Source organism: Canis aureus, chromosome 26 (assembly GCF_053574225.1).
Source record: "Canis aureus isolate CA01 chromosome 26, VMU_Caureus_v.1.0, whole genome shotgun sequence".
Lineage (NCBI taxonomy): Eukaryota > Metazoa > Chordata > Mammalia > Carnivora > Canidae > Canis > Canis aureus.
In genome coordinates, this window is record NC_135636.1 from 5,357,056 (window position 1) to 5,429,144 (window position 72,089).

At 46.1% G+C, this 72,089-nt stretch overlaps 1 long non-coding RNA gene across 1 annotated transcript; it reads right to left on the minus strand.

Moving 5' to 3' along the window:
* Nucleotides 1-24,942: 24,942 nt before the first annotated feature.
* Nucleotides 24,943-44,107, minus strand: LOC144297807 (uncharacterized). Its single transcript, XR_013364665.1, has 2 exons — nt 42,501-44,107; nt 24,943-26,856 (listed from the first exon to the last, which is right to left on the minus strand). It is a non-coding gene; the product is annotated as an uncharacterized LOC144297807 (long non-coding RNA).
* Nucleotides 44,108-72,089: the final 27,982 nt, after the last annotated feature.

Genomic DNA, 72,089 nt, shown 5'->3' on the forward strand with positions numbered 1-72,089 from the left:
TTTTCTATTCAATTCATTTCAATTCGATTATTTTTTATTTGATTCGTTTCGATTTGATTCGATTCGATTATTTTCGAGTTGATTCGATTCGATTATTTTCAGTTCTATTCGTTTCGATTCGATTTGATTCGATTATTTTCTATTCAATTCGTTTCAATTCGATTTGATTCGATTATTTTTGATTCGATTCATTTCGATTCGATTCGATTTTTTTGATTCTATTCTGTTCGATTTTATTCGATTCTTTTCGATCGACACGTTTCATTTTGATCGATTCGATTCGATCCTTTTCAATTCAATCCCTTTCAATTCGATTCTTTTCAATTCGATTCGATTCTTTTCTATTCGATTCTTTTTGATTCAATCCGATTCTTTTCAATTCGATTGGATTTGATTCTTTTCAATATGATTCGATTTTTTCGATTCGATTCTTCTTTATTTGATTTGTATCGATTCTTTTCGAATAGATTTGATTCGATTCTTTTCAATTCGATTCGATCTCTTCCAATTCAATTCTATTCTTTTCAATTCGATTCTATTCGAATCGATTCTTTTTGATTTGATTTCATTCAATTTGATTATTCTCGATTCGATTCAGTTCTATTCGATTCGTTTTTTTCGAATTGATTCGATTCTTTTCGATTCGATTTATTTGGATTCGATTCGTTTCGATTCTATTCGATTCAATTCCTCTCGATTCGATTCTTTTCGATTCATCAATTCGATTCTTTTCTATTCGATTCGGTTCTTTTCGATTCGATTCGATTCTTTTCGATTCGATTCGATTCTTTTCGATTCGATTCGATTCGATTTTTTCAACTTGATTCGATTCTTTTCATTTCGATTCGATTCTTTTCTATTTCCTATTCTTTTCTATTCGATTTGATTTGATTCGATTCGATCCTTTTCAGTTCGATTCGATCCTTTTCGATTTGATTTGATTCTTTTCTATTCGATACAATTCAATTCGATTCTTTTCGATTCGATTCTTTTCAATTCGATTCGATTCGCTTCTTATATTCAATTCGATTCCATCTTTTTTGATTCGATTCAATTCTCTTCGATTCGATTCAATTTTTTTGTTTTGATTCGATAGTTTTCTATTCGTTTCTTTTCTATTAGATTCGATTCGATTCTTTTTGATTCGAGTCTTTTCGATTTGAATTTCTTTCTTTTCGAATCGATTTGATTTGATTCTTTTCAATTTGATTCAATTCAATTCGATTCTTTTCGAGTCGATTCGAATCAATTCGGTTTTTTTCAAGTCGATTCGATTCTGTTGATTCGACTCTTCAATTTGATTATTTTGGATTGGATTCTTTTCGATTTGATCCTTCTTGATTCGATTCGATTCTTTTCGATTCGATTCGATTCCATGTTTTTGTTTCGATTCGTCGTTTCTGATTCATTTCTTTTTGATTCGATTCAATTCGATTCGGTACGATTTTTTCGTTTTGATATGATAGTTTTCAATTCGTTTCTTTTCGTTTCTATTCGATTCTATTCTTTTTGTTTCAATTAGATTTGATTTGAATCTTTCGATTCGAGTGTTTTCGATTCGAATTCCTTTCTTTTAGAATTGATACTTTTCTATTGTTTTCGATTTGATTCGATTATATTTGATTTGATTCCATTCGATTCATTCGTTTTTCGAATCGATTCTATTCTTTTTGATTCAACTCTTTTCGATTCGATTCATTTGGATTCAATTCTTTTCAATTTGATTCAATTTGATTCTTTTCAATTCGATTCTTTTCGATTCGATTGGATTCTTTTTTTTCAAATCGATTCGATTTTTTTCGATTCGACTCTTTTCGATTCGATTCATTTGGATTGGATTATTTTCGATTCCATCCTTTTCGATTCGATTCGATTCTTTTCGATTTGATTTGATTCTTTTTGATTCAATTTGATTCGATTCTTTTCGATTCGATCCGATTCTTTTCTATTCAATTTGATTCAATTCGATCCTTTTCTATTCGACTCGATTTTTTTCGTTTCGATTCGATAGTTTTTGATTCGTTTCTTTTTGATTCGATTCGATTCGAATCATATGATACGAGTCTTTTTGATTCGAATTCCTTTCTTTACCAAACGATTCGATTTGATTCTTTTCGATTCGATGCGATTCTTTTCAGTTTGATTTGATTCTTTTCTATTCGATACAATTCGATTTGATCCTTTTCGATATGATTCGATTCTTTTCGATTCGATTCGATCTTTTTTGATTCGATTCGATTCTCTTCGATTCGATTCTCTTCGATTCGATTAGATTTTTTTCGTTTCCATTCAGTAGTTTCCTATTCGTTTCTTTTCTATTCGATTCGATTTGAATCTTTTCGATTCGATTCGATTCTTTTCGATTCAATTCGATTCGATTCGAAACTCTTCGATTCAATTCTTTTTGATTCGATTCGATTCGGATTCGTTTTTGATTCGATTTAATTCAATTCTTTTCGATTCAATTTGATTATTTTCGATTCCTTTCGATTTTTTCCATTCGATTCTTTTTATTTGATTTGTTTCGATTATTGTCAATTCGATTCGATTCTTTTTGATTCATTTCGAATCAATTCGATCCTTCTCAATTCAATTCGATTTTTTTTGATTCGATACGATTTTTGTCGTTTCGATATAGTTTTTGATTCGTTTCTTTTCAATTCCATTCGATTCGATTCTTTTTGTTTGGATTTGATTTGATTCGAATCTTTCGATTCGAGTTTTTTGCGATTCAAATTCCTTTCTTTTAGAATTGATTCTATTCGATTCTTTTTGATTGAATCTATTCAATTAGATTCTTTTCAATGCGATTCTTTTCGATTTGATTCGGTTCGGTTCTTTTCGATTCGATTCGATTCTTTTCGATTCGATTCTATTCTTTTCGGTTCAATTCGATTTTTTTGATTCAATTAAATTCTTTTTGATTTGATTCGATTCTTTTCGATTCAATTCTTTTCCATTAAATACTTTTCGATTCGATACGATTCTTTTCCATTCGACTCAATTCTATTTGAATCTATTCTCTTCGATTCTTTTCAATTCAATTCTTTTCGTTTTGATTTGATTCAGTTCTTTTTGATTCGATTCGATTTGATTCTTTTCGATTCGATTTGATTCTTTCCGATTCGATTCGATTCTTTTCAATTCAATTCGATTCGATTCTTTTCTATCAATTTGATTCGATTCTATTCTTTTCGATTTGAATCGATACTTTTCTATTCTTTTCAATTCGATTCGATTATTTTTTATTCGATTCCATTCGATTCGTTCGTTTTTCGAATCGATTTGAGTCTTTTTGATTCAACTCTTCAATTCATTTGGGTTTGATTCTTTTCGATTCGATTCAATTCGTTTCTTTTTGATTCGATTCTTTTCAATTCGATTTATTTGGATTTGATTCTTTTCTATTCGATACAATTCGATTTGATCCTTTTCGATACGATTCGATTCTTTTCAATTCGATTCGATTCAATTCGATTCTTATATTCGATTCGATTCGGTCTTTTTCGATTCGATTCTCTTCGATTCGATTCGATTTTTTTCATTTCCATTCAATAGTTTTCTATTCGTTTCTTTTCTATTCTATTCGATTCGATTCTTTTCGATTCAATTCAATTCGAATGTTTCTATTCGTGTGTTTTTTATTTGAATTCCTTTGTTTTCTATTCGATTCGATTCTTTTCGATTCGATTGGATTCCTTTTGATTCGATTCGATTATTTTAACTTCCATTCAATTCGATTGTTTTGATTTGGTGTGATTGGATTTGATTTTTTCGATTCGATTCCATTCTTTTCAATTTGAGTCTCTTCGATTCGAGTTTCTTTCTTTTCAAATCGATTTGATTCGATTCTTTTCGATTTGATTCGATTCGATTCTTTTTGATTTGATTTGATTCTTTTCGATTTGATTTGATTCTTTTCGATTCAATTCGATTCCATTCTTTTCGATTCGATTTGATTCTTTTCTATGTGATTTCATTCAATTCGATCGTTTTCGATTCGATTCGATTCTTTTCGATTCGATTCGATTCTTTTTGAGTCAATTCGATTTGATTTGATTATTTTCACTTCCATTTGATTCGATTCTTTTCATTCAGTGCAATTCGATTAGATTTTTTGGATTCGATTCAATTCGATTCTTTTCGATTCGAGTCTGTTCGATTCGAGTTTCTTTTCGAATCGATTTGATTTGATTCTTTTTTATTTGATTTGATTCGATTCTTTTCAATTCGATTTGATTCTTTTTGATTCGATTCGATTATTTTCTATTCGATTCCATTCAATTCGATTCGTTGTTTTTGAATCGTTTCGATTCTTTTCGATTGCACTCCTTTCGACTCGATTTATTTGGATTCGATTCTTTTCGTTTCGATTAGATTCTATTCTTTTCGATTCGGTTCGATTCGATTCTTTTTGATTTGTTTCTTTTCGATTCTATTCGAGTCTTTTCAATTCGGTAAGATTCTTTTCGATTCAATTTGATTCGATTCAAAACTTTTCGATTCAATTCTTTCTGATTCGATTCGATTCATTTCGATTGTTTTTGATTCGATTCATTTCATTTCTTTTCGATTCGATGCGATTCTTTTGGATTCCTTTCGATCTTTTCTATTCTATTTTTTTATTTGTTTCGATTATTTTTGATTCGATTCGATTCGATTTTTATTCATTTCGAATCGATTCGATTCTTTTCGATTCGATTCGATACGATTTTTTTCGTTTCGATGATAGTTTTCGATTCGTTTCTTTTCAATTCTATTCGATTCGATTCTTTTTGTTTCGATTCAATTCTTTACACTTCCTGTTGATTCGATTCTTTTGATTTGGTGCGATTCGATTTTTTTCGATTCGAGTCGATTCGATCTTTTCGATTCAAGGCTCTTCGATTTGAATTTCTTTCTTTTCGAATAGATTTGATTCGATTTTTTTCGATTTGATTTGATTCTTTTTGATTCAATTCGATTCGATTCGATTCATTTCTATTCAATTTGAATCGATTCGATCCTTTTCGATTCGATTCAGTTCTTTTAGATATTATTTGATTCTTTTCTATTCGATACAATTCGATTCGATCCTTTTCGATTCGATTCTATTCTTTTCGATTCGATTCGATTCTTATATTTGATTCGATTTGATCTTTTTTGATTCGATTCTCTTCGATTTGATTCGATTCAATTTTTTTCATTTCCATTCAATAGTTTTCTATTCGTTTCTTTTCGATTCGATTCAATTCGATTCGAGTCTTTCTATTCGAATGTTTTTGATTTGAATTCCTTTCTTTTTGAATCAATTCGATTCGATTCTTTTTGATTCGATTCGATTTGATTTATTTTCACTTCCATTCGATTAAACTCTTTTGATTCGGTGCAATTCGATTCGATTTTTTTCTATTCGATTCGATTCAATTCTTTTCGATTCGAGTCTTTTCTATTCGAATGTCTTTCTTTTCAAATCGATTTGATTCTATTCTTTTCGATTTGATTTGATTCTTTTTGATTAAATTCGATTCGATTCTTTTAAAGTCTCTTCGATTCGGTTTTTTCGAATCGATTCGATTCTTTTCGAATCAACTTTTCGATTCGATTATTTTGGATTCGATTCTTTTCGATTCGATTCGACTTTATTCGATTTAATTTGATCCGATTCTTTTCAATTTGATTCGATTCTTTACGATTCGATTCGATTCGGTTCTTTTCTATTCTTTTCTATTCGATTCGATTCGATTATTTTCTATTAGATTCGATTCAATTCGATTCGTTTTTTTCTAAATGATTCGGTTCTTTTCGATTCCACTCCTTTCGACTCGATTCATTTGGATTCGATTCTTTTCAATTTGATTAGATTCGATTCTTTTGGATTCGATTCGATCTGATTCTTTTTAATTCATTAATTTTTTATTCCATTCGAATCTTTTCGGTTCAATCAGATTCTTTTCGATTCAATTCGATTCGATTCGAAACTCTTCGATTCAATTCTTTTCGATTCGATTTGATTCGATTCGATTGTTTTCGATTTGATTCGATTCAATTCTTTTCGATTCGATTCGATTCTTTTAAATTCGATTCGATTTTTTTCTATTCGATTCTTTTTTATTTGATTTGTTTCAATTATTTTCAATTTGATTCGATTCAATTCTTTTCGATCGATTCGATTCTTTTTGATTCGTTTCGAATTGATTCGATCCATTTTGATTCGATTCGTTTCGATTTTTTTGATTCGATACGATTTTTTTCTTTTCGATATGATATTTTTCGATTAGTTTCTTTTCGATTCTATTTGATTCGATTCTTTTTGTTTCAATACGATTTGATCCGAATCTTTCGATTCGAGTCTTTTCGATTTGAATTCCTTCCTTTTAGAATCGATTCGATTCAATTCTTTTTGATTCGATTGAATTCGATTTGGTTTCTTTGAAACAATTCGATTCTTTTCGATTCCACTCTTTTCGATTAGATTCATTTGGATCCTATTCTTTTCGATTCGATTAGATTCAATTCTTTTCGATTTGATTAGATTCAATTCTTTTTTGATTTGTTTCTTTTTGATTCCTTTCGAATCTTTTCGGTTCGATTAGATTCTTTTCGATTCAAGTCGATTCGATTCGAAACCCTTCGGTTCAATTCTTTTCGATTCGATTCTTTTTGATTCAATTCGATTCGAATAGATACGTTTCGATTCAATTCGATTCATTTCTTTTCGATTCGATTTTTTTCGATTCGATTCTTTTTTATTTGATTTGATTCAATTATTTTCGATTCGATTCTATTCGATTCTTTTCAATTCGATGCGATTCGATAATTTCGATTGGATTCGATTCGATTTTTTTCGTTTCGATACAATAGTTTCGGTTTCGTTCTTTCGATTCTATTCGATGCGATTCTTTTGGTTTCGATTCAATTTGCATGTGGAAGTGTCAGGCCTGTACTCACGATTATCTGAGTTGAATATAGCGATTTCAAATGGCCTTCTTCAAAGAGTGTAGCTAGTTTCTAACTCCCATGTACGAGTGGATAGCAGACATCTGCCTCCCAGGCGTACACACTTTTGAGAGTTGAGCTTATGGCCTGTACTTCCCACATCCTGCCTGCAGTTACACTTCGCTGCTAACAGGCCTAGGCTCGATGTGTGACTGAAGTGTTGAGAGAGGTAAGTGGAAAGTCCTGGCACACAAGACTAGTGCCTCCAAGCTCAAACCAGCGATTTCCTAGTAATTCCTGTCTTAGACAGGTGCTACATACTACGTTCCATACGTGAGAAGCTAGCTGAACCCCATGTCCAAAAGCATCTGTCTTCTGAGAGTTGAGCTCACACCCAGTCCTCACAGTTCCACACTGCCTGCAGAATGAGTTTTGAACATCTTCACCAGAGACTTTTGTCAGAAGCTTGTGAGACGCAAGTGGAATAATGCAGGCCTGGAAGGTGTCTCCAGGTGCAGTAGAGTGGTATTCTTCGAACCTCCTGAGTTAGAAGACTGCTATGGTCTCAAGGCCATTAGAACACAGCTAGTTGAAAGCTGGCTTCTAGGCATGCTCTCTTGTGAGAACTGAGCACACGCAGGACACTCCCGCATCCTGCCTGCCCATAGTCATAGCTGCTAACATCCTTACGTGAAGTGCTGAGAGGTTGGAGAAATGCGAGTGGAAGTGTCAGGACTGTACTCACCTGTATCTGAGTTCAATACACTGATTGCCATCGTCCTTGTTCAATTAGAGTGTAGCTCGGGTATACCTCGCCTCGATAAGTGTCTAGAGACATCGTCCTGCAAAGCATACACATTTCTGAGAGTTGAGCTTATGACCTGTACCTCCCCCATTCTGACTGCCTGTAAGTTCTGCTTCCACAGCATTACGGTTTTATGCGGGAAAGTCGCGGAGTGAGAACCAAGTGTCTGCCTTGTCAATTTCACGCCTAGCGGACAGCTGCCTCCAAGGCATGCACATTCCTTTGGATGAGCTTATGGCTTGTACAGCCCACATGCTGACCGCCTGTACGCTTCACTTACAAAGGATTTCATTCGATACGGGACGCAAGTTTACTGAGAGGCAAATATGTCTTAGTTCAATCCAGCAACTTCTGAGGAATTCCTCCCTCAGATGGGAGCTACATACTAACTTCCAAACCTGAGTACGTAGCTGAAAGCTCTCTCTGGGGAACTTCCCTCTCGGAGATGAGCTGAAATGTGGTCCTTCCCAGTTCCACACTGCCTGCAGATACAGTTACAAACATCCTCACTAGACATGTTTGTCAGAAGCTCATGGGACGCAAGGGGCAAGCTGCAGGCTTCAAGGTTGTGTCTCCAGGTGCAGTAAAGCGGTATTCATGGAACATCCTGAATTACAATGCTGCCACGTTCTCATGGCCATCAGAATGCAGTTAGTAGAAAGCTGGCTTCGAGGCATGTCTCCTTTTGAAAGCTGAGCTCAGGGCAGGACCCGCCCGCATTCTGACTGCCCGTAGTCGTAGCTGCTTACATCCTTATTTTAGGTTGGGAGAGGTTGGAAAATGCAAGTGGAAGTGTCAGGACTGTACTTACGTGATCTGAGTTCAATACAGCGATTGCCAACGTCCTTGTTTAATTAGAGTGTAGATCGGGTATACCTTGCCTCGAAAAGTCTAGCAGACATCAGCCTGCAAAGCATACACACTTCTGAGAGTTGAATTTATGCCTTGTACCTCGCACATGCTGACTGCAGGTACACTTCGCTCCTATCAGGCCTAGGCTCGATGCGTGACAGAAGTTTTGTCTGAGGTTAGTGGAAGGTGCCGGCCCACACGACTAGTGTCTCCAAGCCCTATCTAGAGATATGTGAGGACCTGCTCTCTTAGAATGGTGCTACTTACTAAGTTCCATACATGAGAAGCTAGTTGAACACAGTGTCCAAAGGGTACTTTCTTCTGAGACTTGAGCTCACCTCCAGTCCCTCACAGTTCCACATGGCCTTCAGATGGAATTTCGAACATCCTCACTAGACATGTTTGTCAGAAGCTCATAGGACACAAGGAGCTAGCTAGCAGGCTTCAATGCTTATCTCTCAAGGTGAAGTAGAGCGGTATACATGGAACGTCCTGAGTTACAGTGGTGCTATGTTCTCACGGCCATAACAACGCAGCTAGTAGAAAGCTGGCTTCAAGGTATGCTTCGTTTTGAGAGCTGAGCTCAGGGCAGGAGCCTCCCACATCCTGCCTGACTGTAGACGTAGCTGCTAACATCCTTGTATTAGGTGCTGGGAGAGGTTGTGCGAAAAGCATGTGGAAGCGTTGGGCTTGAACTCACGTGTATCTGAGTTGAATACAGCAATATCCAACGGCCTTCTTCAATCAGAGTGTAGCTATGTTCTAACTCCCATGTACGAGCGGTTAGCAGAAATCTGCCTCCCAGGCATACACACTACTGAGAGTTGAGCTTATGATCTGTACCTCGACATCCTGCCTTCAGGTACACTTCACTTCTAAAAGGCCTAGACTTGATGCGTGACAGAAGTGTTGTGAGAGGTAAGTGGAATGTCCCGCCACACAAGACTAGTGCCACCAAGGTCAATCCAGCGATTTCCTAGTAATTTCTGTCTGAGACTGGTGCTACATACTAAGTTCCATAGGTGAGAAGCTAGCTGAACGCCTTGTCCTAAAGCAACTTAGTTTTGAGAGTTGAGCTCGCACTCAGTCCCTCACGGTCTGATACTGCCTGCAGAATGAGTATCAAACATCTTCACCATAGACGTTTGTTAGAAGGTTGTGAGACGCAAGTGGAACAATGCAGACCTGGAAGTTACCTCCAGGTGCAGTAGAGTGCTAATCTTGGAACCTCCTGACTCAGAATACTACTACCTTCTCACTGCCATAAGAACGCAGCTAGTTGAGAGCTGGCTTCTAGGCATGCTTCCATGTAAGAGCTGAGGTCAGGGCAGGACCGTCCCGCATCCTGACTGCCTGTAGACATAGGTCCTAGCATCTTTATGTTAGGTGTTGGAAGAGGTTGTGTGACAAGCATGTGGAAGTGAGAGGCCTGTACTCACGTGTATCTGAGTTCAATACAGCGATTGCCAACGTCCTTGTTCAATTAGAGTATACCTCGGTTCTAGCTCCCATCAATAAGTGTCTAGCAGACATCTGCCTGTAAAGCATACACACTTCTGAGAGTTGAACTTATGCCCTGTAACTCCCACATGCTGACTGCAGGTACACTTCGCTCCTATCAGTCCTAGGCTTGAATCGTGACTGAAGGGTTGTGAGAGGTTAGTGGAAGGTGCCGGCCCACACGACTAGTGCCTCCAAGCCCAATCCAGAGATATGGGAGGAACTGCCCTCTAGGATTGGTGCTACACACTAAGTTCCATACATGAGAAGCTAGTGAAACGCAGTGTCCAAAGGGTACTTTCTTCTGAGACTTGAGCTCACCCCCAGTCCCTCACAGTTCCACATGGCCTTCAGATGAAATTTCGAACATCCACACTAGACGTGTTGGTCAAAGCTCATAGGACAAAAGGAGCTAGCTGCAGGCTTCAATACTTGTGTCTCTAGGTGCAGTAGAGCGGTATACTTGGAAGGTCCTGACTTACAATGTAGCTACATTCTCACGGCCATAAGAACGCTAGTGGAAAGGTGCATTCAAGGCACGCTGCTGAGGATCAGAGCCACCCGTTCCAATTGAGGCCCAGTGGGGAATAGAGGAACCATGTCCCGATGATGTCCAGGTAGGGACCAGAGTCACCAGGTCCAGATGAGGCCCAGGTGGGGAGCATATTCACTAGGTCCAGGTGAAACCCAGTTGAGGACCAGAGTCACCAGGTCTGGTTGAGGCCTAGAGGGGTACCAGAATCACCTGGTCCAGGTGACATCCAGATGGGGACCAGAGTCACCAGGTCAGGGTGAGGCCCAGAGGGATTCCAGAGTCATCATGTCCAGGTGAGGCTCAGGTGTGGAACAGAGTAACCGGGTACCAATGATGCCGAGGTGAGGACCAGAGTCACCAGATCTGGGTGAGGCCCAGATAGGATCAGAGTCACCAGTTCCAGGTGAGGCCAAGAAGGAGTCCACAACAATCAGGTCCAGGTGGGGAACAAAGTCACCAGGACAGGGTGAGGCCCAGTTGGGGACCACATTCACCAGATCCAGGTGAGGCCCAGGTGGTGACCAGAGTCACCAGGTCCGGGTGAGGACCAGGTAAGGACCAGATTCACCAGGTCCAAGAGGCCCTCGTGGGGACCTGACTCACCAGGTATGGGTGAGGCCCAGGTGGCAACTCCACTCACCAGGACAGGTGAGGCCAACCTGCAGGCCATAGTCACCAGATCCAGGTGAGGCCCTGGTGGGGACTGGAGTCACCAGGTAAATGTGAGGCTAGAAGGAGACCACAGTCACCAGGTCCAGGTGTGGTTCATGTGGGAACGAGAGTCACCAGGTCCAGGTGAGACCCAGGTGGGGACCACAGTCACCAGGTCCAGATTGAGGCCTAGGTGGGGGGCCCAAAGTCATCAGTGCCAGATGAGGCCAAAGTGTGGGGCAAAGTTATCAGCTCCAGGTGAGTCCCTGGTGGGGAACAGAGTAACCATGCCCCATTGATGCCCAGGTAGGACCAGAGTCACAAGCTCCAGACGAGGCCTAAGTGAGGAGTATATTCACCAGGTCCTGTTGAGGCCTACTTTAGGACCAGAGTCCCCAGCTCTGGGTGAGCCCCAGAGGAGGACCAGAGTCACCCGGTCCAGGTGATATCCAGGTGGGGACCAGAGTCTCCACGTAAGGGTGAGGCCAAGAGCGGGACGAGAGTCACTAGGTCAGGATGAGGCCCCGATGTGGAACTGAGTAACCAGGTCCTATGATGCCCATGTGAGGAGCAGATTCACCAGGTCCAGGTGAGTTCCCTGTGGGAACCAGTCACCTCTTCCAGGTGAGGCCCAGGTGGGACCAGTCACCAGGTCAGGGTGAGGTCCAGAGGGTGACCAGAGTCACCAGGTCCAGGGGAGGCCCAGGTATAGAAGAGAGTAACCAGGTCCCAATGATGCCCAGGTAAGGACCAGAGTCACCAGGTCCAGGTGAGGCCCAAGTATGGATCAGGGTCGTGTTGTTCCAGGTGAGGCCAAAGGAGACCACAGGAACAAGGTCCAGGAGAGCCCCATATGTGAACCAAAACCACAAGATCCAGGTGAGGTCCAGGTGGGGACCACAGTCACAAGGTCCAGGTGAGGCCCAGGTGGCAACAAGATTCACCAAGTCCAGGTGAGACCCAGGTCATGACCAGAGTCACCAGGTCCAGGTGAGGTCCAGGTAAGGACCAGATTCACCAGGTACAAGTGAAGCCCAGGGGGACACCAGAGTCACCAAGAAAGGGTGAGGCCCAGAGGGGGAACCAGAGTAGCCAGTTAAGTTTGAGGCCCATAGTTGGACCAGAGGTCCCTGGTCAAAGTGAGGCCCAGGTGTGGAATAGAGTATCCAGGTCCCAATGATGCCTGGGTGAGGACCAGAGTCACTAGGGCCATGCAGGGCCCAGATGGGGATCAGAATCACCAGGTCCTGGTGAGGCACAGAAGGAGACCACAGTCACCAGTATCAGGTGAGCCCCATGTGGGAACCAGAGCCACTCTATCCAGCTGAGTCCCAGGTCCATGTGAGGCCCACGTGAGGACCAGATTCATCAGGTCTAATTGAGGCATAGCTGGGGACAAGGGTCACCAGGTCTGGGTGAGGCCTAGGTGGGGAAAGATTCATCAGGTCTGAGTTAGGTTACAGTGGGGACGAGAGTCACCAGGTCCAGGTGAGGCCAAACTGAGGACCCGAGTCCCCAGATCCAGGTGAGGTCCATGTTGGAAAGAGAGTCACCAGGTCCAGGAGAGCTACAGGTGGGGACCAGAGTTACCAGATCCAGATGAGGGCCTGGTGAGGTTCAGAACTACCAGGTACACGTGAGGCCCAGGTGGGGATCAGAGGCAACAGGTTCATGTGAGACCAGCTGGGGACATGGTCAACAGGTCTACGTGAGGCCCAGGTGTGGAACACAGTAACCAGATCCAGGTGAGTCTCAGGTGGTGACAAAAGTCACCACGTCCAGGTGAGGCCCAGGTGGGACCAGGATCACCAGGTACAGGGGAGGCCCTTGAAAGAACCAGAGTCAACAGTTCGAGGTGAGGCGCAGGTGGCAACCAGAGTCAGCAGGTCCAAGTCAGGCCAAAGTGGGGTTCACAGTCACCAGGTCAGGGTGAGACCCAGAGGGGGACCAGAGTCACCTTGTCCAGGTGAGGTCCAGTTGTGGAACACAGTAACCGGGTCTCAATTATCCAGTTGAGAACCATGGTCAACAGGGCCAAGTGTGTCCCAGATGGGGATCAGAGTCACCAGGTCCAAGTGAGGCCCAGGGGTGACCAGGATCACCAGGTACAGGGGAGGCACTTGAAAGAACCAGAGTCAACAGTTTGAGGTGAGTCACAGGTGGCAACCAGAGTCAACAGGTCCAAGTCAGGCCAAAGTGGCGTTCACAGTCACCAGGTCAGGGTGAGACCCAGAGGGGGACCAGAGTCACCTGGTCCAGGTGAGGTCCAGTTTTGGAACACAGTAACCGGGTCCCAATTATGCCCAGTTGAGAACCATGGGCAACAGGGCCAGGTGAGGCCCAGATGGGGATCAGAGTCACCAGGTCCAAGTGAGGCCCAGGTGGGGATCACAGGCACCAGATCAAGGGTAGTCTCAGGTGCAGACCAGAATCACCAGGTCCAGGTGAGATGCAGGTGGCAACTACACTCACGAGGTCCCGGTGAGGCCCTGGAGGGGACAAGAGTTACCAGGTACATGAAAAGCTAAAAACTGCAGCCACCAGGTCCACATGAGGTCTATTTGGGAACGAGAGTCACCAGTTACAGGTGAGGCTCAGGTGGGGATCAGTCTCACCAGGTACATGTGAGACCCAGGTGGGAACCAGTGTCACCATCCAGCTGTGGCCCAGGTGAAGACCAGAGTTAACAGGTCCAGGAGGGTCCCTGTTAAGGAACAGTGTAACCCTGTCCTGATGCTACCCAGGTGGGTACCAGAGAAACCAGGTTCAGGTGAGGCCCAGGTGGGAACCAGAGACATGAGGTCCAGTTGAGGTCCCGGTGGGAACCACAATCACCAGGTCAGGTGAGGCCATGCTGAGGATCAGAGTCACCAGTTCCAGGTGAGGCCCAGGTGGGGCCAGAGTCACCTGGTACAGAAGAAGAGGCCAAAGTGAGGACCAGAGTTACCAGGTCCAGGTGAGTCCCAGTGGGGAATAGAGTAACCATGTCCCGATGATGCCCAGGTAGGGACCAGAGTCACCAGGTCGAGATGAGGCCCAGGTGGGGAGCATATTCACTAGGTCCAGGTGAGGACCAGTTGAGGACCAGAGCCATCAGGTCTGGTTGAGGCCTAGAGGGGTACCAGAATCACCTGGTCCAGGTGACATCCAGATGGGGATCAGAGTCACCAGGTCAGGGTGAGGCTCAGGTGTGGAACAGAGTAACCAGGTCCCAATGATGCCGAGGTGAGGACCAGAGTCACCAGATCTGGGTCAGGCCCAGATAGGATCAGAGTCACCAGTTCCAGGTGAGGCCACGAAGGAGTCCACAGCAATCAGGTCCAGGTGGGGAACAAAGTCACCAGGACTGGGTGAAGCCCAGATGGGGACTAGATTCACCAGGTCCAGGTGAGGCCCATGTGGTGACCAGAGTCACCAGGTCCGGGTGAAGACCAGGTAAGGACCAGATTCACCAGGTCCAAGTGAGCCCCACGTGGGGACCTGACTCACCAGGTATGGGTGAGGCCCAGGTGGCAACCCCACTCACCAGGTCCAGGTGTGGCCAACCGCAGGCCATAGTCACCAGATCTAGGTGAGGCCCTGGTGGGGACCTGAGTCACCAGTTAAATGTGAGGCTAGAAGGACACCACAGTCACCAGGTCCAGGTGTGGTTCATGTGGGAACGAGAGTCACCAGGTCCAGGTGAGCCCCAGGTGGGGCCACAGTCACCAGGTCCAGATTGAGGCCTAGGTGGGTGGCCCAGAGTCATCAGGGCAAGGTGCGGCCAAAGTGTGGAGCAAAGTTATCAGGTCCAGTTGAGTCCCAGGTGGGGAACAGAGTAACCATATCCCATTGTTTCTGAGGTGGGACCAGAGTCACAAGGCCCAGACGAGGCCTAAGTTAGGAGTAGATTCACCAGATCCTGTTGAGGCCCAGTTGAGGACCAGAGTCCCCAGCTCTGGGTGAGGCCCATAGGGGGATCAGAGTCACCCAGTACAGGTGATATCCAGGTGGGGACCAGAGTCACCACGTCAGGGTGAGGCCCAGAGGGGGACGAGAATCACTAGGTCCAGGTGAGGCCCCGATGTGGAACTGAGTAACCAGGTCCCATGATGCCCATGTGAGGACCAGATTCACCAGGTCCAGGTGAGGTTTCTGTGGGAACCAGTCACCTCATCCAGGTGAGGCCCATGTGGGACCACAGTCACCAGGTCAGTGTGAGGTCCAGAGGGTGACTAGAGTCACCAGGTCCAGGGGAGGCCCAGGTATAGAAGAGAGTAACCAGGTCCCAATGATGCCCAGGTAAGGACCAGAGTCACCAGGTACAGGTGAGGCCCAAATATGGATCAGAGTCGTGTTGTTCCAGGTGAGGCCAGAAAGAGACCACAGGAACCAGGTCCAGGAGAGCCCCATATGGGAAACAGAGCCACCAGATCCAGGTGAGGTCCAGGTAGGGACCACAATCACAAGGTCCAGGTGAGGCCCAGGTGTCAAAAAGATTCACCAAGTCCAGATGAGACCCCGGTGGTGAGCAGAGTCACCAGGTACAGGTGAGGACCCGGTAATGACCAGATTCACCAGGTCCAAGTGAAGCCCAGGGGGGGGACCAGAGTCACCAGGTAAGGGTGAGTCTTAGAAAGGGAACCAGAGTAACCAGTTTAGTTTGAGGCCCAGAGTGGGACCAGAGGTCCCCGATCAAAGTAAGGCCCAGATGTCGAATAGAGTATCCAGGTCCCAATGATGCCTAGGTGAGGACCAGAGTCACTAGGGCCATGCAATTTCCAGATGGGGATCAGAATCACCATGTCCTGGTGAGGCATAGAAGGAGACCACAGTCACCAGTATCAGGTGGTGAACCCCTGGTCAGCCCCATGTGGGAACCAGAGCCACTCTATCCAGCTGAGTCCCAGGTCCATGTGAGACCCACGTGAGGACAAGATACATCAGGTCGAATTGAGGCACAACTGGGGATAAGAGTCACCAGGTCTGGGTGAGGCCTAGGTGGGGACAAGATTCACCAGGTCTGAGTTAGGTCACAGTGGGGACGAGAGTCACCAGGTCCAGGTGAGGCCAAACTGAGGACCAGAGTCCCCAGATCCAGGTGAGGTCCATGTTGGAAAGAGAGTCACCAGGTCCAGAAGAGGTCCAGGTGGGGACCAGAGTCACCAGATCCATGTGAAGCACAGGTGGGGACCAGATTCACCAGGTCCACGTGAGGCCCATGTGAGGACCAGAATCATCAGGTCGAATTGAGGCATAGCTGGGGACAAGAGTCACCAGGTCTGGGTGAGGCCTAGGTGGGGACAAGATTCACCAGGTCTGAGTTAGGTCAAAGTGGGGACAAGAGTCACCAGGTCCAGGTGAGGCCAAACTGAGGACCAGAGTCACCAGAAACAGGTGGGGTCCATGTTGGAAAGAGCGTCACCAGGTCCAGGAGAGGTCCAGGTGGGGACCAGAGTCACCAGATCCAGGTGAAGCCCAGGTGGGGACCAGAGTCACCAGGGCCAGATGAGGTCCAGGTGAGTACCAGAGTTACCAGGTACACATGAGGCCCAGGTGGGGACCAGAGGCAAAGGTCCATGTTAGGCCGGCTGGGGATCATGGTCAACAGGTCTACGTGAGGCCCAGTTTTGGAACACAGTAACCAGGTCCAGGTGAGTGCCAGGTGGTGACAACAGTCACCACGTCCAGGTGAGGCCCAGGTTGGGACCAGGATCACCAGGTACAGGGGAGACCTCTTTGAAAGAACCAAAGTCAACTGTTCGAGGTGAGGCGCAGGTGGCAACCAGAGTCAGCAGGTCCAAGTCAGGCCAAAGTGGAATTCACAGTCACCAGGTCAGGGTGAGACCCCGAGGGGGACCAGAGTCACCTGGTCCAGGTGAGGTCCAGTTGTGGAACACAGTCACCGGGTCCCAATTATGCCCAGTTGAAGATCATGGTCAACAGGGCCAGGTGAGGCCCAGATGGGGATCAGAGTCACCAGGTCCAAGTGAGGCCCAGGTGGGGACCATAGTCACCAGATCCAGGGTAGTCTCAGGTGCAGACCAGAATCACCAGGTCCAGATGAGGTGCAGGTGGCAACCACACTCACCATGTCCCTGTGAGGCCCTGGTGGGGACCAGAGTCACCAGATACATTAGAAGCTAGAAACACTGCAGCCACCTGGTCCACATGAGGTCCATGTGGTAATGAGAGTCACCAGTTACAGGTGAGGCCGAGGTGGGGATCAGACTTACACGGTCCAGATGAGACCCAGGTGGGAACCAGAGTCACCATCCAGGTGTGGCCCAGGTGAAGACCAGAGTTAACAGGTCCAGGTGGGTCCCAGTTAGGGAACAGTGTGACTATGTCCTGATGCTACCCAGGTGAGTACCAGAGACACCAGGTCCAGATGAGGCCCAGGTGGGGACCAGTGACATGAGGTCCAGGTGAGGTCCCAGTGGGAACCACAGTCACCAGGTCAGGTGAGGCCATGCTGAGGATCAGAATCACCAGTTCCAGGCGAGGCCCAGGTGGGGCCAGAGTCACCTGGTACAGAAGAGGCCAAAGTGAGGACCAGAGTTACCAGGTCCAGGTGAGTCCCAGTGGGGAATAGAGGAACCATGTCCCGATGATGCCCAGGTAGGGACCAGAGTCACCAGGTCGAGATGAGGCCCAGGTGGGGAGCATATTCACTAGGTCCAGGTGAGGCCCAGTTGAGGACCAGAGTCACCAGGTCTGGTTAAGGCCTAGAGGGGTACCAGAATCACCTGGTCTAGGTGGCATCCAGATGGGGACCAGAGTCACCAGGTCAGGGTGAGGCCCAGAGGGATTCCAGAGTCATCATGTCCAGGTGAGGCTCAGGTGTGGAACAGAGTAACCAGGTCCCAATGATGCCCAGGTGAGGACCAGAGTCACCAGATCTGGGTGAGGCGCAGATAGGATCAGAGTCACCAGTTTCAGCTGAGGCCAAGAAGGAGTCCACAGCAATCAGGTCCAGGTGGGGAACAAAGTAAACAGGACTGGATGAGTACCAGGTAAGGACCAGATTCACCAGGTCCAAGTGAGGCCCATGTGGGGACCTGAGTCACCAGGTATGGGTGAGGCCAGGTGGCAACCCCACTCACCAGGTCCAGGTGAGGCAAACCTGCAGGCCAGAGACACCAGATCCAGGTGAGGCCCTGGTGGGGACCAGAGTCACGAGGTAAATATGAGGCTAGAAGGACACCACAGTCACCAGGTCCAGGTGTGGTTCATGTGGGAACGAGAGTTACCAGGTCCAGTTGAGATCCAGGTGAGGACCACAGTCACCAGGTCCTGATTGAGGCCTAGGTGGGGGGCACAGTGTCATCAGGGCCAGGTGAGGCCAAAGTGTGGATCAAAGTTATCGGGTCCAGGTGAGTCCCTGGTGGGGAACAGAGTAACCATGTCCCATTGATGCCCAGGTGGGAATAGAGTCACAAAGTCTAGACGAGGCCTAAGTGAGGAGTAGATTCACCAGGTCCTGTTGAGGCCCAGTTCAGGACCAGAGTCCCCAGCTCCTGGTGAGTCCCAGAGGGGGACCAGAGTCACCCGGTCCAGGTGAGGTCCAGGTGGGGACCACAGTCTCAAGGTCCATGTGAGGCCCAGGTGGCAACAATATTCACCAAGTCCGAGGAGGGCCAAGATGGCTGAAGAGTAGGGTCCCCAAATCACCTGTCTCCACCAAATTCCCTAGAAAACCTTCAAATCATCCTGAAAATCTATGAATTCGGCCTGAGATTTAAAGAGAGACCAGCTGGAACGCTACAGTGAGAAGAGTTCATGCTTCTATCAAGGTAGGAAGACGGGGAAAAAGAAATAAAGAGACAAAAGGCCTCTGAGGGGGAGGGGCTGCGAGGAGCCGGGCTGAGGCCAGGGCGAGTGTCCCCAGGACAGGAGAGCCCCATCCCGGAGGAGCAGGAGCTGCACCAACCTTCCTGGTTAGAAAGGCGCCCGCAGGGAGTTAGAGCAGGACCCCAGGAGGGCGGGGATGCCCTCGGGCTCCCTGGGACATTAACGGACACCTGCGCGCACAGGAGAGTGCACCGAGCTCCCTAAGGGCTGCAGCACACACAGCGGGACCCAGAGGACCTCGGAGGGGCTCAGGCAGCGGACACAGACCAGGATCCTGCGTCCCCCAGGACAGAGAGGCCGGGAGGGCCCTGGACAGCAAGGACGCTCCTGCCCCGAGCTGAGCAGATCAGCGGCCCTGCCCAGGGAGCCTCCAGGCCCTGCAGGCGGAGTGCTTCAGAATTCCTGTGGAGGCTGAATCCAGGTTTCCAGAGCTGGCCCCGCCACTGGGGTTGTTCCTCCAGGGGCCTCTCGGGGTAAACAACCCCCACTGAGCCCTGCACCAGGCAGGGGGCAGAGCAGCTCCCCCAAGTGCTAACACCTGAAAATCAGCACAAGAGGCCTCTTCCCCAGAAGAACTGCTAGAAGGACAAGTTCCAGAGGAAGTCAGGGGACTTAAAGTATACAGAAACAGAAGATACTTCCCCGTGTTTTTTTTTTCTTTTTTTTCTTTTTGATTTCTGTTTCCTTCCGCCACCCTTTTCTCCCTTTCAGTCTTTTTCTTTCTCTTTCTCTTTCTCTTTCTCTTTCTCTTTCTCTTTCTCTTTCTATCTCTTTTTCTTCTCTTTTTTCTTTTTTTCTTCCTTTTTTCTTTTTTCTTTTTCTCTTTTCTTTCCTTCTTTCTCTTTTTCTCCTTTTCCCGATACAACTTGTTTTTGGCCACTCTGCACTGAGCAAAATGACTAGAAGGAATACCACACCTCAAAAGAAAGAACCAGAAACAGTCCTCTCTCCCACAGAGTTACAAAATCTGGATTACAATTCAATGTCAGAAAGCCAATTCAGAAGCACTATCATACAGCTACTGGTGGCTCTAGAAAAAAGCATAAAGGACTCAAGAGACTTCATGATGCAGTATTTAGATCCAATCAGGCAGAAATTAAAAATCAATTGAATGAGATGCAATCCAAACTAGAAGTCCTAACAACGAGGGTTAACGAGGTGGAAGAACGAGTGAGTGACATAGAAGACAAGTTGATGGCAAAGAGAGAAACTGAGGAAAAAAGAGACAATTAAAAGACCATGAGGTAAGATTAAAGGAAATAAATAACAGCCTGAGGAAGAAAAACCTGCATTTAATTGGGGATCCTGAGGGTGCCAAAAGGGCCAGAGGGCCAGAATATGTATTTGAACATATCATAGCTGAAAACGTTCCTAATCTGGGAAGGGAAACAGGCATTCAGATCCAGGAATTAGAGAGATCCCACCCCTAAAATCAGTAAAAACCGTTCAACACCTCGATATCTAATAGTGAAGCTTGCGAATGCCAAATATAAAGAGAAGATCCTTAAAGCAGCAAGAGACAAGAAATCCCTAACTTTTATGGGGAGGAGTATTAGGGTAACAGCAGACCTCTCCACAGAGACCTGGCAGGCCAGAAAGGGCTGGCAGGATATGTTCAGGGTCCTCCATGAGAAGAACATGCAACCAAGAATACTTTATCCAGCAAGGCTCTCATTCAAAATGGAAGGAGAGATAAAGAGCTTCCAAGACAGGCAGGAACTGAAACAATATGTGACCTCCAAACCAGCTCTGCAAGAAATTTTAAGGGGGACTCTTAAAATTCCCCTTTAAGAAGAAATTCAGCGGAACAATCCACAAAAACAAGGACTGAATAGACATCATGATGACACTAAACTCATATCTGTCAATAGTAACTCTGAACGTGAACGGGCTTAATGACCCCATCAAAAGGCACAGGGTTTCGGACTGGAAAAAAAGCAGGACCCATCTATTTGCTGTCTACAAGAGACTCATTTTAGACAGAAGGACACCTACAACCTGAAAATAAAAGGTTGGAGAACCATTTACCATTCAAATGGTCCTCAAAAGAAAGCAGGGGTAGCCATCCTTATATCAGATAAACTAAAATTTACCCCGAAGACTGTAGTGAGAGATGAAAAGGGACACTATCTCATACTTAAAGGATCTATCCAACAAGAGGGCTTAACAATCCTGAATATATATGCCCCGAATGTGGGAGCTGCCAAATATTTAAACCAATTAATAACCAAAGTGAAGAAATACTTAGATTATAATACACTCATACTTGGTGACTTCAATCTAGCTCTTTCTACCCTCGATAGGTATTTTATCACAACATCTCCAAAGAAACATGAGCTTTAAATGATACACTGGATATCTACAGAACTTTACATCCAAACTCAACTGAATACACATTCTTCTCAAGTGCACATGGAACTTTCTGCAAAAAAGACCACATACTGGGTCACAAATCGGGTCTGAATCAATACCAAAAGATTGGGATCGTCCCCTGCATATTCTCAGACCATAATGCCTTGAAATTAGAACTAAATCACAAGAAGTATGGAAGGACCTCAAACACGTGCAGGTTAAGGAACATCCTGCTAAAAGATGAAAGGGTCAACCAGGAAATTAGGGAAGAATTAAAAAGATTCATGGAAACTAATGAGAATGAAGATACAACCATCCAAAATCTTTGGGATGCAGCAAAAGCAGTCCTAAGGGGGAAATACATCGCAATACAAGCATCCATTCGAAAACTGGAAAGAACTCAAATACAAAAGCTAACCTTACACATAAAGGAGCTAGAGAATAAACAGCAGATTGACCCCATGCCCAGCAGAAGAAGAGAGTTAATTAAAATTCGAGCAGAACTCAAGGAAATCGAGACCAGAAGAACTGTGGAACAGATCAACAGAACCAGGAGTTGGTTCTTTGAAAGAATTAATAAGATAGATTAACCATTAGCCAACCTTATTAAAAAGAAGAGAGAGAAGACTCAAATTAATAAAATCATGAATGAGAAAGGAGAGATCAATACCAACAACAAGGAAATACAAACGATTTTAAAAACATATTATGAACAGCTATACGCCAATAAATTAGGCAATCTAGAAGAAATGGACGCATTCCTGGAAAGCCACAAACTACCAAAACTGGACCAGGAAGAAATAGAAAACCTGAACAGGCCAATAACCAGGGAGGAATTGAAGCAGTCATCAAAAAACTCCCAAGACACAAGAGTCCAGGGCCAGATGGCTTCCCACGGGAATTCTATCAAACGTTTAAAGAAGAAATCATACCTATTCTACTAAAGATGTTTGGAAAGATAGAAAGAGATGGAGTACTTCCAAATTCGTTCTATGATGCCAGCATCACCTAAATTCCAAAACCAGACAAAGACCTCACCAAAAAGGAGAATTACAGACCAATATCCCTGATGAACATGGATGAAAAATTTCTCAACAAGATACTAGCCAATAGGATTCAACAGCACATTAAGAAAATTATTCACCACGACCAAGTAGGATTTATCCCCGGGACACAAGGCTGGTTCAACACTCGTAAAACAATCAATGTGATTCATCATATCAGCAAGAGAAAAACCAAGAAACATATGATCCTTTCATTAGATGCAGAGAAAGCATTTGACAAAATACAACATCCATTCCTGATCAAAACTCTTCAGAGTGTAGGGATAGAGGGAACTTTCCTTGACATCTTAAAAGCCATCTACAAAAAGCCCACAGCAAATATCATTCTCAATGGGGAAGCACTGGGAGCCTTTCCCCTAAGATCAGGAACAAGACAGGGATGTCCACTTTCCCCACTGCTATTCAATATATTATTGGAAGTCCTAGCCTCAGCAATCAGACAACAAAAAGACATTAAAGGCATTCAAATTGGCAAAGAAGAAGTCAAACTCTCCCTCTTCGCCAATGACATGATTCTCTACATAGAAAACGCAAAAGCCTCCACCCCAAGATCGCTAGAACTCATACAGCAATTTGGTAGCGTGGCAGGATACAAAATCAATGCCCAGAAATCAATGGCATTTCTATACACTAACAATGAGACTGAAGAAAGAGAAATTAAGGAGTCAATCCCATTTACAATTGCACCCAAAAGCCTAAGATACCTAGGAATAAACCTCACCAAAGAGCTAAAAGATCTATACCCTAAAAACTATAGAACACTTCTGAAAGAAATTGAGGAAGACACAAAGAGATGGAAAAATATTCTATGCTCATGGATTGGCAGAATTAATATTGTGAAAATGTCAATGTTACCCAGGGCAATATACACGTTTAATGCAATCCCTATCAAAATACCATGGACTTTCTTCAGAGAGTTAGAACAAATTATTTTAAGATTTGTGTGGAATCTGAAAAGACCCCGAATAGCCAGGGGAATTTTAAAAAAGAAAACCATATCTGGGGGCATCACAATGCCAGATTTCAGGTTGTATTACAAAGCTGTGGTCGTCAAGACTGTGGTACTGGCACAAAAGCAGACACATAGATCAATGGAACAGAATAGAGAACCCAGAAGTGGACCCTGAACTTTATGGTCAACTAATATTCGATAAAGGAGGAAAGACTATCCATTGGAAGAAAGACAGTCTCTTCAATAAATGGTGCTGGGAAAATTGGACATCCACATGCAGAAGAATGAAACTAGACCACTCTCTTTCACCATACACAAACATAAACTCAAAATGGATGAAAGATCTAAATGTGAGACAAGAGTCCATCAAAATCCTAGAGGAGAACACAGGCAACACGCTTTATGAACTTGGCCACAGTAACCTTGCAAGATACATCCACGAAGGCAAAAGAAACAAAAGCAAAAATGAACTATTGGGACTTCATCAAGATAAGAAGCTATTGCACAGCAAAGGATACAGTCAACAAAACAAAAAGACAACCTACAGAATGGGAGAAGATATTTGCAAATGAAGTATTCGATAAAGGGCTAGTTTCCAAGATCTATAAAGAACTTATTAAACTCAACACCAAAGAAACAAACAATCCAATCATGAAATGGGCAAGAGACATGAACAGAAATCTCACAGAGGAAGACATAGACATGGCCAACATGCACATGAGAAAATGCTCTGCATCACTGGCCATCAGGGTAATACAAATCAAAACCACAATGAGATACCACCTCACACCAGTGAGAATGGGGAAAATTAACAAGGCAGGAAACCACAAATGTTGGAGAGGCTGTGGAGAAAAGGGAACCCTCTTACACTGTTGGTGGGAATGTGAACTGGTGCAGCCACACCAGAAAATGGTGTGGAGGTTCCTCAAAGAGTTAAAAATAGTCCTGCCCTACGACCCAGTAATTGCACTGTTGGAGATTTACCCCAATCATTCAGATGCAATGAAATGCCGGGACACCTGCACCCTGCTGTTTCTAGCAGCAATGTCCACAATAGCCAAACTGTGGAAGGAGCCTCGGTGTCCATCGAAAGATGAATGGATAAAGAAGATGTGGTTTATATATACAATGGAATATTACTCAGCCATTAGAAACCACAAATACCCACCATTTGCTTTAACGTGGATGGAACTGGAGGGTATTATGCTGAGTGAAGTAAGTCAGTCGGAGAAGGACAAACATTGTATGTTCTCATTCATTTGGGGAATATAAATAAAAGTGAAAGGGAATATAAGGGAAGGGAGAAGAAATGTGTGGGAAATATCAGAAAGGGAGACAGATCATAAAGACTCCTAACCCGGGGAAAAGAACTAGGGGTGGTGGAAGGGGAGGAGGGCGGGGGGTGGCGGTGAGTGGGTGACGGGCACTGAGGGGGATGTTGATGGGATGAGAACTGGGTGTTATTCTGTATGTTGGTAAATTGAACACCAATAAAAATTATTTTATTAAAAAAATATTCAGCATGTTCAGGTGAGACCCAGGTGGTGACCAGAGTCACCAGGTCCTGGTGAGGACCAGGTAATGACCAGATTCACCAGGTCCAAGTGAAGCACAGGGAGGGACCAGAGTCACCAGGTAAGGGTGAGGCCCGGAGGGGGACGAGAGTCACTAGGTCCAGGTGAGGCCCCGAAGTGGAAGTGAGTAACCAGGTCCCATGATGCCCATGTGAGGAGCAGATTCACCAGGTCCAGGTGAGGTCCCTGTGGGAACCAGTCACCTTGTGGAGGTGACGCCCAGGTGGGACCACAGTCACCAGGTCAGGGTGAGGTCCAGAGAGTGACGGGAGTCACCAGGTCCAGGTGAGGCCCAGGTATAGAATAGAGTAACCAGGTGCCAATGACGCCCAGGTAAGTACCAGAGTCACCAGGTCCAGGCGAGGCCCAAATATGGATCAGAGTCGTTTTGTTCCATTGAGGCCAGAAGGAGACCACAGGAACCAGGTCCTGGAGAGCCCATATGGGAACCAGAGCCACCAGATCCAGGTGAGTCCCAGGTGGCAACAAGATTTACCAAGTCCAGGTGAGACCCAGGTGGTGACCAGAGTCACCAGGTCCAGGTGAGGACCAGGTAAGGACCAGATTCACCAGGTCCAAGTGACGCCCTTGGGGGGACCAGAGTCACCAGGTAAGGGTGAGGCCCAGAGGGGGAACCAGAGTAACCAGTTTAGTTTGAGGCCCAGAGTGGGACCAGAGGTCCCCGGTCAAAGTGAGGCCCAGGTGTGGAATAGAGTATCCAGTTCCCAATGATGACTAGGTGAGGACCAGAGTCACTAGGGCCATGCAAGGCCCAGATGGGGATCAGAATCACCAGGTCCTGGTAGGCCTAGAAGGAGACCACAGTCACCAGTATCAGCTGAGCCCCATGTGGGAACCAGAGCCACTCTATCCAGCTGAGTCCCAGGTCCATGTGAGGCCCACGTGAGTACCAGATTCATCAGGTCGAATTGAGGCACAACTGGGGATAAGAGTCACCAGGTCTGGGTGAGGCCTAGGTGGGGACAAGATTCACCAGGTCTGAGCTAGATCACAGTGGGGACGAGAGTCACCAGGTCCAGTGAGGCCAAGCTGAGGACCAGAGTCACCAGATCCAGGTGAGGTCCATGTTGGAAAGAGAGTCACCAGGTCCAGAAGAGGTCCAGGTGGGCACCATAGTCACCAGATCCAGGTGGAGCCCAGGTGGGGACCAGAGTCACCAGGTCCAGATGAGGCCCAGGTGTGGACCAGAGTTACCAGGTACACGTGAGGCCCAGGTGGGGAACAGAGGCAACAGGTCCATGTGAGGCCTGCTGGGAACCATGGTCAACAGGTCTACGTGAGGCCCAGGTGTGGAGCACAATAACCAGGTCCAGGTGAGCCCCAGGTGGTGACAACAGTCACCAGCTCCAGGTGAGACCCAGATGGGAACCAGGATCACCAGATACAGGGGAGGCCCTTGAAAGAACCAGAGTCAACAGTTCGAGGTGAGGCTCAATGGCAACCAGAGTCAGCACAACCAAGTTAGGCCAAAGTGGGGTTCACAGTCACTAGGGCAGGTTGAGACCCAGAGGGGGACCAGAGTCACCTGGTCCAGGTGAGGTCCAGTTGTGGAACACAGTACCGGGTCCCAATTATGCCCAGTGGAGGACCATGGTCAACAGGGCCAGGTGAGGCCCAGATGGGGATCAGAGTCACCAGGTACAAGTGAAGCCCAGGTGGGGACCACACTCACCATATCCAGAGTAGACTCAGGTGCAGACCAGAATCACCAGGTCCAGATGAGTCCCAGGTGGGGAGCATAATCACTACGTCCAGCTGAGGCCCAGTTGAGGACCAGGGTCTCCAGGTCTGCTTGAGGCCTAGAGGGGTACCAGAATCACCTGGTTAGGTGACATCCACATGGGGACAAGAGTCATCAGGTCAGGGTATGGCCCAGAGAGGTTGCAGATCATCATGTCCAGGTGAGGCTCAGGTGTGGAACAGAGTAACCAGGTCCCAATGATGCCCAGGTGAGGACCAGAGTCACCAGATCTGGGTGAGGCCCAGATAGGATCAGAGTCACCAGTTCCAGGTGAGGCCAAGAAGGAGTCCACAGCAATCATGTACAGGTGGGGAACAAAGTGACCAGGACTGGGTGAGGCCCAGATGGGGACCAGATTCACCAGGTTCAGATGAGGCCCATGTGGTGACCAGAGTCACCAGGTCCGGGTGAAGACCAGGTAAGGGCCAGATTCACCAGGTCCAAGTGAGCCCCACGTGGGGACCTGACTCACCAGGTATGGGTGAGGCCCAGGTGGCAACCCCACTCACCAGGTCCAGGTGAGGCCAACCTGCAGGCCAGAGTCACCAGATCCAGGGGAGGCCCTGGTGGGGACTGGAGTCACAAAGTAAATGTGAGGCTAGAAGGACACCACAGTCACCAGGTCCAGGTGTGGTTCATGTGGGAACGAAAGTCACCAGGTCCAGGTGAGACCCAGGTGGGGACCACAGTCACCAGGTCCAGACTGAGGCCTAGGTGGGGGGCCCAGAGTCATCAGGGCCTGGTGAGGCCAAAGTGTGGAGCAAAGTTATCAGGTCCAGGTGAGTCCCAGGTGGGAACCAGTCACCTCGTCCAGGTGAGGCCCACAAGTGTAGTGCCTCCAAGCTCAATCCCTCGATTTCCTAGTAGTTCCTGTCTTAGACTGGTGCTACATACTAAGTTCCATAGTAGCTAATAGAACCCTGCATCCAACGGCAACTTACATTCGAGAGTTGGGCTCACACGCAGTCCCTCACAGTTCCACACTGCCTGCAGAATGTCTTTCCAACGTCTTCACCAGAGACCCTTGTCAGAAGCTTGTGAGACGCAAGTGGAATAATGCAGGCCTGGAAGGTGTCTCCAGGTGGAGTAGAGTGGTATTCTTGGAACCTCCTGAGTTAGAATACTGCTGCGTTCTGAGGGCCAGAAGAATGCAGCTAGTTGAAAGCTGGCTTCTAAACATGCTTCCTTGTGAGAGTTGAGGTGAGGGCAGGACCCTCCCGCAACCTGACTGCCTGTAGACATAGGTCCTAACATCCTTATGTTAGGTGCTGGAAGAGGTTGTGAAAAGCATGTAGACGTTTCAGGCTTGTAGTCACGTGTAACTGAGTTTAATACAGCGATTTCCAACAGCCTTGTTCAATTAAAGTGTAGCTAGGTTCTAACTCCCATAAAAGAGTGGGTAGCAGACAGCTGCCTGCAAAGCATACACGCTTCTCAGAGTTGAGATTATGGCCTGTACCTCCCACATGCTGACCGCCTGTATGCTTCACTTCCAAAGGAATTCGTTCGATACGGGATGCAAGTTTTGCGAGAGGCAAGTGTCTCTTAGTTCAATCCAGTGACTTCCTAGGAATTCCTCCCTCAGCGGGAGCTACATACTAACTTCCAAACCTGAGTACCTAGCTGAAATCTCTCTCTCGGGAATTTCCTTCTGCGAAATGAGCTGACACGTGGTCCTTCTCAGTTCCACACTGCCTGCAGATGCAGTTATGAACGTACTCACTAGACATGTCTTCAGAAGCTCATGGGACGCAAGGGCCAGCTGCAGGCTTCAATGGTTGTGTCTCCAGGTGCATTAGAGCGGTATTCATTGTAAGCGTACAGCCTTACAATGCTGCTACGTTCACAAGGCCATCAGAACGAGCTAGTAGAAAGCTGGCTTCTAGGCATGCTTCCTTTTGAGAGCTATGCTCAGGGCAGGACCCTCCCTCATCCTGCCTGTGTGTAGACGTGACTGCTAATATGCTTATGTTAGGTGCTGGGAGAGGGTGGCGAAATGCATGTGGAAGTCTCAGGCCTGTACTCACGATCATCTGAGTTGAATACAGCGATTTCAAACGGCCTTCTTCAAAGAGTGTAGCTAGTTTCTAACTCCCATGTACGAGTGGGTAGCAGACATCTGCCTCCCAGGCGTACACACTTTTGAGAGTTGAACTTATGGCCTGTACTTCTCACATCCTACATTTCGCTGCTAACAGGCCTAGGCTCCAGGCATGACTGAAGGGATGTGAGAAGTATGTGGAAAGTCCCGGCACACAAGACTAGTGCATCCAAGCTCAATCAATAGATTTCCTAGTAATTCCTTTCTTAGAAAGGTGCTACCTACTTAGTTACAAACCCTGTAGCTGAACCCCGTGTCCAAAAGCATTCAATTCCGAGAGTTGAGCTCACACCCAGTCCCTCACAGTTCCACACTGCGTGCAGAATGAGTTTTGAACATCTTCACAGGAGACGTTTGTCAGAAGCTTGTGAGACAAAAGTAGAATAATGCAGGCCCAGGAGGTGTCTCCAGGTGCAGTAGAGTGGTGTACTTCAAACCTCCTGAGTAAGAAGACTGCTTTGGTCTCACAGCCATTAGAACGCAGCTAGTTGAAAGCTGGCTTCTAGGCATGCTCTCTCGTGAGAGCTGAGCTCAGGGCAGAACCCTCCCGCACCGTGCCTGCCCATAGTCATAGCTGCTAACATCCTTAAGTGAGGTGCAGGGAGAGGTTGGAAAAATGCAAGTGGAAGTGTCAGGACTGTACTCACGTGTACTGAGTTCAATACAGCGATTGCCAACATCCTTGTTCAATTAGAGTGTAGCTCGGGTATACCTCACCTTGATAAGTGTCTGGCAGACATCGGCCTGCAAAGCATACACACTTCTGAGAGTTGAGCTTATGGCCTGTACCTCCTCCATCCTGACTGCCTGTACGTTTCGCTTCAACAGCATTTCGTTGTATGCGGGAGAGTAGCGGAGTGAGAACCAAGTGTCTGCCTTGTTAATTTCGCGCCTAGAGGACAGCTGCCTCCAAGGCATGAACACTCCCATGGTTTGAGCTTAGGACTTGAACCTCCACATGCTGACAGCCTGTACGCTTCGCTTCCAAAGGATTTCTTTTTTTTTATTTATTTATGATAGAGAGAGAGAGAGAGAGAGGCAGAGACATAGGCAGAGGGAGAAGCAGGCTCCATGCACCGGGAGCCCGATGTGGGACTCGATCCGGGGTCTCCAGAATAGCGCCCTGGGCCAAAGGCAGGCGCTAAACCACTGCGCCACCCAGGGATCCCCAAAGGATTTCTTTCAATATGGGACGCAAGTTTTGTGAGAGTCAAATGTGTCTTAGTTCAATCCACAACTTCTGAGGAATTCCTCTCTCAGATGGGAGCTACATACTAACTTCCAAACCTGATTACCTAGCTGAAAGCTCTCTCTCTGGGAAACTTCCCTCTCGGAGATGAGCTGAAACGAGGTCCTTCCCAGTTCCTCACTGCCTGCAGATACAGTTAGGAACATCCTCACTAGACATGTTTGTCAGAAACTCATGGGCTTCAAGGGCCAGCTGCAGGCTTCAATGGTTGTGTCTCCAGGTGCAGTAGAGTGGTATTCATGGAACGTCCCGATTTACAATGCTGCTACATTCTCACGGCCATCAGAATGAGCTAGTAGAAAGCTGGCTTCTAGGCATGCTTACTTTTGAGAGCTGAGCTCAGGGCAGGACCCTCCCGCATCCTGCCTGCCCGTGGACGTAACTGCTAATATCCTTATGTTAGGTGCTGGGAGAGGGAGGCGAAATGCATGTGGAAGTCTCAGGCCTGTACTCACGATTATCTGAGTTGAATACAGCAATCTCAAACGGCCTTCTTCCAAGAGGGTAGCTAGTTTCTAACTCCCATGTACGAGTGGGTAGCAGACATCTGCCTCCCAGGTGTACACACTTTTGAGAGTTGAGCTTATGGCCTGTACTTCCCACATCCTGCCTGCAGGTACACTTCGCTGCTAACAGGCCTAAGCTCGATGCATGTTTGAGGTGTTGTGAGAGGTAAGTGGAAAGTCCCGGCACACAAGACTAGTGCCTCCAAGCTCAATCCAGCGATTTCCTAGTAATTCCTGTCTTAGGTGCTACATACTGAGTTCCATACGTGAGAAGCTAGCTGAACCCCGAGTCCAAAAGCATCTCTCTTCCGAGAGTTGAGCTCACACCCTGTCCCTCACAGTTCCACACTGCCTGCAGAATGAGTTTTGAACATCTTCACCAGAGAGGTTTGTCAGAAGCTTGTGAGACGCAAGTGGAATAATGCAGGCCCAGGAGGTGTCTCCAGGTGCAGTAGAGTGGTATTCTTCGAACCTCCTGAGTAAGAAGACTGCTTTGGTCTCACAGCCATTAGAACGCAGCTAGTTGAAAGCTGGCTTCTAGGCATGGTCTCTTGTGAGAGCTGAGCTCAGGGCAGGACTCTCCCCCATCCTGCCTGCCCATAGTCATAGCTGCTAACATCCTTAAGTGAGGTGCTGGGAGAGCTAGGAGAAATGCGAGTAGAAATGTCAGGACTCTACTCACATGTATCTGAATTCAATACAGCGATTGCCAAGGTCCTTGTTCAATTAGAGTGCAGCTCGAGTATACCTCGCCTCGATAAGTGTCTGGCAGACATCGGCCTGCAAAGCATACACACTTCTGAGAGTTGAGCTTATGGCCTGTATCTCCTCCATTCTGACTGCCTGTACGTTTCGCTTCCACAGCATTTCCTTGTATGGGGGAGAGTAGCGGAGTGAGAACCAAGTGTATGCCTTGTCAGTTTCGCGCCTAGCGGATAGCTGCCTCCAAGGCATGCACACTCCTTTGGATTGAGCTTAGGACTTGAACCTCCCACATGCTGACCGCCTGTACGCTACGCTTCATGCCGGTCCCCTGTTATCCGCCCCCTCCAGCTACCCTCATTTGTTTCCTATCATTAAGAGTCTGTATTTCCTGTATCTGTTTTCATCTTATTTGTTTTTCCTTCCCTTCACAGTTGCTCATCTGCTTTGCTTCTTTAATTCCACCTATGAATGAAACCACACGGTCATTCTCTTTCCCGAGTGACTTACTTCACTTAATATGATCCCTTTAGTTCTATCCACATCATTGCAAATGGCAAGATTTCCTTCTCTTTGATAGCTGAGTTCCATTCCTCTCTCTATGACCATCATCTATCTCCCATCCTCTTTATCCATCATCTGCCTCAGGGCACAGAGGCTCCTCCAAAAGTGTGGCTACTGTGGACCCGGCTGCTGTGGACATTGGGGCGCAGGTGTCCCGAGTCTCACTGCATCTGTATCTTCGGAGTGAGCTCCAGGCCGTTCACCTGCTGGTCGCAGGTCAGCTCTATTTGTAAATTCCTGAGGGGCCTCCACACTGTTTCCAGGGCGGCTGCACAAACCCGCGGTCCCAGCCACAGTGGAAGAGGGTTGAGTGAGTTTTGCAGGATGTGGTAAAAGTCTGGTCCACATTTCATTTCACGTCCTGTGGGCTCCAATTACTTGTCCTTAAGTATTTCTGGGGAAGCTGGGTGTTGGGCTCCTTTTCGGTGAGATGTTTCCGAAGCTAACAGGCCCCAGCTGGAGCCTGAAAGGAGGCAGGTGCGGCCCCTAGAGCACCCGCTGCCTCCTGCACAGCCTCCTGTAGCGCCTGAGCATCCCGCAGGGTGTGCCGGAGACCAGGCCCCGCCCATGGCACGCGCATGTGCAGTAGGCCTCCTCTGCCTGCACTAACAGGAGCCAGCCTGTGCTGGGGAGGCCTGTGGAAGACATAGGGATGCGTCTATGCTGATGAGCTGCAGCCTCCTCAGGACCCGCGGGGAGTCTTCAGGGGGAAATTGAGCCACATTCATGCTGACAGGAACCCCGTTCTCCTCAGGACCCACCGTGAGGCTTTAGGAAGATGTGGGCCCACATCCACCCTGACAGGAGCACCTGGGCATCCTCAGGACCCGCGGGGAGGCTTCAGGAAGATGTGGGCCCACATTCACGCTGACAGGAGCCCTGAGCACCTCAGGACCCGCGGGGAGTTTTCAGGAAATTGTGGGGCCCGCACCCACGCTGACAGGAGCCCCTGAGCAGCCTCAGGACCCGCGGGGAAACTTCAGGAAGATGTGGCGATGCGTTCACTCTGGCAGGAGCTCCCGGGCCCCTCAGGACATAAGTTGAGGCTTCTGGAAGGTGGGGGCCACATTCATGGTTACAGGAGCCCCGGCCTCCTAAGAACCCTCAGCGACGCTTTGGGAGGACTTGGCGCCACATGGACACAACAGGACGCTGACTTCCTCAGGACCCCTGGTGTAGACTTGGGGAAATATGGGGATGCGTCCATGCGGACAGAAGACACCAGCCTTGTCAGGGCCTGTGGTGAGGCCTAAGAAAAATGTGGGTGTCGCATCCACAGTGACAAGAGTCTCCAGCCTCCTCAGGACCCACTGTGAAGTTTTGGGAAGATTTGGGGCCACATCCATGCTGACAGGAGCCCCCAGCCTCCTCAGGTCTTATGGTGAGGCTTGAGGAAAATGTGGGGCCACGTCAATGCTGACAGGAACCCTGTCTTCCTCAGGACCTGCACTTTGGCTTTGGGACATAAGGGGCTGCGTGTATGCTGAGAGGAGCCCACAGCCTCCTCAGGACCCGCGGTGAGTTTTCTGGGGGACGTGGGGTCATGTCCAAGGTGACAGGAGCCCCCGGCCTCCTGAGGACCTGCTGTGAGGCTTCCAGAGGATGTGAGGCATAGTCCACAGTGACAGGAGACCCAGTGTCCTCAGGACCCGCTGACTATGACTCAGGAACACATGGGACCACGTCCGCACTCACAGGAGCCCGGCTTCTATTCTTTTCTATTCTGTTATTTTGTATTCTATTCTATTATTTTCTATTCTATTCATTTCTATTCTATTCTCTTTTATTCTATTCTATTCTACTCTTTTCTGTTCGATTCTATTCTTTTCTGCTCTATTCTATTCTTTTCTACTCTATTCTTTTCTATTCTATCCTATTCTATTCTATTGTTTTCTATTCTATTCTTTTTTCTTTTCTATTCTACTCTTTTCTATTCAATTCTTTTCTATTCTATTCCATTCTATTCTTTTCTTTTCTATACTATTCTATTGGATTCTTTTCTATTCTCTTCTATTGCATTCTTTTCAATTCTCTTGTATTCTATTCTTTTCTATTCTATTCTATTCTATTGTATTCTATTCTTTTCTATTCCATTCTTTTCTATTCTATTCCATTCTTTTCTATTCTATTCCAATCATTTCTATTCTTTCTATTCTATTGTATTCTTTTCAATTCCTTTCAGTTCTTTGCTATTCTATTCTATTCAATGCTATTCAATTCGATTTATGCTTTGCTGTTCTATTCTATTCTAATCAATGCGATTCAGTTCCTTTCTATTCAATTTGATTCGATTCGATTCAATTTGATTCGATTCGATTCTTTTCTATTCTATTCGATTTGATTCTTTTCTTTTCTATTCGATTCCATTTGATTCTTTTCTATTCTTTTTGATTAGATTCGATTCAATTCTTTTCTCTTCTATTGTATTGTATTCAATTCGATTCTTTTCTATTCCATTCGATTTGATTCTTTTCTATTTTATTCTATTCCATTCAATTCGATTCAATTCTTTTCCATTCTATTCTTTTCTATTCTATTCTTTTTATTCTATTCTATTCTTTTCTATTCTACTCTTTTCTCTTTGATTCTATGCTTTTCTACTCTATTCTATTCTATTGTCTTATTTTCTATTCTATTCTTTTCTATTCTATTATATTCTACTCTTTTCTATTTTATTCTTTTTTCTTTTATTCTATTCTTTTCTATTGTATTCTTTTCTATTCTATTCTCTTCTATTCTTTTCTACTCTATTCTTTTCATTCTATTCTTTTCTATTCTATTCTTCTTTTCTATTCACTCTTTTCTATTCTATTCCATTCTTTTCTATTCTATTCCATTCTTTTCTATTCTATTCCAATCATTTCTATTCTATTCTATGCTTTTCTATTCTATTCTTTTCTTTTCAATTCCTCTCTATTCTATTCTTTTCTATTCTAATATTTTCTTTTCTATTGTATTCTAATCTATTCTATTCTATTCTCTTCTTTTCTATGCTATTCTGCTCTTTTCTATTCTGTTCTTTTTTTCCTATTCTATTCTTTACTATACTATTCTATTCTATTCTTTTCTATGCTTTTCTTTTCTATTCTATTCTTTACTATTCTATCCTATCCTATTCTATTCTTTTCTATTCTTTTCTTTTCCATTCTATTCTATTCTTTTCAATTCTATTCTATTTTTTCTATTCTATTCTAATTTATTCTATTATTTTGTATTCTTTTCTAATCTATTCTATTCTATTCCATTCTTTTCTATTCCACTCTTTTCAATTCTATTCCTTTCTTTTCTACTCTATTCTATTCTATTCCATTCCATTCTATTCTCTTCTTTCCTATGCTATTCTATTCTTTTCTATACTATTCTCCTCTTTTCTATTCTATTCTTTTTTATTCTATTCTATTCTATTCTATTCTACTGTAGTCTATTCTATTCTATTCTTTTCTATTTTTTATTCTATTCTATTCTTTTCTATTCTACTCTTTTGTTCGATTCCATTCTTTTCTATTCTATCCTATCCTATCCTATTCTTTTCTACTGTATTCTATTCAATTCTATTCTTCTCAACTCTATTCTACTCTATTCTTTTCTATTTTATTCTAATATTTTGTATTCTATTTTATTCTGTTCTTTTATATTCTCTTCTTTTCTTTTCTATTCTATTGTATTCTCTTTTATTCTTTTCTATTCTTTTCCATTTTATTCTATTATTTTGTTTTCTATTCTATTCTTTTCTATTTTCTTCTATTCTCTTCTTTTCAATTCTATTCCATTCTATTCTTTCTATTCCATTCTTTTCTATTCTATTCCATTCTTTTCTATTCTATTCCATTCTTTTCTATTTTATTCCAATCTTTTCTATTCTATTCTGTTCTTTTCTATTTTTCTATTTTTCTTTTTCTACTTTTTATGAGGATTCCCTTTTCAATACTTATTTTTTATTCTTTTCTATTGTATCCTTTCTTTTCTATTCTATTCTTTTCCATTCTAATCTTTTCTATTCTATTCTTTACTACTATTCTATTCTTTTCAATTCTATTCTTTTCTTTTCTATTCTATTCTATTCTATTCTTTTCCACTCTATTCTTTTCTATTCTATTCTATTCTATTTTTCTATTTTTCTTTTTCGTTTTTTTATTTGGATTCCCTTTTCAATTCTTATTTGTTGTATTTTTATTTTATCCATTGTGACAGATGTGAGGTGATATCTCATAGTAGTCCAGATTTGCACTTCTTTTATGATGATTGATGTTATGTTGAGTAACTTCTCATGTGTCTGTTCGCCACCTATATGTCTTTGGAGAAATGTTTGTTCAGGTCCTCTTCCCATTATTTTCAGATTATTTGTTTTGTTTTGTTTTGTTGTTGTATAAGTTCTGTATATATATTTTGGATATTAATCCCTTATCAGATATGTCGTTTACCAATATCTTCTCCCAGTCATTGGATTGCCTTTTCATTTTGTTAATGATTTCCTGTAGTCCCAGGAGTTCATTTCTGCTTTTGTTCCCCCTGCCTGAGGAGACAGGTCCATATCTACATTTCTGAGGTGAAGAATATATTATTATCCCCATTTTACACATGAGGAAACCAAGGCTCAGAGTAAGAGACTTTTTTAAACAAATACTATTTTATTACTTAAAAATACATAATGGTCATAAGGGTACATGTAAAAAATTACAAGAGAAAAATGTACTGGAATAAGTGGAGACAAATGTATTAAAAGACAACAAGATACCCATTCACATAGAGTCCCCTGAGAATAAAATAGTTCTTGTTAGTTAGATAAGTCCAAGAAAAGACAGTGCTATGTAGAAAATGCAAGTGACCAAGAAATATTCCTTTAGTAAAAAGTAGAAATGTATTGGTACTGTACATGTCCTGAATTAAATTATAGCATTCTATTCTATTCTATTCTATTCACCTATTCTATTCTATTCTTTTCATTCCTATTCTATTCTATTCTTTTCTATTCTATTCTTTTCTATTCTATTCTTTCTATTCTTTTCAATTCTATTCTTTTCAATTCTATTCTATTTTTTTAATTTTTATTTAATTAAGATAGTCACACAGAGAGAGAAAGAGAAGCAGAGACACAGGCAGAGGGAGAAGCAGGCTCCCATGCACCAGGAGCCTGACATGGGATTCGATCCCGGGTCTCCAGGATCGCGCCCTGGGCCAAAGGCAGGTGCCAAACCGCTGCACCACCCAGGGATTCCAATTCTATTATTTTGTATTCTACACTATTCTATTCTATTCTTTTCTATTCTTTTCAATTCTATTCTATTATTTTGTATTCTACACTATTCTATTCTATTATTTTCTATTCTATTGTTTTCTATTCTTTTCTCTTCTATTCTTCAATTCCATTCTATTCTTTTCTATTCTATTCTATTCTATTATACTCTATTCTTTTCTATTCTATTTTTTCTCTTCATTTCTATTCTTTTCTATTCCATTCTTTTAAATTCTTCCATTCTTTTCTATTCTATTCTAATCATTTCTATTCTATTTCAATCATTTCTATTCTATTCCAATCAGTTCTACTCTATTCTCTTCTATTCTATTGTATTCTATTGTATTCATTTCTATTCTATTCTTTTCTATTCATTTCTATTCTATTCTATTCTATTCATTCTATTCTTTTCTATTTTATTCTATTCTATTCTATTCCATTCTATTCTTTTCAATTCTACTCTATTGTTTTCTATTCTATTCCATTCTTTTCTAATCTATTCCAGTTTTGCTATACCATTCTATTCGATTCTTTTCTTTTCTATTCTATTCTTTTCAATTCTATTCTATTCTATTCTATACTTTTCTTTCCTATTCTATTCTATACTATCCGATTCTATTGTATTCTATTCTATTCTATTCTTTTCTATTCAATTCTATTTTATTCTTTTCTATTCTATTCTATTCTGTTTTTTTCTATTCTATTCTCTATTCTTTTCAATTCTATTCTATTCTTTTCTTTTCATATCTATTCTATTATATTCATTCTTTTCTATTCTCTTCATTCTTTTGTGTTCTATTCTATTCTATTCTATTCTTTTCTATTCATTCTATTCTTTTCTATTCCATTCTCTTCTATTCTATTCCATTCTTTTCTATTCTATTCCAATTTTTCTATACTATTCCAATCTTTTCTATTCCAATCTTTTCTATTCTATTCGATTCGATTCGATTCTTTTCTATTCTATTCTATTCTATTCTATTCCATTCCATTCTATTCTATTCTTTTCCATTCTATTCCATTCTTTTCTATTCTATTCCATTCTCTTCTATTCTATTCCATTCTATTGTATTCTATTCTTTCTATTCTATTCTTACTATTCCATTCTTTTCTATTCTTTTCCCTTCTATTCTTTTCTATTATACTCCATTATTTTCTATTCTATTCTATTCTATTCTATTCTATTCTATTCTATTCTATTCTATTCTTGTCTATTCTTTTCTATTCTATTCTATTCCATTCTTTTCTATTCTATTCCAATCTTTTCTATTCTATTCTATTCTATTCTTTTCAATTCTAATCTATTCTATACTATTTTATTCTATTGTATTCTATTCTTTTCTATTCCATTCATTCTATTCTTTTCTTTTCTATTCTATTCTTCTCTATTCCATTCTTTTCTATTCTATTCTATCCATTCTTTTCTATTCTATTGTATTCTATTCTATTTTATTCTATTCTATTCTACTCTTTTCTATTCTATTCTATTCTTTTCTACTCCATTCTATTCTATTCTATTCCATTCCATTCTTTTCTATTCTATTGTATTCTATTTTATTCTTTTCTATTCTATTGTTTTCTATTTTATTTTAATCTTTTGTATTCTATTCTATTCTATTCTTTTCCATTCTATTCTATCCTTTTCTATTCTAATCTATTTTATTCTATTATTTTCAATTCTATTGTATTCTATTGTTTTCTATTCTATTCTGTTCTTTTCTATTCTCATCTTTCTTTTCTCTTCTACTCTTTTTATTCCATTCTTTTCTATTCTATTCCATTCTTTTCTATTCTTTTCCAATCCTTTCTATTCTTTTCCAATCTTTTCTATTCTCTTCTTTTCTATTCTATTCTTTTCTATTCTATTCTTTTCTGTTCTTCTTTTCCGTTCTATTCTATTCTACTCTTTTCTGTTCGATTCTATTCTTTTCTATTATGTTCTATTCTTTTCTATTCTGTTCTTTTGTATTCTATTCTATTCTTTTCTATTCTATTCTACTCTATTCTATTCTCTTCTTTTCTATTCTATTCTTTTCTTTTCCACTCTATTCTTTTCTATTCTATTATTTTCTTTTCTATTCTTTTCTATTCTATTCCAGTCTTTTCTATTCTATCCGTTTTCTTCTATTCCATTCTATTCTATTCTTTTCTATTCTTTTCTTTTCTCTTCTATTTTATTCTTTTCTACTCTTTTCTATTCTTATAGAATTATAAGGGTATACTATGAAAGATTATACACTAACAAATGGTATACCTCGAAGAAAAGTTCAAATCCCTTGAAATGTGCAAACGAGCAAAACTGACATAGGAAGAATAGAAAATGTAAGCAGACCCATAACTAGCAAAGGAAATGAATCAGCAAGGCACCTGTGTGCCTCAGTGTTTGAGCATCTGCTTTGGCTCAAGTCATGATCCCGGGGTCCTGGGGGATCAAGTCCCACATCAGGCTCCCCGCATGGAGCCTCATTTTTCCTCTGCTTATACCTTGCCTCTCTGTGTCTCTCATGAATACATAAATAAAATCTTTTAAAAGAAAAATAAAAATGAGAAAGGACCCAAATAAAATCACAAATGAGAAAAGAGAAATAACAACCAACACTAGAGAAATACAAACATTTATAAGAGAACATTATGAAAAATTATATGCCAGCAACCTAGAACCTGGAAGAAATAGATCAATTCCTAGTAATATATAACATAGCAAAAATGAAAAAGGAAGAAATAAGAAACTTGAACAGACAGATAACCAGCAAAGAAATTGAATCAGCAATCAAGAATCTCCCAACAGGAGACGCTTAGATCAACAGAACAGAATGGAAAGCCGAAACAAGATACAAACCTGTAACTCTATGATCCATTAATCGACAATAATGCAGGAAGGAATATCCAATGGCACAAAGACAGTCTCTTCAACAAACCCTAACCCTGACTCCAGGATAAGAACAAATGGTGTTGGGAAAACCAGGCAGCCACATGCAGAAGAATGAAACTGGACCACTTTCTTACACCATATATACAAAATATAAATCCAAAATGGATGAAAGACCTAAATGTGAGACCTGAAACCATAAAAAGAAGAAAAAATAGGCAGCAGCGTCTTTGACATTGGCCATTGGATCTTCTTTCTAGATATGCCTCTGAGGCGAGGGAAACAAAAGCAAAAATACTATTGGGACTTCATCAAATTCCGCACTTCTGCAAAGTGAAGGAAACAACCAAAGCTCAAAGGCAACATATAAAATGAGAGGAGATATTTGTAAACAACACATCCAATAAAGAGTTAGTATCCAAAATACATAAAGCAAATATAAATCTCAGCATCCTAAACACAAATTGTCCAACTGCAGATGGGCAGAAGACATGAATGGACTTTGTCTCTGACAAGACATCCAGATGGCCGCCAGACACACGGAAAGACACTCAGCGTCACCCATCATCAGGGGAATGCAAACCGAAACCACAATGAGATGTCACCTGACAGCTGTCAGAATGGCGAAAATTAACAACACAAGAAACAACAGGTGTTAGTGAGGCTATGGAGAAGGGGGAGCCCCCCTACACTCCTGGTGGGCATGCGAACAGGTGCAGCCACCGTGGAAAACAGTGTGGAGGGTCCTCAAGAAGTTAAAAGTAGAGCTACCCTATGATTCCAAAATTGCACAGCTAGGTATTTACCCCGAGGATACAAAAGTAGTTTAGTAGATTCGAAGAGGGACTCGCAGCACAGTGTTTGTAGCAGCGTTATCAACAACAGCCAAACTGTCGATACAGCCCAGATGTCCATCGACAGATGAATGGGCAGAGACGATGTGGTAAATATACACACACACACATGTGACATCGCTCGTTCATCAGAAGGGATGAAATGAAGCCATTTACAATGACGTGGGAGAAGTGGAAAGGACTTATGCTAAATGAACTCAGCCAGTCAGAGAAAGACAGATACCAAATACCATACAATTGCATTCACATGTGAATTTTAAGAATCCAAAGAAACTGGCAAAGGGGCGGAGGGGGGGATGAGAGAAGCAAACCAAGAAACACACTCTTAACCACAGAGAATAAACTAATAAATACCAGAGGAAGGTGGGGGGGATGGGGAATCAGGGGATGGGGATAGTGGAGGGCACCATGACCAGTACCAGGCGTTGTATCCAAGGGTTGAATCACTATGTGGTAAACCTGAAACTATATCATACTGTGTTTACAAACAGGAATTCAAGTAAACTTTAAAATAATAATTGGTAGTATTGATGAAACATGTGCGCACAAGAGATAAAATCAGAAAGGCAACTGAAAATCCAAATAAAGAGTATTTAGAGCCACAAATCCCCTCCTAGCTCAGCTCAGGAGAAGCCTGCCATGTCTATTCTGACCCCAGCAGAAGCCTGGATTTTGATTCTCTGGGGAGGCCACTGATTTGGTGGAGTCAGGCTATCTTTGAACCCAAAACCTAAATAGAGTGCATAAAAGTAAACTGCCGAAGATACTAGGAGTCCCAGTGCAGGCACATGCCAAGACCCAAACTCTAACGATACACAGACATAACCCTAACCCTACACTTAAGCCTAATGTTAACCTAACCCTTAAACAAGACCTATCACTAATCAAAAACCAAACACAAACCCCAAGACCGAAACATTCACTGAACCTTCCTGCCAACCCTCACCCTAACTCCTAAACCTATTCTAATTCCTTAACCCTGGCCTCTAACCCTAACCTTAACTTAATGTACTCAAATCCTATTCCTAACCTTAACCTGTACCCTAACCCTAACCCTCTAATACTAACCCTATCTCATACCCCAAACTGTACCCTAACCCATACCCTAAAACTAACCCCTAACCCACTCCCTAACCCTATCTCTTACCCTTTTCCAAAACCGTACCCTGACCCTGACCCTGACCTGACCCTAACCCTAACCCCTAACCAAACACTAACCCTAACCCTAGCCCTAACCCCTATCCTAACCCTAGCCCTCGCCCTAACCCTAAACCTAGCCCTAACTTTAACTCTAACCCTTAACCCTAACCCCTAACCCTAACTGCAAACCTAAGCCCAACGCTAACTCTCACCATAACCCTAACCCCAACTCCTAACCTCCTGCCCTAATCCCTAAAGCCTAAACCCTAACCCTAACTCTAAATCCTGTCCCTAACACTAACCCCTTTCCCTAATCCCTAACCCCCATCTAATTCCTAACCACCGACCCTTACCCTTATCCCTCACCCTAACCTCTAATCCATAACCATAACCATAATCAGTAACCCCTAACATCTAACCTAACCCTAACCACCAACTGCCTCCCCTCACCTGACCCTACCAATAATTCTACCCATTCACTTACCCTGTGGTTCTGAGAGGTCTCTTCAGATGTGGACGTGGCCCCCAATGGCGCCTCCAGAGTCCTCCAGGGGTTCCTGAGGAAGCCGAGCTCCTGTGAGTGCGGATGTTGCCCCACATGTTCCTGAGTCATAGCGGGTCCTGAGGATGCCAGGTCTCCTGTCACTGTGGACTATGCCTCACATCCTCTGGAAGCCTCACAGTAGGTCCTCAGGTGGCTGGGGGCTCCTGTCAGCCTGGACATGGCCCCACATCCCCCCGAAAACTCACCCCGAGTCCTGAGGAGGATGTGGGCTCCTGTCAGCATAGACGCAGCCTCATATGTCCCGAAGCCAAAGTGCAGGTCCTGAGGAGGATGGGGGTCCTGTTAGTGTTGATGTGGCCCCACATTTACCTCAAGCCTCACCATAAGACCTGAGGAGGCTGGGGGCTCCTGTCAGCATGGATGTGGCCCCAAATCTTCCCAAACCTTCACAGTGGGTCCTGAGGAGGCCGGAGACTCCTGTCAGTGTGGATGCGGCACCCACATCTTTCTTAGTCCTCACCACAGGCCCTGACAAGGCTGGGGTCTTCTGTCTACATGAACGCATCCCCATATTTCCCGAAGTCTACACCGGGGGTCCTGAGGAGGTCAGTGTCCTGTTGTGTGGACGTGGCGCTCCTTCAGAAGGGTCACCATGTGTTCTGAGGAGGCCGGGGCTTCTGTCACCATGGATGCGGCCCCACATCCTCCAGAAGCCTCAACTTGGGTCTTGAGGAGCATGGGAGCTCCTGCCAAAGTGGATGCGGCGCCACATCTTCCTGAAGCCTCCCCGCATGTCCTGAGGAGGCCCAGGGGCTCCTGTCAGCGAGGACGCGGCCCCATATCTTCCTGAAGCCTCACGACGGGTCCTTAGCAGACCAGGCTCCTGTCAACAAGGACGCGGCCCCACATCCTCTGGAAGCCTCACCGCGAGTCCTGAGGCGGCCCAGGGGCTCCTGTCACCGTGGACGCAGCCCCACATGGTCCTGAAGCCTACCAGCGGGTCCTGAGGAGGCCGGGGCTCCTGTCAGCTTGGACGCGTCCCCACATCCTCCTCAGGCCTCCAGAGCGCAGACGGGCTCCTGTTAGTGCAGGCGGACGAGGCCTACTGCGCACGCGCGCCCCCTGGTCCGGGCCTGGGCTCGGGCGCCCCCTGCGGGACACTCAGGCTCTGCAGGAGGCTGTGCAGGAGGAAGCGTCCCCACGCCAGGACTGCACCTGCCTCCTTCCAGGCTCCAGCTGAGACCTATGAGCTTCGGAAATGTCGCGCTGAAATGGAGCCCAAAACCTGGCTTCCCCAGAAATACTTAAGGACAATGAATTGGAGCCCATAGGACACGAAATGAAATGTGGACCAAACTTTTACCACGTCCTGCAAAACTCACTCAACCCTCTTCCACTGTGGGTGGGACTCCGGGCTGGTGCAGCCGCTCTGGAAACAGTGGGGAGGCTCCTCAGGAAGTTACAAATAGAGCTGCCCAGCGACCAGCAGGTGCACGGCCTGGAACTCACTCCGAAGATACAGATGCAGTGAGACGGCGGGACACCTGTGCCCCAATGTCCACAGCAGCTGGGTCCACAGTAGCCACACTGTGGGAGGAGACTCGGTGCCCTTGGGCAGATGATGGATAAAGAGGATGGGAGATAGATGATGGTCATAGAGAGAGGAATGGTACTCAGCTATCAAAGAGAAGGAAATCTTGCCATTTGCAATGATGTGGATAGAACTAGAGGGATCATGTTAAGTGAAATAAATCAGTCGGGAAAGAGAATGACCGTGTGGTGTCATTCATAGGTGGAATTAAAGAAGCAAAGCAGATGAACATCTGTGAAGGGAAGGAAAAACAAGATGAAAAGAGATGCAGGAAATACTCTTAATCATAGGAAACAAACTGAGGGTCGCTGGAGGGGGTGGATAACAGGGGACCGGCATGAAGGAGGGCACGTGATGTCATGAGCACTGCTGCTATCTCCAACTGGTGAACCCCTGAATTCTTCCTCTGAAAGTATAAGACTTTTTTTTTTAATTTTTATTTATTCATGATAGGCACACAGTGAGAGAGAGAGGCAGAGACAGAGGCAGAGGGAGAAGCAGGCTCCATGCACCGGGAGCCTGACGTGGGATTCGATCCTGGATCTCCAGGATCGCGCCCTGGGCCAAAGGCAGGCGCCAAACCACTGTGCCACCCAGGGATCCCTTCCTCTGAAAGTATAATACACTATACGTTAATTAATTGGGTTTAAATTAAAGTAAGTTAAAAAAATCAGTTGTATCAGAGCACATTTCTTTCTGGACTCTCTGTTCTGCTCCTTGAGATTATGCCGGGACCACCCCCCGTGGGTCTGGTTTGTTTAAGTAGGCGCCACGCCTTGTCCATGGCCCACCCTAGGGCTAGAACTCACGACCCTGAGATCAGGACCGGAGGTGAGGACAGGAGTCAGATGCTTAACCGACAGAGCCAGCCAGGGGCCCAAGAACCATCTTAACCCTAACACTAACCCTAACCCCTAACCCTAACACCTAACACTAAACTTAACCCCTAAACCTAACCCTAACCCTTAACGCTAACACTAACTCCTAACCCTAACCCTATCCCTAACCACTAACCCTAGCCCTAACCCCTAACCCTAACCCTACCCATAGCACTAACGCTAACCGTGACACCTAACCCTAACCCTAAACCAAACCACACCCAAACCCCTAACCCTAAGCCTATCCCCTAGCCCTAACCCTAACCCTAACACCTAACCCAAACCCTAACCCAAACCCTAACCCAAACCACCCTAACCCTAACAACCCTAACAGTAACCCTAACAACCCTAAACCTAAACCTAACCCTAACCCATAAATCTAACCCTAACGCTAACCATAACCCCTAACCCTAACCCAACCCCTCCCTCTACTCCTAACCCTAACCCTAACGCTCACCCCTAACACTTACACTAACATTAAATCCTAAACCCTACCCTAACCAATAAACTTAACCACCTAACACTAATCCTACCCCTAACTCCTAACCCAAACCCAAACCTAACACTAACCCTAAATCTAAAACTTAACCCTAACCATAACCATAACCATAAACCTTAATTCTCACCCTAACCCTCACCCTAACTCCTAACCCTAACACCTAACCCTACCCTAAACCCTACCCTTAACTCGAAAACCTAACCCTAAACCTAACAAATAACCCTAACAACCCTAACCCTAAACCTAACCCTAACAACCATACCCCTAGCCCTAACAACCCGAAGCCTAACCTTAACAACCCTACCCTAAACCTAACCCTAACCCTAATCTTCTAACCCTAACACCCTAACCCTAGCAACCCTAACCCTACCCGTATACCTAACAACCCTAAGCCTAACCTTAACTCTACCCTAACCCTAACCCAAACCCTAACAACCATAACGCTAACCCTAACAGCCCTAACCCTAACAACCCTAACCCTAACGACCCTAACCTTAACAGCCCTAACCCAAACCCTGACCCTAACCCAAACCATAACCCCTAACCCTAACCCTAACCCCTATCACTAACACTAAACCTCAAACACTAACTCTACCCCTAAACCTAAACCCTAACCCTAACCCCTAACACTAACCCTAACCCTAATCATAACCCCTAAATGTAACCCTAAACCCTAAACCTAACCACTAACCCTAACCATAACACCTAAACCTAACCCTAACCCTAACATTAACCCTAACAAACCTAACCCTAACCCTGTAACACTTATACTAACCCTCTAACACTAGTCCTAACCCTAACCCTAAACCCTAACCCTAAACTCTAACCCTAAACCCTAACCCCAATATTAACCCAAACACCTAACCTAACCCTAACCCCCAACCCTAACACTAACACCTAAACTAACCCTCACAACTAACCCTAACCCCTAACACTGACCCTAACACCTAACCCTAACACCTACCCCTAACGTTAACCATAACCCCAAACTCTAACCCTAACCCCTAACCCTAACACCTAACCCTAACCCTAAAAACCAACACTAACCCCAAACCCTAACCCTAACTCCTAACCCTAACTCTCCCCCTAACCCCTTACCCTAACACCTAACCCTAACCCTAAACCCTAAACCGAACCCTAACCCATAACCCTAACCCTATCCCTAACCACTAACCCTAGCCTTAACCCCTACACCTACCCCTAAACCAAACCCCTATCCCTAACCCTAAACCTAACACCTAAACTTAACCCTAAAACTAACCCTCACACCTTGCCGTAACCATAACCCAAAACCTAACCCTTAACCCTAACATCTAACTCTAACCCTAACCTCTAACCCTAACCCTAACAACCCTACCCCTAACTCTAAACCAAATAACCCTCAGCCTAACCTTAACAACACTACCCTAACCCTAACACCTAACCCTAAACCTAACCCAAACCCTACGCCTAACCCTAACTGAACCCTAACCCCTAACCCTAACCATAACACTAACCCTAAACCCTAAACCTAACCCTAACCCTCACACTTAACTCTTACCCTCACCCTAACCCTAAACCTAACGTTAACCCCTAACCCTAACCCTAACGCTTAACCCTAACAACTAACCCTAACCCCTAACACAACCATAACACCTAACCCTAACCCTAACCAGCTAAGCCTAACCCTAACCCTAACCCTATCCCTAACCGAAACACTAACCCCTAACAAACACTAACCCTATCCCCTAACCCTAACCCTAACCCTAACCCCTAACTCTAAGCCAAACCCTAAGCCCTAACACTAAACCTAAAACTAACCCCTAACCCTAACCCTAACACTAACCCTAATGCCGAAACCTAACCGTAACCCCTAACCATAACCCTAACTCTAACCCTTAACCGTAACCCTAACCCTAACCTCTAAAGGTAAACCTAAACTCTAACGCTAACATAACACCTAACACTAACCATAACCCTCTAACCCTAACACTAACCTTCTAACACTAACCCTAACCCTCACACTAAACCCTAACCCTAAACCCCAAACTCTAACCCTAAACCCGAACCTTAACGCTATCCCAAACACCTAACCCTAACCCTAACCCTTAACCCTAACCCTTACACCTAACCCTAACACCTAACAAAACCCTAACAACTACCCCTAACACCTAACCCTAACCCTACCCCTCCCTCTACCCCATCCCTAACCATAATGCTCAACCCTAACTCTTATGCTAACACTAAACCCTAAACCTAACCCTAACCCCTAAACCTAACCACCTAACACTAATCCTACCCATAAGTCCTGACCCTAATCCTAACCCAACCCTAACCCTAACCCTAACCCTAAACCCTAACCCTAACCATAACCATAACCATAAACCTTAACTCTCACCCTAAACCTCACCCTAACCCTAATCCTAACCCCTAACCCTAACAGCTAACCCTACCCTAACCCCTACCCCTAACCCAAAAACCTAACCCTAAACTAACAAATAACCCTAACAACCCTAACCCTAACCCTAACAACCCTAAGCCTAACCTTAACAACTCTACCCTAACCCTAACCCTAACAACCCTAACAACCCTAACTCTAAAAACTCTAACCCTAACAACCCTAACCCTAACCCTAACCCTGACCCTAACTCAAACCATAACCCCTAACCCTAACCCCTAACCCTAACACTAAACCTCAAACACTAACCCTACACCTAAACCTAACCCCTAACCCTAACCATAACACCTAAACCTAACTCTAACCCTAACATTAACCCTAACAAACCTAATCCTAACCCTGTAACCCTTATACTAACCCTCTAACACTAGTCCTAACCCTAACCAAAAACCCTAACCCTAACCCCCAAACTCTAACTCTAAACCTAACCCTAACATTAACCCAAACCCCTAACCCTAACACTAACACCTAAACTAACCCTCACAACTAACCTTAACCCTTAATACTGACCCTAACACCTAACCCTAACACCTTCCCCTAACCTTAACCCTAACCCCTAACCCTAACCCTAACTCCTACCGCTAACACTAACACCTAACCCTAACCCTAACCCTAAAAACTAACACTAACCCCAAACCCAGCCATAACTCCTAACCCTTACTTTCACCCTAACCCCTTATCATAACACCTAACGCTAACCCTAAAACCTAAATCGAACCCTAACCCATAACCCTAACCCTATCCCGAAACACTATCCCTAGGCTTAACCCCTAACCTACCCCTAAAACAAACCTCTATCCCTAACCCTAACCCTAAACCTAAACCTAACCCTAAAACTAACCCTAATGCTTTATCGTAACCATAACCCTAAACCTAACCCTTAACCCTAACATCTAACTCTAACCCTAACCCTAACCCCTAACCCTAACCCTAACAACCCTACCCCTAACCCTAAACCTAATAACCCTAAGATAATCTTAAAACCCTACCCTAACCCTAACACTTAACCCTAACCCTAACCCAAACTCTACGCCTAACCCTAACTGAGCCCTAACCCCTAACCCTAACCCTAACACCTAACCCTAACCCTAACCCAAAACCTACCCCTAACCCTAACCATAACCCTAACACTAACCCTAACCCAACCCTAACCCTAACCCTAAACCCTAAAACTAACCCTAACCCTCACCCTTAACTCCTACCCTCACCCTAACCCTAAACCTGATGATAACCCCTAACCCTAAACCTAACGCCTAACCCTAACAAGTAACCCTAACCCCTAACACAACCATAACATCTAACCCTAACCCTAACAAGCTAAGCCTAAGCCTAAGCCTAACCCTATCCCTAACCCTAACCTCAACACTAACCCCTAACAATAACACTAACCCTATCCCCTAATGCTAACCCTAATCCTAACCCCTAACCATAAGCCAAACCCTAACCCCTAACACTAAACCGAAAACTAACCCCTAACCCTAAACCTAACACTAACACTAACGCCAAAACCTAACCGTAACCCCTAACGATAACCCCAACTCTAACCCCTAACCTTAACCCTAACCCTAACCATAAAAGTAAAACTAAACCCTAACGCTAACCGTAACACCTAACGCTAACCATAACCCTAACCCTAACCATAACCCTCTAACCCTAACACTAACCCTCTAACACTAACCCTAACTCTCACACTAAACCCTAACCCTAAACCCCAAACTCTAACCCTAAACCTGAACCCTAACGCTATCCCAAACACCTAACCCTAACCCTAACCCTTAACCCTAACACCTAACCCTAACAGCTAACAAAACCATAACAACTACCCCTAACACCTAACCCTTACCCTACCCTAACCCTAACCCTAAACACCCTAACCATAACAACCCTAACCCTAACAACCCTAAACCTAACCCTATCCCCTAACTGCAAAAACTAACCCTACTGCTAACCCTAACCCCTACCCTAACCCTACCCCTCCCTCTACCCCTAACCCTCACCCTAAACCTAACCCCTAACCCTAACACCTAACCCTACCCTAACCCCTATCCCTAACCCAAAAACCTAACCCTAAACCTAACAAATAACCCTAACCCAAAACCTAACAACCCTAAACCTAACCCTAACCCTAACCCCTAACCCTAAAACTAACCCTAATGCTAAACCTAAACCCTAACCCTAACCCTACCCCTCCCTCTACCCCTATCCCTAACCCTAACGCTCACCCCTAACCCTTACTCTAACACTAAACCCTAAACCTAACTCTAACCCCTAAACCTAACCACCTAACAATAATCCTACCCCTAAGCCCTAATCCTAAACCTAACCCAACCCTAACCCTAAACCCTAACCCTAACCATAACCCTTAATCTCACCCTAAACCTCACCCTAACCCCACCTTAACCCCTACCCCTAACCCAAAAACCTAACCCTAAACCTAACAAATAACCGAAACAACCCTAACTCTAAACGTAACCCTAACAACCCTACCCCTAACCCTAACAACCCTAAGCCTCACCTTAGCAACCCTACCATAAACCTAACCTTAAATCTAACACCCTAACCCTAACCCTAATCTCCTAACCCTAACTACCTAATTCTAACAATCCTAACCCTAACCCTAATAACCCTACCCCTAACCCTAAACCTAACAACCCTAAGCCTAACCTTAACAACCCTACCCTAAACCTAACCCTAACCCCCTAACCCTAACCTGAAACTCCTAACACTAACCCTAACACCCTAACCATAACAACCCTAACCCTAACCCTAATCCTAACAACCCTACCCGTAACCCTAACCACCCTAACCCTGACCCTAACCCAAACCATAATCCCTAACCCTAACCCTAACCCCTAACCCTAACACTAAACCTCAAACACTAACTCTAACCCTAACCCTAAACCCTAACCCAAACCCTAACTCCTAAGACTAACCCTAAATCTAACCCCTAACCCTAACCCTAACCTTAACCTAACCCTAACCATAACCCCTAAATATAACCCTAAACCCTAAACATAACCCCTAACCCTAACCATAACCCTAACACTACCCTAACAAACCTAACCCTAACCCTACCCTGTAACCCTTACACTAACCCTCTAATACTAGACCTAACCCTAACCCTAAACCCTAACCGTAACCCCCAAACTCTAACCCTAAACACTAACCCTAACCTCTAACCCTAACTCTAACCCGTACCCTAACCCGTACTCTAACCCATACCCTAACCCTAACCCATACCCTAACCCTAACCCATACCCTAACCTGTACCCTAAACCTAACCCGTACCCTAACGCTAACCCGTACCCTAACCCATACCCTAACCGTAACCCTATGTCTAACCCTAACCCGTACCCTAATCCCTAACCTTAACCCTAAAACTAGCCCATAATCCCTAACCCTAACCCATAACCCTAACCCTGCCTTAACCCCTAACCCTAAACTCTAACCCCATCTCCCACTGTAACTCTAAACCTATTCCCTCCCCCTATCCCCTAACCCTCAACCCTATAACCTATCTGGAACCTCTCTGGAACAACCTAATCCAGACCCTAACTCAGTTTCCTAATCCCTAGTACCATACCCTAACCCCTACCTCTTGACCCTTACCCCATCCCTCACCCTCACCAGTAACTCGTACGCATAACCATGATCACTAATCCATATCATCTAAGCTAACCTTAACCACCTATTGCTCACCCTAAACCCTAACCCTATCTCAATTCTCCCCGTTCACTTACCTTGTCGTTCTGAGTAGCCCTGCTGAGGTGGATGCGACTCCGAGCAGCGCCTCCGGGGTCCTCCAGCGGGTCCCGAGGAAGCCGGGCTCCTGTCATGGCGGGCGCGGCCCCAAGTGCTCCTGAGTCATAGTCAGCGGGTCCTGAGGACGAGGGGGCTCCTGTCACTGTGGAGATGCCTCACATCCTCCGGAAGCCTCCCCGCGGGTCCTGGGGCGGCCCAGGGGCTCCTGTCAGCGAGGACGCGGGCCCACAGCTTCCTGAAGCCTCCCTGCGGGTCCTGAGGAGACCGGGGCTCCTGTCAGCGTGGATGCGGCCCAATGTCCCCCAGAAGCCTCCCCGCGGGTCCTGAGGGGCTGCGGCTCATCGGCGTGGACGCGGCCCCACGTCCTCCTCAGGCCTCCCCAGCACAGGTGGGCTCCTGTTAGTGCAGACGGAGGCGGCCTAATGCGCATGCGGGGCCCCTGGTCCGGGCCTGGGCTCGGGCGCCCCCTGCGGGACGCTCAGGCGGTGCAGGAGGCCGTGCAGGAGGCAGCATCCCCACGCCCGGGCCGCACCTGCCTCCTTCCAGGCTCCAGCTGAGACCTATGAGCTTCGGAAACGTCGCGCTGAAATGGAGCCCAACACCCGGCTTCCCCAGAAATACTTAAGGACAATGAATTGGAGCCCACAGGGCGCGAAATGAAATGTGGACCAGACTTTTACCACGTCCTGCAAAACTCACTCAACCCTCTTCCACTGTGGGCAGGACCGCGGGCTGGTGCAGCCGCTCTGGAAACAGTGGGGAGGCTCCTCAGGAAGTTACAAATAGAGCTGACCTGCGACCAGCAGGTGCACAGCCTGGAGCTCACTCCGAAGATACAGATGCAGTGAGACTTGGGACACCTGCACCCCAATGTCCACAGCAGCCGGGTCCACAGTAGCCACACTGTGGGAGGAGCCTCGGTGCCCTGGGGCAGATGATGGATAAAGAGGATGGGAGATAGATGATGGTCATAGAGAGAGGAATGGAACTCAGCTATCAAAGAGAAGGAAATCTTGCCATTTGCAATGATGTGGATAGAACTAGAGGGATCGTGTTAAGTGAAATAAGTCAGTCGGGAAAGAGAATGACCGTGTGGTGCCATTCATAGGTGGAATTAAAGAAGCAAAGCAGATGAGCAACTGTGAAGGGAAGGAAAAACAAATAAGATGAAAAGAGATGCAGGAAATACAGACTCTTAATTATAGAAAACAAACTGTCGCTGCAAGGGAGGGGATAACAGGGGACCGGCATGAAGGAGGGCATGTGATGTCTCGAGCACTGCTGTTATCTCCAACTGGTGAATCCCTGAATTCTTCCTCTGAAAGTATAATACACTATACGTTAATTAATTGGGTTTAAATTAAAGTAAGTTAAAAAATCAGTTGTATCAGAGAACATTTCCTTCTGGACTCTCTGTTCTGCTCCTTCAGTTTATGCCGGGACCACCTCCCGTGGGTCTGGTTTGTTTAAGTAGGCGCCACGCCTCGTCCATGGCCCAGCCCAGGGCTAGAACTCAGGACCGCGAGATCAGGACCAGAGGTGAGGTCAGGAGTCGGATGCTTAACTGACGGAGCCAACCGGGGGCGGGAGAACCACACTGCTTTATCCTGTGTCTCTGTGACATCGTTTGAAATAGGAAAGTGCTGCGTCCCGCTCTGTCCTGCTTCTCCAATACTTATTTGCTGTCCGGGGTCATTTGTGGGGGCGGATGGATGTTAGGTTTTTTTTTTTTTTTTTCCTATATCTAAGATCTGCCACCATGATTTTGATAGGAATGACATTGAAACTGAGGGTGGCTTCAGGAACTGAGGACATTTTCACAAGATGAGGCTCCCACCCCACGAGCCCAGGACGGCCTCCCAGAGCCTGGTGTGGCTCAGTGCACAAGTCTTGTGCTCCTTTGGTTCAGTCTCATTATTTATTGTCTGTGATGCTCCTGAGAAGGGAGTCACGTCCTTCATTTCCTTCCTGAGTGCTCATTGTCGGGACACAGCGAGGCTACTGAGCTCTGTAGGGTCAGTTTGTGTCCCGTGACTTTACTGAACTCACTCCTTAGTTCTAACAGGTTTTGGTGTGGGCTCTCGGGTTTCCTGTTTCTAGTACCGCCTCTTCAGCAAATAGGGACAGTGTGACGTCCCCCTTCCAGGTGTGGAACCTTTGCTGTTTCCTGTCTGTTGACTACATTAGGACTTCCAGCACTGAGAGGGGACCTCCTTGACTTGTTCCTGCTTAGGGGAGACGATTTCAGGTTTTTACTCTTGAGGATGACGTCAGCTGCGGGCCTTCCCAGCAGCCTTTATTCTGTTGATAGACATTTCCTCAAAACCCACTATGCTTTTGATGTTGTATTTTGTCAAATGCTTTTTCTGCAACTCTTGGGAGGATCGTAGGCTTTTTGTGCTTTCTCTTGTTTTTCTTTTTTTAAAGATTTTATTTATATATCCTTGAGAGACAGAGAGAGGCAGAGAGAGAAAGGAAGAGACACAGGCAGAGGGAGAAGGCGGCTCCATGTAGGGAACCCGACATGGGACTCGATCCCGGGACTCCAGGATCACGCCCTGGGCTGAAGGCAGGCGCTAAGCTGCTGAACCACCCGGGGCTGCCCCATGTCCTTTCTCTGGTTAATGTGATGGATCTTGCTGACTGATGGGCAGAGGGGCCGTGGGTAGGACACGGGCGACATAGATGAACAATAGTAAAAGCTATAAGCATCTGGTTCTCAAATAAATAAGTCACAGAAATTTAGAAAGTACAGCCTAGGGAATAGAGTCAGTACTGTTTTGACAACTTTGTATGGGGACAGACGGTGACGCCACTTCTTGTGTGGAGAGCTGAGTAAGGCACAGAATTGTCAAGTCACTAGTTGTAGCCCTGAAACTACTGTCACATTGTGTACCAACTGTACTTCAATAAATATCAAGGAAAAGGGGTTTCTGGTAGGACGCCCGGAGGGTCCGTGAAAGGCATTTACACGGTCGTTACACAAATGAAGGCACCTCTGCAGAGGGGGTAAAGATGCTCACGTGTCTTCATGTTAATTTTTAGAAGATTTACTTGAGAGACGGTGCAGTGGGGAGGGGCGGAGGGAGAGGGGGAACCTGGAGCGGACTCCTCACCCACCGGAGCCCGAGCCCCATGCAGGCTCCACGCCACAACCTCGAGATCCTGACCTGAGCCAAACTAGAGTCAACGTGGAACCAAATGAACCACCCAGGAGCCCCTCAAATGTTCTTAAGTGCAACCCCATGCTGTGAACTCTGGGGGTCGGGGGGACATCTGTGACCCCCAGTCTACCTAGAATGGTGGGAGGCCTGCAGGGCTCGAGGATGGGAACTGAGGATGTGGGAGGGTGCCTGCATCCCCTTCCCGCCTGGCGTAGGGACAGGACCCTCCCCCGGGACCCTCGGCCTTCAGGGTGAAGGGCTAAGTGCTGTTTGGACCCCACCCGCCCACAGTGATGATGTGGGACCCCACTGTGGGCGGAACTGTGCCGCCACCGGGTTCCACCACTGCCTGGTGCTCACTGTGTGTCCGCAGACCTTCAGAAGCACTCGTGCTCCGGATCTGGCTCACAGTGACCCAACTCTCCCACTCTCCCCAGTACCCCAGTACTCCCACTCTCCCCAGTACCCCAGTACTCCCACTCTCCCCAGTACCACAACTCTCCCACTCTCCCCAATACCCCAGTACTCCCACTCTTCCCAGTTCCCCAACTCTCTCACTCTCCCCAGTACCCCGGTGCATAAAGAGGAGGCGATCAAACAGCAACAGGTCACAGGTGAGTGGCCGCTTATGCCTGCTCCCTGCGGGCCACTCTGGGGCCTGTGGGTCCGGGTGGGGGCGTTGGCCTCCCGGGCTGGGGTCCAAAACACCCCGACCCCAATGCGATGACCGTGAGCAGCTCCTTCGGCCCTTCCACAGCCCCACGGGGTGAGGGTGGCACCCTAAGACCCCGTCTAGGGAAGGAGGCTGCAGTTGCAGTTCAGCAGCTCCCCCAGGACCCCCGTTCCCCCGTAAGCCCTGTGCTATGCAGGGAGACCCAATACATGACCTTTCCAGCCTGTCCTAGATGCATGGAGCCCGATAGGGGTGACACCCCCTGCCCTACCCTGTGGTCAGGGGAGGAAGGTCAGGGCCTGCTGGGTCCCCCTGGCCGGTGAGCAGGCTTGATCTTCACTCACTGGAATGCGGAGTCCCTCGTGCTCCCCTCAGACCCACCTCAGGCTATTCACCCATCGTTGCCCTCAGGATGGGGAGTTTGGTCGCACTCTTGCTGGCATCAGGTTTTAATTTTGATGAAGTCCAGTCCGTTGCTTTCTCCCCTTGGTCCTTGTGCTTGTGGAATCTAAGAGAAAACTTCGATCTCCCCCGGGCTGGGAGACATCACCCCGAGCATCAGATCGGCAGTTCCCCGGAGCCTCCTGGGTCCCCCGCCCGTGTGCTCCTGATACTGGGGTGGGAGTGCTCTGTGATCCCAGCATGACGGCATGTCCTGGGACAGTGGCTGGGAAGGTGGACCGTAGGTGGGCGAGCGACAGACAGGCAGTGAGGGCCCGTGTGTGATGTTCCAGCCCAGCCTGTGCCCCTCAGGGATATGGGGTTGTCTCCGGCTCCAGTCAGATGGAGGGGGACCTGCCCATGGGGAGCACTCTGACCCATGTGTCCTCAGAAGGTTTTCATGTGTCATCAATCTTGGATGTGTTTGGATTGCAGCACCATGCAGGAGGACTTGGAGACCCTGCTGGCCTTCAAAGGCCAATATCGTGGCCCAGTAACATCAGGTGAGGCCCAGAAGGGACCATAGACACTACACACCCACGAGAGGGGGGACCATACCTGCAAGAGCAGGGGAGGCCCAGGAGAGGATCAGAGCCAAGGATGAGCCAGGCCAGCCCAGACAAGGACCATAGTCACCAGGAATAAGTGAGACCCTGGGGATGATCCCGGTGTCAGTAGCAACTAAGCGTCCATCCTGGATCCTAGTCATTGGTAGCTGAGGAGCCCAGTCACAAGGTATGGTGAGGCCCAGGTGGGGACCACAGTCACCAGGTCCAGATGAAGTCCACAGCTACCATGTCCAGGTGAGGCCCAGGTGGGGACCAGAGTCACCAGGTCCAGGTGAGGTCAAGGTGGAGACCACAGTCAACAGGTCCAAGTGAAGCCAAGGTAAGGACTACAGTCGCCAGGTCTACATGAGGCCCAGATGGGGACCAGAGTCACTAGGCCGAGGTGAGGCCCAGATGGGGACTAGAGTCACCAGGTCTGGGTGAGGCCCAGGTGGGGAACACACTCACCAGATCCAGGTGACGCACAGGTGGGGAACACAGTCACCAGGTCCAGGTAAGGCCAAGCAGAGGACCAGAGTCACCAGTTCCAGGTGAGGCCCAGGTGGGGACCAGTCACCAGGTACAGGTGAGGACAGGTGAGGACCAAAGTTAACATATGCAGGTGTGTCCCAGGTTGAGAATAGAGAAACCCTGTCCTGATGATGCCTAGATAGGTACCAGAGACACCGGGTCCAGGTGAGGCCCAGGTGGGGACCAGTTACCAGATCCAGGTGAGGCCAAGCTGAGGACCAGAGTCACCAGGTCCCGGTAAGACTCAGGTGAGGCTCAGGTGGGGATCGGAGTCATAAGTTCCAGATGAGGTCCAGGTGGGGGCCACAGTCACCAGGTCCAGGTGGGGACCAGATTCACCAGGGCCAGGTGAGGCACAGATGGTGACCAGAGTCACCAGGTCCAGGTGAGGACCAGGTAAGGACCAGATTCACCAGGTCCAAGTGAGGCCCAGGTGGGAACCAGTGTCACCATATCCAGGTATGGCCCAGGTGAAGACCAGAGTTAACAGGTCCAGGTGGGTCCCAGTTAGGGAACAGTGTAACCAGGTCCTGATGCTACCCAGGTGAGTACCAGAGACACCAGGTCCAGGTGAGGCCCAGGTGGGGACCAGAGACATGAGGTCCAGGTGAGGTCTCGGTGGGAACCACAGCCAAAAGGTCAGGTGAGGCCATGCTGAGGATCAGAGTCACCAGTTCCAGGTGAGGCCCAGGTGGGGCCAGAGTCACCAGGTACAGAAGAGGCCAAAGTGAGGACCAGAGTTACAAGGTCCAGGTGAGTCCCAGTGGGGAATAGAGTAACCATGTCCCGATGATGCCCAGGTAGGGACCAGAGTCACCAGGTCCAGATGAGGCCCAGGTGGGGAGCATATTCACTAGGTCCAGATGAGGCCCAGTTGAGGACCAGAGTCACCAGCTCCAGGTGAGGCCCAGAGTGGTACCAGAATCACCTGGTCCAGGTGACATCCAGATGGGGACCAGAGTCACCAGGTCAGGGTGAGGCCCAGAGGGGTTCCAGAGTCATCATGTCCAGGTGAGGCTCAGGTGTGGAACAGAGTAACCAGGTCTGGGTGAGGCCCAGATAGGATCAGAGTCACCAGTTCCAGGTGAGGCCAAGAAGGAGTCCACAGCAATCAGGTCCAGGTGAGGACCAAGTGGGGACCAAAGTCACCAGGAGTGGGTGAGGCCCAGATGGAGACCAGATTCACCAGGTCTGGGTGAGGACCAGGTAAGGACCAGATTCACCAGGTCCAAGTGAGGCCCACTTGGGGATCTGAGTCACCAGGTACGGGTGAGGCCCAGGTGGCAACCACACTCACCAGGTCCAGGTGAGGCCAACCTGCAGGCCAGAGTCACCAGATCCAGGTGAGGCCCTGGTGGGGACCGGATTCAACAGGTAAATGTGAGGTTAGAAGGACACCACAGTCACCAGGTCCAGGCGTGGTTCATGTGGGAACGAGAGTCACCAGGTCCAGGTGAGCCCCAGGTGGGGACCACAGTCACCAGGTCCATATTGAGGCCCAGGTGGGGCCCAGAGTCATCAGGGCCAGGTGAGGCCAAAGTGTGGATCAAAGTGATCAGGTCCAGGTGAGTCCCAGGTGGCGAACAGAGTAACCATGTCCCAGTGATGCCCAGGTGGGACCAGAGTCACAAGGTCGAGACGAGGCCCAAGTGAGGAGTAGATTCACCAGGTCCAGTTGAGGCCCAGTTGAGGACCAGAGTCCCCAGCTCCAGGTGAGGCCCAGAGAGGTACCAGAGTCACCCGGTCCAGGTGACATCCAGGTAGGGACCAGAGTTACCAGGTCCAGTCCAGGTGAGTTCCAGTGGGGAATAGAGTAACCATGTCCCGATCATGGCCAGGTAGGGACCAGAGTCACCAGGTCCAGATGAGGCCCAGGTGGGGAGCATATTCACTAGGTCCTGGTGAGGCCCAGTTGTGGACCAGAGTCACCAGGTCTGGTTGAGGCCCAGAGTGGTACCAGAATCCCCTGGTCCAGGTGACATCCAGATGGGGACCACAGTCACCAGGTCAGGGTGAAGCCCAGAGGGGTTCCAGAGTCATCATGTCCAGGTGAGGCTCAGGTGTGGAACAGAGTAACCAGGTCCCAATGATGCCCAGGTGAGGACCAGAGTCACCAGGTCTGGGTGAGGCCCAGATAGGATCAGAGTCACCAGTTCCAGGTGAGGCCAAGAAAGAGTTCACAGCAGTCAGGCCCAGGTGAGGCCCAGGTGGGAACCGCCTTGATAGAAATGCGAACTCTAGCTGTTCTCTCTTTAAATCTCAGGCCGAATTCATAGGTTTTCAGGATGATTTGAAAGTTAGCAAGGTAATTTGGTGGGGACAGGTGACTTGGGGACCCTACTCTTCGGCCATCTTGCCCCTCTGACAGGAATATATTTAGCAGTGAACAGTAAAGTCCGTTTATTAAAAGTTGTTATTAATTTGTGCAAACAAACTTCTGTCGGCTTAAAGCAACTGTGAGTCACACATATCCACACTGGCTAGAAAATTTTGTTAACCTGAGTTTCTAGATCATTTTCATTATGTGAGTGATTTCTTTCCAAAACTAATTCCCAAAGGAAGTAGGGCAATGTGACAAGAGAAACAGCCAAGCAACATGAGAAAAAAGAAACCAACAAAAAAACGCTAAGCATTTTTCTTGGGATCAGAGAAATCCTGATCGTGTAAGGTTTTTTCACCCTGCCCTGAGAAAAACCAATTCCCTGACTCAGATGCTTCAGGAGACAACTGGGTTTCTGATCCAGTAAATCATGACTGCCTCTGGCACTTGGTTCCCACAGCTGTGGATGTGGCTCGGTGGTTTCCAGGCTGCACTTGAAGGAGTTGGAAGGGCTCTGAACATGTACCTTAGGGGCAGCCTGGGATCCATACCCTACAGCTTTTAATTGATAGGTACACCAACTCACATAAAACCTTGCTAGAAAGAAGTCGGATTGTGTGTTTTAAGAAGACTTGAAAAAGGGCAGCCTGGGTGGCTCAGCCGTTTAGCACTGCCTTCTGCCCAGGGCGTGATCCTGGAGACCCAGGATGGAGTCCCACTTCGGGCTCCCTGCATGGAGCCTGCCTCTCCCTCTGCCTGTGTCTCTGCCTCTCTCTCTCTCTCTCTCATGAATAAATAAATAAAATATATTTTTAAAAAGTATATTGCAGTGCCGCCTTCAGCCTGGTGTGTGATGCTGGAGACACAGGATCGAGTCCCACGTCAGGCTCCCCGCATGGAGCCTGCTTCTCCCTCTGTCTGTGTCTCTGCCTCTCTCTCTCTCTTTCTCTCTCTCTCTCAAATAAATAAATAAATAAATAAATAAATAAATAAATAGTATATCACAGCTATATTGGTAGCTATATTAATAAAGTGTGTTGTTTTTACATTTTATGGTGATTGGACCTAGCAAGTCTTTACATCAGCAGCCATCACTTCTAGTCCTCACAACAGTGTTGCGGGACAGGCGATATTATTTCTTTTTTACAGATGAAATTGATGACCTCAAGCACATGCGGTTCCTTCCCTTTCCTTTTTTCTGTTCAGAATATACAAGCTATAAGTGAGTAAATTGCAAGAACCCCACTTCTGTGATCAACACCTCTACTTTACTCACACGATTTTAATATTTAACTCAATTCTGAACTCCTTATCTATCTTACTACTCCTTTTCAAATAACAGCATACATTTTCCCAGGACTTGTTCAGAGAACCATTCCCTGGATTAATGTCTCTCCCTAAGTATGAATCAGTGACCTGAAACAGACCTGGCATACACAGATTCTCCTATTTATTCAACACCCATTCATTCCAAAAAGAAGTCTATTCGGCCTTCTATATGGCAGGCACAGAGACAGGCTCCGTCCCCACGGGGTTTCTATCTATGTCCCCAGAGTACTACCTGCAGTCTTTTGAACTTCCTATTAGGAGCCTGAATGCTGATTTCTGAAAGCAAAACAAGCAAGTCCACAGTTCTCCTTCTTTCTTCCCCAGCAGACCCTTGGGTTCTCTCCACAGAGTTGAACTGTTGTGATACTTACTGAGCCATTGATTGTGTAGGTCAGTCACAGAGCAGCATTGCCATCCAAAACAAAAAGGAGGAAAAAGGAGTTTGGAAGTAATTGGGTCTCACTAATCATGGGGAAGGAATATTGGAACTGTGGCAATGTTTCTTAGTGCACCTTTTCTCAGAGCCACATCTCTCCTGTTCTTGACTGAGGGACAGGAGAGTCTAGGTAGGGAGAAATAGGTAGGGGGCTACAGATTCAGGCTCACAAAGATCCTAAAGATGCTGAGATGTAAGTAAACCAGAAATAAAGAAACAAACGAGACCACCCTGCCCTAAGTATGGGTAGAGAGGGTCTTTTTTATGACAGTCCTCTGTGCCCAACAAAGAATAACCAGACTCTAAAAAGAAGTAAACCATTAAAGATGTTATCACTAGTCCTTACTCAAACCAAGACATCCCAAGAATGAGAAGGCCACAAGCTCCCTGATCAGTCCTAAATGAAAAACTGTCAGTGGAGGCCCATGTGGGCAACCCAGCCTGGGCCCCTCCCACTCCTGAGAGCTTTCTCGGTATCCTTGCTTAATAAACTCCTGTCACTTTACACACTCTTCTTTGTCCACCAGATTCATTCTTCGACTCCGTGAGACAAGAACCTGACTTTCTCACTTCACTCCACCTGCTGCACTTCTCTTACCCAAGCTCCCTGGGAAATTACTTCATTGGCTTAATCCCATCTCACTCTGCTCCTGCCTCATATCCTTTGGATTCTTCACCACCAAAGGCCAACGAACCAAGAGATGCATGGAGGGAGAGAAGACCCAGGTGATAGGGGGAACTAAGGCCAAAGAAATATAGATTAAAATTACATCTGCTTTTTTAAAAAAAGATTTTGTTTATTTACTCATGAGAGACACATAAAGAGAAAGAGAGAGAGAAAGAGACAGAGACAAAGGGAAAAGCAGGTTCCCTGCAGGAAGCCCAATGTGGGACTCCATCCTAGGACCCCAGGATCATGCCCTGAGCCAAAGGCAGATACTCAACCACTGAGCCACCCAGGCATCCCTACAATTACATTTCCTAACAAACTTGCAGTCCATAAACAAATACTTGAAACCGAAGGAGTGGGACATTCTTCAAAGAATTCACAGCTGCCTGGATGTTAATGCTTTGCTAGAGGCCAAAAACAACATTTGTTTGCTGATAGCCAGACCTCCAGGATCCTGTAAATCTTTCGTGTGTGAAAATCCTTTTGGAAACTTCTTTTATCTCTAGAGTCCCCACCCCACACAGTAACTTAAAAGTTTATAACCAAGGCTCCTCATAGTCCTGGTGAAGCTCTTCATGCCCAGGGGTCCTGTCCCCATACTTTAATAAAAACACTTTTTGCATGGAAAAATGTATCAAGGATTCTCTCTTGACCACTGGCTCCTGGCCCACAGTACATCACAGGTACATCTCTGAGTTAATTGTATCAGCACATCAGGAAAGTACAGAAGATTTTTGCCTATCTTCTTGTATGACACATTCTGGAGGGGGACATTCCCATCTGTTCGATCTGGATTTTTCTCTTCCTGGGATATAGCTAGCTAGCTAGCTAGGTAAATGATAGAGTGATAGATCTACTGATAGATCAATCCCAGGAACATAAATAGATGTTTATATAAACAAACATATAAACATAATTCTATGTTTGCACTTAATAGATTTATTATTAAATGTATTGCTGATAATATAATAATTATTATCTATAAACAGAACTATATATTTATATTTAAATATGTAAAATAAATATTTCTATATCTAATCTCTATACATCCGTATATAGATCTCCCTATAGAGATAGAGACAAAATGGTTAGAAATAGATGTGTGCAGAAAGAGAGAGAAATAGATATAGACCTATAAATATGGAAAGGATCTGCTTTCAAATTCTATCCAACAACTTCTCACAGGCACAGGCAAACGCACACACACATACTCAAGAGCCTTCTGATATGTGGCCATGACAGGAAATAACACCCCTTGAGATGCCATCTCTTCTCCAACTTAAAGGTACCAGCCATTTCTCCAAAGAAGACCTACACAGAGCGAGCAAGCACATGAAAAAATGTTCCACGTCACTTTTCATCAGGGAGATAGAAATCAAAACCACAATGAGATACCATCTCACACCAGTGAGAATGGGGAAAATTAACAAGGTGGGAAACAATAAATGTTGGAGAGGATGTGGAGAAAGGGGAACCCTCTTGCATTCTTGGTGGGAATGTGATCTGGTGCAGCCACTCTGGAAAACAGTGTGGAGGTTCCTCAAAAAGCTGGAAATGGAGCTATACTACAACCCATCGATTGCACTACTGGGTATTTACCCCAAAGACACTAAAGTAGTGAAATGACCAGACACTAACACCCCAGTGTTCACAGCAGCAATGTTAATAGCCAAACTGTGGAAGGAGCCTTGATGTCCTTCAACAGATGAATGGATAAAGAAGATGTGGTCAATATATACAATGGATTATTATTTAGCCCTCTGCAAGGATGAATATCTACCATTTTCATGGACATGGAACTGGAGGGTATTATGCTGAATAAAATAAGCCACATCGAGAAAGAATTATCATATGGTTTCACTCTTATGTCGAATGTAAGAAACAGTGAAGAGGATCATAAGGGAGGGGAGGAAAACTGAGTGGAGAAAATTTAGAGAGGAAGTGTTGTGCCCAAGATTGCAAATCCGAGAAACCACTGAGGAGCCGACACCGATGCAACACACAAGGGTTTATTTACAAGCTCGAGCTTGGGTCCAAGTACACCCAACACAGCGGAGCAGGGACTTGGACCCCAAGACTAAGAGGCATACCAGCTTTATAGGGGCCAGTGGCCCATGGGATATGCAGAAAGTTGCACAGTCATGTTGGTCCACACGCAGGTGGCCGATTGAATTACACCTTACCCTATAGGATCCACTTGAGCTGGCCTATTACTTTGGTCAGAATCTGCGTGCAGTTTTGGTGGGCACAGAGCAGGGTTACATTGTTAAGAGCCGATTTCCAATTAGCGTGTGCCCAGCGGCTTGACTAGGGTGGGGCAGCACCTTAAGCAATAAGCAGGTTATGTGGGGGTCAAATGGGAGGTGGCGGGTGTAGCACAAAATGGAATCAGTCCTGCTCTACTTGTCCAGGGGTAGGGGATTTTTGTTAAATTTCCTGGGTCCCACACTTGCAGCTCACACACCTGGGCCACCCTTACCAGGTGGACTCAGTGTGCACACCTTGTGGTGCTGGATCTCTCACACCAGCGTGTGGAGGGCACCCTCCTCGCCCTAGTGAGTAGGGGCTGGGTAAGCATGGGGCTCAGCCTGAAGGCCAGGCAGCACAGGGAACCGAGGAACCCCAGCCCCATCCCCACCCTGACTCCCACACACAGGCAGCCCCAGGGCTCCATGATGTGGGCATCCAGCTCCTCAGGACCTCCCCCCAGGGTGGCCCTGAGGTCTGGCTCCCTGCTGGAGAGGCATCGGGGAGAAGAGAAGCAGCCGGCACTGGGCGGGACCCACTGCCGGACATGGGAATGTGGCCGAGCCGGACCTTCCAACTCAGCTGATCCTCCAGTGGAAAGTCACTGCACGAGCCAGCCCGGGGTTGGCCAGGAGAGCCCAGCTAGCCGCCCAGTGCCAGCACCAGAAATGATGTTGTGCCAACCATTTCGGCGTTTGGGTGACTCAGCCAGAGGATCAGATAGCTGCACGTGATAGCTGCATGTGATAGACACACACACACCCCAAAACCAACAAAAGTTGGAATCCCCCCAATGTTGTCAAACAGCAGCCAGATGGTTACATACACGATGCTGTGGTCCCCAATAGGATACATGGAAGATGCTATAAACCACGACTGCAGAGGTGCTGGAGGCATGGAGATGTGCCTGCTGGGTTCCAAGAAGGAGCGCAGAGGGGCAGGAAGCATCCTACGGAGGGGGGGGGGGGCTCCTAGGAAAGGACACCAGGTCCCTGTGAAGGCTACGGATGGTGAAATCTGTCCTCCTCTCTTTCAGCTTCTGGTTTTCCTCCTATTTTGCTCTTCCTAATTCTAGTTTAGCCTCCACCCTGCATCCAAGCCAATGACCAAAGAGGCTTCATTATGACATCGGGTCCTAAAAGGAGGCCGAGCTCTGGCTACTGGGTTCGGAAATGATCATTGCCTAGGTGTATGCTGATCCCCCGAACTCGTGCCTTCACGGCTCTTCTCTCCCTGCAGAACGAGGGGAACCACAGGTCTTACAATGAAAGACGCCCACTTCCTCTCGGGCAGGACTGTCCCTTGTGGAGGACGTCATCTGGGCCAAGTAGTGCAACTGGGGCGATCAAGAATAGGTCGCAGGTGAGACACAAGCAAGCACTTACCTTTGATGTCATGCTTTATTTGTTCATCCATTTATTATTTGTTAAATATTTTAGTTTTATGTCCTCTCTATACCCAACATGGAGTTCAAACTCACAATCCTGAGATCAAGATCTCCCAACCAGGCCAGCCAGGCACCCCAGTGCCATGTTTCATAACTCTTTGCTTCCTTGCCTATCTCTGCATCGAACTGGAACATTGAGTCCTTGACAGAGAGCTTTAGTTACCTCCGAATCCTAGAACGTTCTCACTGTATCCCATTCCTAGATTGACATTTACCATTGAATAGCACTTTAAATAAATAGTCAGTAAAATAACTACTACAGTAAAGGAAATTATCAACTTTTCACGTGTGTGGGCCCTGCTCCCTGGGCTCCCAGGGAAGCTATGGTTTCTTTAACATTGATCAAGGTCCAAATGACTCCACCACACCTCAAAGCGTGGGCTCAGTTTCTGTCCTGACACATGCAACACCCCTGCTTCAATTAACATGTATCAATCAAACAAAGGGAGACTGTCCGACTCGGTGTGGTTCGTAAGAACATGGGACTCTTGTTCTTGGGGTAGCAAGTTCAAGCCCCATGTTGGGTTAGAGATTACAGAAAAATAAAATCTTAAAAAAAATCAATCAGTTGATCTTCAGGAGACACAGCCCTGGATCCCACAAGGGCAGGGAGCCAGCTGACGGGTCTACGCACAATATTATAAGCAGCAGTGCACAAAATCTGAACTTTCAGAAGTCTGCTAGAGTGGGGGACACACCAGCCTTAAGGTGTTCAGGTGGAGAAGTGGAGGGCAGTCCCTGGAGTGACAGGGTGGGCTCAGGATCCCAGGGGTCCCAAGGACGGTGGCTCCAACTGTTCCCAGGCACAGGAGTGGGAATGCGGCTGAGAGCAGTGGAACTCTCGGGCCAGCTGTCTGCCCTGTGTGGACATAAGCTGCAAATCCCTGTGCAGTCACGGGGCCGCATTCCTGGGACAGGCCAGCAAAGGCCAGGAGTGGGAAGACACCCTCCCGGGCAGGAAGAGCACAGGTCTCCACAGGCAGCCCCTAAAATTTGGAGTTGTAAAATTCAGTCACTTGTCTGTGTGGAGGCTGAGAAAATTAAGGCCATTCCACTTTAAGTTCACTGTTAGCACAAGAACTGCCATCCCAGGCCCCTGTGAATAAGAGCTAAAATTTACATTACTTCAGTTACAGGAAAAAAAAAAAAAACAGCTTACAGCTTAAGGTCCCAGAAAGCCCCATATTAGAATGAGAACAGAGCTCAATGCCCCTGAAAGCCCCATATCAGAATGTAAACAGAACTTGAGGAATTCCTCCCCCCGCTTCTGGAGGTCCCCTAGACCAGTCCATAAAACCCAGCTGTAACCCACCTCGGGGTCCAAGTCCCGGCTCCGCTGTGTCAGGTGTACTTGGACACAAGCTCGAGCTTGTAAATAAACCCTCGTGTGTTTGCATCGGTGTTGGCTTCTCGGTGGTTTCTCGGATTCGCAATCTTGGGCACAACAGTCTGAGATAAAACAAACAAACAAACAAAACAAAACCGAAAGAAGCTTGGACACAGGCAGAGTGAACGCAGGGTTCTGAGAGAAGTGGCGGAGACCCGGGGGCTTGGGGGCTCCTCTGTGGAGGCCCCTGAGACTGGGGTGGCGGGATGCTCAGCCCCAGAGCCAGAGGACCCAGCGTCCCCACCCGCATCCCGCCCATCAGCGCGAGTCTCAGAGAGCAGCACAGCGCCGCCCGCTGGAGGCCAGAGGCCCTGACGCCCACCCCGCCTCTGACCCCGCAGGTGCATCTCCCAGGCAGATGTGCACCTGAGAATCAGGGCCATGGCCCAACCCCAGACCCCGCACAGACCAATCGCTGGCACCAAGTGGTCAGACCACAGAGGCTGCAGAGCTTCAGCTCTGCCGGGAAAGTAGAGTCTAGCTTCCTTTGTACTTCTTGCTTTATTTTCATTTATTTTCTTTGATTCTTTTTAATTAGTTGCTTTATTTTAATTTTTATGTATATACCTTAATATTTCTTATTTTTGTTTACTTTCATGATACTTTAATTGTGTTTCTTATTTTGGGATTTAGAATCTTTTAACAAGCAGGCCAAAATAAACACAGAATCTGGTTTTTTTTGGGAGGGCAGTTGTTATTGTTTTTCTTGGTTTTTCTTTTTCTTCCTTCTTTCTTTTCTGGAAAAAATAATGAGATGGATAAATTCACCTCCATAAAATAACATGAGGTAGTACTCACAGCCAGGAAGTTCATCAATACACATATATGATGTCTAACTAGAGTTTAAAACAATGATTATAAAGATAGCAGCTGGGCTGGAAAAAGAGTACAGAAGAAAACTAGAGAATCCCTTACTGTAGAAATAAAAGAACTAAAATCTAGTCAGGCCAATGTTAAAAATGCTATAACTGAGATGCAGTCCCAAGTGGAAGCCTTAAAAACAAGAAAGGTTATGGACCACAGAGGCAGACTTAGGGAACTCAGCCACTTATTAAAACAATAACATTCATATCATAGGAGACTCAGAATATGAAGAGAGAGAAAAGGGGGAAGTTTTATTTGAACAAATTATGTAAACTTCTCTAACCTGGGGAAGGACACAGACACTGAAATCGAGAGCACGGAGAACTCCCAATAAATTCAACAGAAGCTGACCATCACCCAGGCACATCAGAGTCAAAGTCACAAAATACACAGACAAGAAAAGAATCCTGAAAGCAGCGGAGGTGGGACTTGGGGGGGGGGGGTAGTCCTTAACCTACAAGGGAGGATAAATCAGGTTTGCAGCAGATCTGTCCACAAACTTGGCAAGCCAGAAGGAAATGGAAGGAAATATTCAATATGCTGAATGGGAAAAGTATGCAGCCAAGAATTCTTTCTTTTGTTTTTTTAAGAATAATCTTCAAAATTTATTTAATCTCCCTAGGAAGAAATTAAAAATTTCTGAACATAAAATGCCATTTTCCTCAATCATAATAGCAAAAAATTTATTTTATATTTTTAAATTTTAAATTTTTTTATTGGAGTTCAATTTGTAAGAATTCTTTCTTCAGCAAGGGTGTCATTCAGCATAGAAGGAGAGATCAAGAGTTTCCCAGACAGACAAAAAATAAAGGAGTTTATGACCACTAAACCAGTCCAGTAAGGAATTTTAAGAGGGGACTCTTCTAGTGGGGGAAAAAAGAGACCAAAAGCAACAAAGACTAGAAAGGACCAGAGAACGTCACCAGAAACACCAACTCTACCGGTAACACAAAGGCACTAAGTTCATATCTTTCAATAATCACTCTGAATGCTGATAGACTAAATGCTCCAATCAAAAGATATAGGGTATCAGAGTGGCTTAAAAAACATGATCCGGGATGCCTGGATGGCTCAGGGGTTGAGCCTCTGCCTTTGACTCAGGGTGTGATCCTGGAGTCTCGGATCGGGTCCCATATTGGGCTCCTGGTGGGGAGCCTGCTTCTCTCTCTGCCTAATTTTCTGCCTCTCTCTCTCTCTCTCACTCTCTTATAAATAAAATCATTATTAAAAAAACAAGATCCATCTGTATGCTGCCTACAAGATGCTCAACTTACGGTACAGCGCATTTCGTGGAACCGCCTCACCCAAAATCGAGCTGACTTCTAACACTAAGAAGAATGAAGCTAGTGGAAAGCTGCCTTGACGCTGTATTTACTTCTGTGAGATGAGCTTCCTGCAGGACCCTCCCACATCTTAACAGTCTGTAGGCATAGCTGCCAACATCCTTAGTTTTGATGCTGGCAGATGGTGTGTGAAAGCATGTGGATGTCGCGGGCCCAGGAGCCATGGTGTATCCGAGGTCAAGACAGGATTTCCAGGGAACATGCTCAACCGGAATGGAGCTAGGTTCTAATTCGTTGAAATGAGAATCTAGCTGAGATCTGTCTTCCAGGCGGACTTACTGTGGAGAGTTGAACTGACGTGCTATCCTTCACACTGCCTGGGGATGTGTTTCAACCATCCACATTAGATGCCTGTGAGAAGAATCAGGAGGCACAAGAAAGACTCTTCCGGCCTGTATGGCTTGTTTCTCCTCGTAGAGTACAGTGCAATTCATGGAAATGCCTCACCCAGAATCGAGCCTGGTTCTAACCCAAAGAAGAATGAAGCTAGTGGAAAACTGCCTTCACCACATACTTACTTCTGTGAGTTGAGCTTCCTGCAGGACCTTCCCGCATCGTGACGCCTCGTAGGCTTTGCCTCGAACATCCTTAGATTAGATGCCAGCAGACGGTTTGTGAAAGCATGTGGATGTTGCAAGGCCAAGAAGGCTTGGTGTATCCGAGTTCAAGACCGGGATTCCCCAGGAACACGCTCTTTCAGAATGCAACTAGGTTCTAATTCGCCGAAATGAGAGGCTAGCTGAGATGTGTCTTCAAGGCGTGCTTACTTTTGAGAGTTGAGCCGAGGTGCTGTCCCTCTCACTGCTACACTGCTGGTGGATAGTGTTTGGACCACCTGCATTTGGATGCCTGTCAAAGGAACATGAGAGCCAAAGAGCAGGCTGCAGGCCTAGATGGTTTGTTTCTCCCCATAGAGTATAGCACGATTCATGGAACCGATTACCCAGAAATGAGCTGGGTTCTAACACTAGTAAGAATGAAGCTAGTGGAAAGCTGACTTCACCACATACTTAACTTCTGTGAGTTGAGCTTGCTGCAGGACCCTCCCACATCGTGATGCCTCGTAGGCATTGCCTCGAACATCCTTAGTTTAGATTCCAGTAGATGGTGTGGGAAAGCATGTGGATGTTGCAAGGCCAGAAGGCTTGGTGTATCCGAGCTCAAGACCAGGATTTCCCAGGAACACGCTCTTTCAGAACGCAGCTTGGTTCCAATTCGCCGAAATGAGAGGCTAGCTGAGATGTGTCTTCAAGGCGCACTTACTTGTGAGAGTTGAGCCGAGGTGCTGTCCCTGACATTGCATGGTGATTGTTTTTCCACTATCCACATTAGATGCCTGTGGGAAGAAGCATGAGAGGGAAATAGCAGGCTGCAGGCTTGGATGGTTTTTGTCAAGGAGAATAGTACAGCGCATATCATGGCACCCCCACACCCAGAAGGATGCTAGGTTCTGTCTTCAATAAGAATGAAGTTAGTGGAATGCTACCTTCATGACATACGTACTTCTGTGTGTTTGGCTGCCTGCAGAACGCTGACGCCTCCTGACTGCCTGTAGGCATAGCTGGGAACATCCATATTTTAGACGATGGTAGTATGTGTATATTAGCATTTGGATTTTTTGGGCCCAGAACGCTGGTGTATCCAACTTCAAGTCAATTATTTCCGAGGAACATCCTCAATCAGAATGGAGCAGGCTTCTAATTCACTGAAATGATAGGCTAGCTGAAATCTGTCTTCAAGGCCTATTTACTTTTTTTTTTTAATTAATTTATTTATGATAGTCACAGAGAGAGAGAGAGAGAGAGAGAGAGGCAGAGACACAGTCAGAGGGAGAAGCAGGCTCCATGCACCGGGAGCCCGATGTGGGATTCGATCCCGGGTCTCCAGGATCGCGCCCTGGGCCAAAGGCAGGCGCCAAACCGCTGCGCCACCCAGGGATCCCCCAAATGCTAATCTCTTTCAGAACCACCCTCACAGAGATATCCAGAAATAATATTTTACCAGCTATCTGGGCATCCCTTAGCCCAACCAAGGCCTATTTACTTCTGAGAGTTAGCCGAGGTGCTCTCTCTCACACTGCCACAATGCCTTGAGTTAGGTTTTGAAGATCCATATTGGATGCCTGTCAGAAGGATCATAAGAGGCTTGTAGTAAGCTGCACGGCTGCAAGGCTTTGTCTCTGAGTACAGTATAGCACATTTTATGGAAATGCCTCATCCAGAAAAACACTAGGTTCTAACTCCAATAAGAATGAAGGTAGTGGAAAGCTGCCTTCACCACATACTTCTGTGAGTTGAGCTTCCTGCAGTACCCTCCCGCATCCTGATGTCTCGTAGGCTTTGCTGCAAACATCCTTTGTTTACATGCTGGCAGAAGGTGTATAATAGCATTGGGATTTTTTAGGCCCAGAACGCTGGTGTATCTGACTTCAATCAAGAGTTTCCCAGGAACATCCTCAATCAGAATGCAGCTAGGTTCTATTTCGCTGAAATGAGGGGCTAGCTGAAATCTGGCTTCAAGGCCTACTTACTTCTGAGAGTTGAGCCAATGTGCTGTACCTCACACTGCCACACTCCCCACAGATTGCTATCCCACCATCTGCATTTAAATCCCTGTCAGAAGGAGCTTGAGAGGCAAATAGCAAGCTGCCAGCCTTGAAGCCTTGTGTCTCCAAGGTCGATGAAGCTTTTCCCAAGGCAAATCCTAGGGCAGAATGAAGTTCCCCACTAAGTCTCAGAGGATGGAGCCTATGTGTCAGGGGGCCTCAAGGCGTACTTCCTTCTGAGGGTTGGGCTTATGGCCTGGACCTCCCACATCCTGGTTGCCGGTACACTTACCATCTAACATCCTTATGTTTAAAGCATGACAGAAGCGGTGTGAGCTGAAAGTGAAAGTTACTTGTCCAGAAGATGTGTGTCTCCATGCTCAGTACAGCAATTTCCTAGCACCATCCTCCCACTGAATGGAGTGAGATTCTGAATCCCATAAATGAGAGGCTTGT